The sequence below is a fragment of the Dendrobates tinctorius genome, unplaced genomic scaffold (assembly GCF_039654945.1).
Source record: "Dendrobates tinctorius isolate UK_male_01 unplaced genomic scaffold, ASM3965494v1 ptg000209l, whole genome shotgun sequence".
In the NCBI taxonomy this organism is placed as follows: Eukaryota; Metazoa; Chordata; class Amphibia; order Anura; family Dendrobatidae; genus Dendrobates; species Dendrobates tinctorius.
Window position 1 is genome coordinate 6,227,735 of NW_027361876.1, and position 60,742 is coordinate 6,288,476.

General features: G+C 44.3%; 1 protein-coding gene across 3 annotated transcripts; it reads left to right on the top strand.

The window, feature by feature from the left end:
• Nucleotides 1-298: 298 nt before the first annotated feature.
• On the top strand, nt 299-37,089 carry UBE2N (ubiquitin conjugating enzyme E2 N). Of its 3 annotated transcripts, none has more exons than XM_073554262.1 (4): nt 299-452; nt 22,170-22,416; nt 31,227-31,367; nt 33,182-37,089. In XM_073554262.1, the coding sequence occupies exons 1-4, from the start codon at nt 423-425 to the stop codon at nt 33,220-33,222; spliced, it is 459 nt and encodes a 152-aa protein (XP_073410363.1). In that variant the 5' UTR covers nt 299-422; the 3' UTR covers nt 33,223-37,089. The 3 variants fall into 3 exon arrangements, with proteins under 3 accessions (XP_073410363.1, XP_073410361.1, XP_073410362.1); XM_073554260.1 differs by lacking the exon at nt 299-452 and adding an exon at nt 530-574; XM_073554261.1 differs by lacking the exon at nt 299-452 and adding an exon at nt 552-666.
• Nucleotides 37,090-60,742: the final 23,653 nt, after the last annotated feature.

Consider the following 60,742-nt stretch of genomic DNA (forward strand, 5'->3'; position numbering starts at 1 on the left):
CACACCACTATATCCCACTCCTGGCAATTACTGATCCAACACTGAAGAGTCAATCAAGTGCAAATATGTAGAGCTCCCCATGTCAGCTAGGAAGTGGCGACACTGTGGTTGGATATGATGGGAAAACTGTAAGCCTGTGACCCTGTATTACTAGAGCACCATAGGCTGCAGTGCACACTATAGTGATACGAGGAGGCTGCGCTATCGCACAGTACTGACTGCAGGAAACACTGCCAGCCAGGCCTCGGCCTTATGACGTCATCAGTAACTGGGCAGCACAGAGCTCACGAAACTACAACTCCCATGAGTCGCCGGGGCGCCGTCATGACGTACTCGGAAACGGACGTCGCATTTTCACTTGTGCGTGACAGGAGGATCCGGCGGCACGCAGAGAGTCGAGGCTGCACTCACTATAAGACAGGATGACCGGGTTACCCCGCAGGATCGTTAAGGTAACGCAGTGCGCGTCCATCCTGCCGCATAGCTGGTGCCGGCCATGCCCTATGACGGGTGGAAGCCCTGGAGCGCTCCGCTCCTATCCAACATGGCAGTCGCCGGTTACAGGAGCGGCCTGGTGTGTGTCGCCCCGGGAGTCGGTGTATGAATGGGTCTCGTCCTTTCTGCACCGTTCCCCCTGGCTTTCCCCGCTCTATCCGCATATGTGAGGTGTGTGGCCGCTCGCACGGACTCCACTCATTCAATGCTGTGCAGGCCACACCCACGGGGGCAGCCCGCCCTCCAGCAGCCTCGCGGGGAGCGCATAGCTGGGCGACGACATAGCCTGGTGTACGGCAGCGTGGAAGGGACAGTGCATGATCCAGCGCATGGGGGGGTGGAACGGCGCGTGAGGTGGCGCCAGGATGAGAGGGGGGGGCAGCGAGTGAGGCGGCGCTGGGGCGGGAGGAACGGCATGTGAGGAGGCGCATGTGGGAGGAACGGTGCGTGAGGTTGCGCCAGCGAGTGAGGCGGCGCTGGGGCGGGAGGAACGGCATGTGAGGTGGCGCATGGGGGTGGAACGGCGAGGTGGGGACGGCACCTGGGGCGGGAGGAACGACACATGAGGAGGCGCATGTGGGAGGAACGGTGCGTGAGGTGGCGCATGGGGGTGGAACGGCGGGGGTGGGGACAGCACGTGAGGCGGCACTGGGGCGGGAGGAACGGTGCGTGAGGTGGCGCATGGGGGTGGAACGGCGAGGTGGGGGACAGCACGTGAGGCGGCGCTGGGGCGGGAGGAACGGCATGTGAGGAGGCGCATGTGGGAGGAACGGTGCGTGAGGTTGCGCCAGCGAGTGAGGCGGCGCTGGGGCGGGAGGAACGGCATGTGAGGTGGCGCATGGGGGTGGAACGGCGAGGTGGGGACGGCACCTGGGGCGGGAGGAACGACACATGAGGAGGCGCATGTGGGAGGAACGGTGCGTGAGGTGGCGCATGGGGGTGGAACGGCGGGGGTGGGGACAGCACGTGAGGCGGCACTGGGGCGGGAGGAACGGTGCGTGAGGTGGCGCATGGGGCTGGAACGGCGAGGTGGGGGACAGCACGTGAGGCGGCGCTGGGGCGGTAGGAACGGCATGTGAGGAGGCGCATGTGGGAGGAACGGTGCGTGAGGTTGCGCCAGCGAGTGAGGCGGCGCTGGGGCGGGAGGAACGGCATGTGAGGTGGCGCATGGGGGTGGAACGGCGAGGTGGGGACGGCACCTGGGGCGGGAGGAACGACACATGAGGAGGCGCATGTGGGAGGAACGGTGCGTGAGGTGGCGCATGGGGGTGGAACGGCGGGGGTGGGGACAGCACGTGAGGCGGCACTGGGGCGGGAGGAACGGTGCGTGAGGTGGCGCATGGGGCTGGAACGGCGAGGTGGGGGACAGCACGTGAGGCGGCGCTGGGGCGGTAGGAACGGCATGTGAGGAGGCGCATGTGGGAGGAACGGTGCGTGAGGTTGCGCCAGCGAGTGAGGCGGCGCTGGGGCGGGAGGAACGGCATGTGAGGTGGCGCATGGGGGTGGAACGGCGAGGTGGGGACGGCACCTGGGGCGGGAGGAACGACACATGAGGAGGCGCATGTGGGAGGAACGGTGCGTGAGGTGGCGCATGGGGGTGGAACGGCGGGGGTGGGGACAGCACGTGAGGCGGCACTGGGGCGGGAGGAACGGTGCGTGAGGTGGCGCATGGGGGTGGAACGGCGAGGTGGGGGACAGCACGTGAGGCGGCGCTGGGGCGGGAGGAACGGCATGTGAGGAGGCGCATGTGGGAGGAACGGTGCGTGAGGTGGCGCATGGGGGTGGAACGGCGAGGGTGGGGACAGCACGTGAGGCGGCGCTGGGGCGGGAGGAACGGAATGTGAGGTGGCGCGTGGGGGGAGGAATGGTACGTGAGGCGGCACGTGGGGGGAGGAATGGTACGTGAGGCGGCGCATGGGGGTGGGGACAGCATGTGAGGCGGCGCTGGGGCGAGTGGAACATCATGTGAGGCGGCGCATGGGGGGGAGGAACGGCATGTGAGGTGGCATAGGGGGGACAGCGCGTGAGGCGGCGCATGGGGGGAGGAATGGCACGTGGGGAGGCGCATGGGAAGAGAAATGGCATGTGAGGTGGTGCGTGGAGGGAGGGGCAGCATGTGGGAGGAAGAATGGTGCATTCGGGGGGGGAGGAAAGGCACCTGAGGTGGGGGGGAAAGAACGGCGCATGACAGGAGGGCCGGCATTGATCTTTTGTGCAAGTGAGGAAGATCAATGCAGATGCTTGCCCGTACAGGGTTCAGGTAACCGTGCAAGTGTGGGATTACAGTGCCATTATAGTGAAGTCAGGAGGCAGGGATTTCTTCCCGGTACCGCACGTCCTGGAGCCTGGAAGCAATTATTACCATAAAACAATATAAATTAATTTCTCAAGATCTACACCACAGCTATGAGGCGTACAGGTCAGACTGGTTTAACCATTCTATTACCTGTATACCATAGTGATGGATCAAAATCTGCCAGGGGGTGACAGATTCCCTTTAACGAAAGAGACTGCATCAGAACATGAGTACACGCACGTCAAGGATTGGCTGCAGAAATCCTGACCTCAGTGTGACAGCTCCAGTTATGTCTGAAGTTTTGACGATTGGCAGAGTCACGGCAAGTCAGTGCATTGTGGTCTGTGCTTGAATCGATGTGAACAGATGTTTGAAACAGCCCTTATATGAAGAGGCTGCATCAGAGTTTGTGCACACTCACATTTATGCTGTATGCAGACCACCGTATTTTCTCTCATTCAAGAGAATCTGGTCGATCATGCAAATCACAATTTGATCAGAGTGTGATCTGACTATTTTTCTTGCGTGAGGCGAAGATGGAGAAAAAAATGTCTCCATCTTCTCAATTTTGTCACTCCGTGGAAATGTGACTGCACTCAGATATGGTCCAAGTGCAGTCCGGAGATTTCCACGCACTCATTGACGTGCATCGCTGAATATCTGATGTAACTTGGGCATGTAGCAATTATTTTTTTTTTTTTTTTTTATATATATATATAGTCAAACTACTGTGTTTTCTCTTTTTAAATCATAATGACAAACCAAAACATCCAAATGACCTTGATCAAAAGTTCACAAACCCCATTTCTTCATACCATGTATGACCCCCTCTAACAGCAATGGCAGCTTGAGTAAGTTTCTGTGATCCAGACAGTCTCTTGCATCTTTCATCCAGCCACTCACGTTTCTGGATTGGGAGTCATGGGGAAAGCAAAAGAATTGTCAATGGATCTAAGGGAAAAGATAGTTGAATTGTTAAAAACAGGAACGTGATACAAAAAGATATCCAAGGAATTGATAATGCCAGTCAGCAGCGTTCAAACTGAAATACTGGACTCTCTGAAAACTAGCAGTGTGGTTGTTTCAAGATGCACAATAAGGAGGCACTTGAAGAAAAATGGGCCGCATGGTTGAGTCGCCAGAAGAAAGCCATCACTGCGCAAATGCCACAAAGAATCTCATCTACAATACGCAAAACAGCACAGAGACAAGCCTCAAAACTTCCGGAAGAAGGTAATTTGGAGTAATGAGACCAAAATTGAACTTTTTGGCCACAATCATAAACGATACATTTGGAGAGAGGACAGTAGGCCTACGATGAAAGGAACGCCATTCCTACTGTAAAGCACAGAGGTGGATCACTGATGTTTTGGAGATTTGTGAGCTACAAAGGCACAGGAAACTTGGTCAAAGTTGAATGAAAGATGAATGCAGCAGGTTATCAGCAAATACTGGAGGCAAATTTGCAATCATCAGCCCAGAAGCTGCGCATGGGACGTACTTGGACGTTCCAACATGACAACGATCCAAAACACAAGGCCAAGTCATTGGCTACAGCAGAACAAAGTGAAGGTTCTGGAGTGGCCATCTCAGTCTCCTGACCTCAATATCATTGAGCCACTCTGGGGAGATCTCAAGCGCGCAGTTCATGCTAGACAGCCCAGGAATTTACAAGAACTGGAGGCTTTTTGCCAAGAAGAGTGGGCAGCTTTACCATCTGAGAAAATAAAGAACCTCATTCACAACTACCACAAAAGACTTCAAGCTGTCATTGATGTTAGAGGGGGCAATACACGATATTAAGAAACGTGGTATATGAACTTTTTGAAGAGAAAACACAGTAGTTTGACAATAAATTGCTTCACCAAACCACTAACCAAGAGTGGAGAAAAAGTTTTGGTGTTATCTTTCATATTTTCTGAAAAACGGCCAAGAAAGCAAAAATTCTGCTGGGGTATGTAAACTTTTGAGCATAACTGTATATAAAATAAAACTTCGATCAGATCGGATTGTGTTTTGTTGTATCTCACTCAGGCCTAAAATACGCTTTAGCCCTTATTAGGGATAGGGGCACGCATTTCTCGCGACCTCCTGCCACCAATACATGAAAAATTACAGCCGGCCCGAAACAGCTGAGAACAAGAAACATTAGAGTGTACAATAGCTTAGGACCCGATTCATTATTTTGCATTTTTTGTCTTGTGGTATTTAACCAAAATTCATGAACAAAGTGGACCATTTTGAAGAATTTGCAACAAATTCTTCAAAATGGTCCACTTTGTTCATGAATTTTGCTCAAAATAAGAATTATTACCTATTGTGCTTTTTTTTTTTTTTTTTTTTTTTTTGCACAAAAATATTAGAAATGCATAAAATGATGTAAAAAGGTTATAAAATTCATATGCAACCCTTGGCTGCAAAATGTGAATAGGATTGGAGGGAATGGCTTACTGTGGTAAAAATAAACCACTCTGCTGCTAAGACCCTGGTGTGACTGGACTATAGTCCAGTCACACCAGGGTCTTAGCAGCAGAGTGGTTTATTAAAGGGTTGTCCAGCTTTAAAAAAAAAACAAAAAAAAAAAAACTGTATAGTTGGCATTAGTGACTTAAAAATAACAAAATCAGTCACTCACTTGCAGTCAGCCATGTATATTGAAACATGAGCTGATCAAGGGGGTCTAGAAGAGATGTCTGATTTTTGGCCCCAAGAGTTATGAGTAGACTTGAGCGAATTTGTTCGGGTCCTCACTTATTCGTCAAGCTATAGCTCTTACCGAATAATCTACAGCGGGAGCCCGGACACAAGGAGCGCGCCGGCTGATCGTTGCTGCATGTGTCGTGGCTGTGTCACAGTCACAACACATGCATGGTGAGTTTGTGTGTTGGACTCTCCATGCATGTCCTGCGACTGTGATAGCCACGACACATGCAGCTGCAGCACCGATCAGCTGATCAGTCGGCGCGCTCCAGCTATCCGGGTTCCCACTGTAGCTTATTTGATAATGTCTATAGCTTTCCGAATAAGCGAGTACCCGATCATATTCGCTCAACTCTACTTATGAGACTTGTGCTTGGATGCACAGGACAGGTGACTGGAGCAAAGTGTCAGTTACATCCAATGACATTCTGATCCAGGCTTTACAGTTTTTGAGGCTGAGCAACCCCTTTAAAGAGGACCTCTTGGGTACCCTTAGGCCCCTTTCATACGTCCGTTTCTCTGGTACGTGTGGTGACAGTTTTCACACGTACCGTAGACACGTACACATGAATAGGTCTGTGCACATATCAGTGTGTCTCCACGGACCGTGTATCCGTGGGCAAAATACGCTGACATGTCTGTTTTTTTGCCGTTATCACGGACGGCAAAATGTCCCGCAAACGTGCACACGGAGGACACGCTTTGATGTCCTCCGTGTGACATGGCCGGCCGCCGGGGAAGAAGCGGAACTGTAAGCACTGCTCCCCGACGGCTGGTACTGTAGCCGGCTGTTATCATTCTCCCCTGCTCTGCCGGCGAGCAGAGGAGAATGATGAGCGTTATATTAAAGTCTGAACGACAGCAGGTGGTGGCTTTTGGACTGTTCCCATCATCTGACACCTGCTGCCACTAATAAGAGTGACAGTAGGTGCAGATGATCGAGATATTCCACAACCCCCACTTGCTGTCGTTCGGACTTTAACCCCTTAATGACGGGGCCAATTTTTTAAATTCTGACCATTGTCAGTTTATATAGTGATAACTCTGGAACGCTTCAACAAATCCCATTGATTTTGAGTTTGTTTTTTCGTGGCACATAATAATTTATGATAATAGTAAAGTTAGGTTGATATGTTTTTTGTGTTTATAAAAAATATCAGAAATTTGACAAAAACGTAAAAAAAATTGCAATTTTCAAACTTTGAATGATTATCCCTTTAATCCAGATAGTCACACCAGACAAAAACATTAATAAATAACATTTCCCACATGTCTGCCTTACATCAGCATCATTTTTAAAACACTAATTTATTTTGTTAACCTTTCAGGAGGTTTAAAAATGTAGCAGTAATTTTTCAAGGAAATTTACAAAATTTATTTTTTTGAGGGACCTATCAATGTTTGAAGTGACTTTTGGCGTGCTATATATTGGGAAACCCCAAACATGATACCATTTTAAAAACGGCACCACCTGACATTGAAAACTGCTGTCAGGTAGTTTATTAACCCCAGAGGTGATTTTCAGGAATTAATGCAAAGTGGTATAGCAGGAATGAAAAAGTGTTTGTTTACCACCAAAATGTCGGTAACTTCTGAACTGACCGCTATAGCCAGAAGACTCTAAGGCCGCTATTTGGCCATGAAATGCTATGGCAAACATCAGGACCACACAATCATAATCTGTGTGTCAATTAAAGTGGAAGCCCCCACAATCTATTAACCATTTTATTTGATGTAGTCACTTTTGACAGCAGCAACTAAGGGGTTAAACAGATATGGACGGTGTCAACACTGATCGTTTGTGATACAGCAAGTTGTCAGCTATAGTGGACAGCCGACAGCTGCTGGATTGTCACCTGTATGAGGATGCTATTCTCTTATATCTGAGGTCAGTTAACCCCTTTCTGTCATGTGACGTACTATCCCGTCCATGTGCCCTGGGACTTAATTCCCAGGGACGCGATAGTACTTCCCAGCGATCTGTCACAGGACAGTGATGTACCACCTGGGACAATGTAATAAAGTTTAAAAAAAAAAGTGTAAAAATAATTTTTAAAAAATCGCTAAATAAATTTAAAAAAAAAATTTATTCCCTAATTCATTTTTTGCAAATAAAAAAAAACAATAAAAGTACACATATTTGGTATCGCCGCGTCCGTAACGACCCGCCCTATAAAACTGTCCCATTAGTTAACCCCTTTAGCGAACCCCTTTTAAAAATAAAAAACGAAGCAAAAAATAATGATTTATTATCATACCGCCAAACAAAAAGTGCAATAACGTGCAATCAAAAAAGACGCATATAAATATGCTTGGTACCGCTGAAAACGTCATCTTGTCCCGCAAAAAACGAGCCACCATACAGCGTCATCAGTGAAAAAATAAAAAAGTTATAGCTCACAGAATAAAGCGACGCAAAAATAATTATTTTTTATATAAAATTGTTTTCATTGCATAAAAGCGCCAAAACATAAAAAAAACCTAAATGAGGTATCGCTGTAACCGTACTGACCCGAAGAATAAAAGGGCTTTATCAATTTTTTTACCGCACGCGGAACGGTGTAAACGCACCCCCCAAAAGAAATTCATGAAGCGCTGGTTTTTGTTCATTCTGCGTCCCAAAAATCGGAATAAAAAGCGATGAAAAGATGTCACGTGCCCGAACATGATACCAATAAAAGCGTCAGCTTGTCCCGCAAAAAATAAGACCTCACATGACTCAGTGGGTCAAAATATGGAAAAATTATATCTCTCAATATGTGGTGATGCAAAAACTATTTTTACAATAAAAAGCGTCTTTTAGCGTGCGACAGCTGCCAAATATAAAAACCGCCATAAATAGTAAATCAAACCCCCTGTTATCACCCCCTTAGTTAGGGAAAAATAATAAAATAAAAAAAGGATTTATTTCCATTTTCCCATTAGGGTTAGGGCTGAGATTAGGGTTAAGGCTATGTGCCCACGTAGCGTTTTAAAACGCTCACTAAAAACCGGACTCCTTCCCAGAAATCGCGCGTTTTTTTCCGCGCGATTTCACCGCTATTTTACCGCGGTTATGATCGCGATTTTGCCACAATTTTCACGTGCGATATTCAAGCACTTTCCAAGCGATTTGAAGCATCGCTTGGAAAGTGATTGACAGGTTGGTCACACTCGTCAAACATAGTGTTTGACAAGTGTGACCAGGTTTTTACTATTGAGGCCGCCTATGCGGCATCAATAGTAAAAGATAGGATGTTAAAATGCTAAAAAAAATAAAAAAATCGGGGTATATTTACCTTCCGGCGTCCCGCGCTGCCATCCCGGGCCACAGCGTTCCCAGTAATGCCTTGCGAGACCTGTGATGACGTAGTCTCGCGTTGCTATAGCGATCTCGCGAGACCACGTCATTACAGGGCCTTGCCGCAAGGCATTACTGGGAACGCTTAGGCCGGGAATGCAGCGCGGGACACCGGAAGGTAAATATACTCCGATTTTTTTATTTTTTATTCTTTTTTTTTTACAGGGATATGGTACCCAGGGCCTGGAGGACAGTCTCCTCTCCTCCACACCGTGGGTACCAACCGCACATGAGACGCTTAACTTCCCGCATGGTGGGCATAGCCACATGCGGGAAGTCAGTGATTCTCATGCATTCCTATGGGTGCGGAATCGCGGCAATTCTTTGCGATTCCGCACAAAAGAATGAGCATGCTGCGATTTTTTCCGCGATGCGATTACGCCGCAGAAAAAAGCGCAGCATTAGCACAGCATGTGTGGAATGCCATAGGAATGCATGGGATACGTTCTGTACACGATTTTTAAACGTTTTCGCAGCGTTTTTGCGCCGAAAATCGTGGCAAAAACGCTTAAAAATCGCTACGTGGGCACACAGCCTAAGGGTGTATTGGGGTTAGGGTTGGAGTTAGAATTGGGGGGTTTCCACTGTTTGGGCACATCAGGTGCTCTCCAAATGCAACATGGCGTCTGATCTCAATTCCAGCCAATTCTGCATTGAAAAAGTCAAATGGTGCTCCTTCCAAGCTCTGCCATGCGCCCAAACAGGCTTTTTACCCCCACATATAGGGTATCAGCGTACTCAGGACAAATTGCAAAACAACTTTTGGGGTCCAATTTCTCCTGTTAACCTTAGGAAAATAAAAAATTGGGGGCAAAAATATCATTTTTGTGGAAAAAAATGATTTTTTTTATTTTCACGCCCGGGCATTATAAACTTCTGTGAAGCACTTGGGGGTTCAAAGTGCTCACCACACATCTAGATAAGTTCCGTGGGGGGTCTAGTTTCCAAAATGGGGTCACTTGTGGGGAGTTTCAATAGTTTAGGTATATCAGAGGCTCTCCAAACGCACATGACACCCGCAGAACATTCCATCAAAGTCTGCATTCCAAAACGTCACTACTTCCCTTCTGAGCCCCGACGTGTGCCCATACAGTAGTTTTCTCCCACATATGAGGTATCAGCGTACTCAGGACAACTTGGACAACAACTTTTGGGGTCCAATTTCTCCTGTTACCCTTGGGAAAATAAAAAAATTGGGGACTAAATGATCATGTTTGTGGAAAAAATACGATTTTTTTATTTTCATGCCCGGGCATTATAAACTTCTGTGAAGCCCTTGGGGGTTCAAAGTGCTCACCCCACATCTAGATAAGTTCCTTAGGGGGTCTAGTTTCCAAAATGGGGCCACTTGTGGGGGCTTTCCACTGTTTAGGTACATCAGGGGCTCTCCAAAAGCAACATGACACCCGCAGACCATTCCATCAAAGTGCATTCCAAAACGTCACTACTTCCCTTCTGAGCCCCGACGTGTGCCCATACAGTAGTTTTCTCCCACATATGAGGTATCCGCGTACTCAGGACAAATTGGACAACAACTTCTGGCGTCCAATTTCTCCTGGTACCCTTGGGAAAATAAAAATAATTGGTGACTAAAAGATCATGTTTGTGGAAAAAAATACGATTTTTTTACTTTCATGCCCGGGCGTTATAAACTTCTGTGAAGCACTGGGGGGTTCAAAGTGCTCACCACACATCTAGATAAGTTCCTTGGGGGGTCTAGTTTCCAAAATGGTGTAATTTGTGGGTGGTTTTCACTGTTTTGGTACATCAGGGGCTTTCCAAACGCGACATGGTGTCCGATCTCAATTCCAGCCAAAAACGTCAAATGGCGCTGCTTCCCTTCCGAGCTCTGATTTACCCCCACATGTGGGGTATCAGCGTACTCAGGACAAATTGCACAATAACTTTTAGGGTCCTGTTACACTTGGAAAAATAAGAATTGAGGGTGAAAAGATCATTTTTGTGGAACAAATATGATTTTTTAATTGTACGGCTGTACGTTATAAACTTCTGTGAAGCCCTTGTTGGTTCAAACTTCTCACCACATATCTAGATAAGTTCCTTGGGGGGGTCTAGTTTCCAAAATGGGGTCACTTGGGGGGGGGGGGGGGGGGGGTTTCCACTGTTTAGGTACATCAGGGGCTCTCCAAACGTGACATGGTGTCCAATCTGAATTCTAGCCAATTTTGCATTGAAAAAGTCAAACGGCGCTCCTTCCCTTCTGAGCTCTGCCATGCGCCGAAACAGTGGTTCCCCCCCACATATCAGGTATCAGCGTACTCAGGACAAATTGCACAATAACTTTTGCAGTCCAATTTCTCCTGTTACCCTTGGTAAAATAAAAAAAATTGAACCTAAAGTATTTTTTTTTGTGAAAAAAAGTTAATGTTCATTTTTTTTTTTTAAATATTCAAAAAATTCCTGTGAAGCACCTGAAGGGTTAATAGACTTCTTGAATGTGGTTTTGTGCACCTTGATGGGTGCAGTTTTTAGAATGGTGTCACTTTTGGGTATTTTCTATCGTATAGACCCCTCAAAGTGGCTTCAAATGTGATGTGGGCCGTAAAAATAGAATGGTGTTGCAAAAATGAGAAATCGCTGGTCAACTTTTAACCCTTATAACTTCCTAAGAAAAAGAAATTTTGTTTGCAAAATTGTGCTGATGTAAAGTAAACATGTGGGAAATGTTACTTATTAAGTTTTTTGTGTGCTGTATCTCTGTGATTTAAGGGCATAAAAATTCAAAGTTGGAAAATTGCGAAGTTTTTGCCAAATTTCCGTTTTTTTTTTTCACAAATAAACGCAGGTTATATGAATGAAATTTTACCACTAGCATGAAGTACAATATGTCACGAGAAAACAATGTCAGAATCACCGGGATCCATGGAAGCGTTCCAGAGTTATTACCTCATAAAGGGACAGTGGTCAGAAATGTAAAAATTGGCCCGGTCATGAACGTGCAAACCACCCTTGTGGGTTAAGGGGTTAAAAGACGTATTGGCTGTCATTAGGGGTATAACGCTATCGTTCTCCTCTACTCGCTGGCAGAGCTGGGAAGAATGACGACAGCCGGCTTCACCACCAGCCTTCGGGGAACAGTGCTTACAGTAGCGCTTTTTCCTCTGCGGCTGTCCGTATAGTACTGAGGTGGCACACGTAGTACACACACGGACACGCATATCTCCGGTACCGGTTCTTCCGGTACTGGAAATACACAGACGTGTGAAAGGGGCTTTAAATGGAGTTTGTCAGCCTCACAGCGAGGCCAATCATTTATGTACACCTGCTTGTTTTCCCTTAATTTTCACCCCCTCTTTGATTGACCACTCTGGCTTCATAGAGCCAGGAAAGGGTTGAGATGGAGGGAAACGAAGCAGGCGGGAAGGTGTATATAAAGACTGCCCCCACCATGATGCATTCAGCGCCTGTACTGAGTTTGAACAGTTCTTCTGTGTTCCGTAGTCCCATTAGGCTATGCCTGACCTTGATCCCTTAGGCTGAGTGCAGATGGACTTTTTGGCCCTGCGGATTTTTCTGCGCAGAATTGAAGAAATCCGCAGGTCAAATGACCTGCATTTTTCCTGCGGATTCCTTCCATTTTTCCTGCGGTTTTCCACTGCGGATTCAGAGACAGGGGAGATGGAAAACCGCACAAAAGAAGTAACATGCTGCGGATTTTGTACCGCAGGAAAACCCCACGGAAAAATCTGCAGCGTCTGCACAGCGGGTTTTTTTTTCCATTGATTTTAAGGCTACTGTACATCACAATGCAGATTTGCAGCGGATCCGCAGCGGATTTTACCGCGCAGAAATGTTGCATATCTGCATCGTGTGCACACAGCCTTATTCAGGTATTCCAGTAATGATTTGTTTGTTTTATATACGGTAACTATACATTTGAGTAAAATGTACTCCTATACATCATTTCCTAGGCCAGGTCCTGTAGCTGCGGTTATGCTCCCCGGACTTGATTGGCAGTCACTGCAGTGTCACAGTCTTCTACGCAGTTCCATAAAGCAATAAAACTGTTAATGAAATTCCCGAATAAAGGACTAAAGAGTCGGGACCTTTTAGGTTGCCCTTTTAGCTGGTCTTACATATTAGATGGTGGTTGGCCGATCAGCCATACATGTGTTCACAATTGGCAGAGTGGAGTAAACTACTAACTGACACCTTTGGTTGTGGCTTAGTGCATTTGGAACTGAAAGGATCAGACATGTTGGAAGCGAATAGCAAAGCCTTTCTTTTGCCTGCCATCTGGGTAGAACTGGAACACTCATCAACAGTAGGTAAATGTTACCTATGAGCACCTTCAGTTTCCTTTTCATTGTGGAGTCATTAGCTCCCAGAATCTTTCTTTAAGGGGTGATTATACAGTGAAGCGGTGATAAGTCATGGCCTCACAATGCTGCATGCTTATTTCATCCTGTACAGAACTGGGGTACCACACTAACTACATGGAACCAAAGTACCGCTATTAACTAAGATTTTCTCCCTCTCCATGTTTATCTGAGCAATAAACAGGATAACAACTGAGGTGGGGTTTGGTCATCTAAAATAGTTTTATGCAGATAGAACCTCCAAGTAGTTGAGTTGAGCTAAAAGATTTGGCAAAATGTTTCTTCTCATTAAAGGGAACTTGTCACCAGGTTTTTCCCATATAAACTAGGGCAAGCACCTGTATATCCTTGTATCCAGCTTTTTAGAATGCTGTCTATATGTCCCCAATCTTCTCTGTATAACACAAAAATTAGCTGTTGTTATACTCCCCTACGGGGCCGTCTGATCCGATGGTTATTGCTGTGTGGATGACATTGAACGTGATGCCTCATACACATGAAGCAAGAAGAGAGAAGGCATCTGGTCAAGACTAGCGACACCCATCAGTAACGACCACCCCATGGTGAGTGTGATAAAAGCTTTTTTTTTTTTTTTTTTTTGCAGAGCAGATTAGGGAAATTTAGACAGCATTCTAGAATTCTGGATATGAGGGTTCACAGGTGCTGACCCTACTTTATATGGGAAAAACCTGGTTTACGGGATCCCTTTAATCCCTGGCTACCTGACCAGAGCCCTGTGACCAGCCTCTTCAGATCAGTCATTATGTTGTGATGTGGTGCACACATGACACTATTAGACCTTATTAGGAAGTTCATTGGGCTCTGGTCAGGGAGCCTCAGACCACCGACATGGCAGCTGGAACAGATTCCTGGGTGTGTTTTTGCTCATCCCTACCAAGCAAACTTGCCGGTATGAAAGAGGCTATCCCTTAGTACAAATACCCAATCTCTAAACTCCAGAAGTAAAGCGAAGCTACTGAGTGGTGCATACTATTTGGGATGGGGTCCGACTCCACTGATCACTTCTGATGCTGACCTTTGGGACTTAATAAGTTTATCCTAAAGATGTGTTCCAGGTTAATCCTCATCCACCAGAGCTGCAGACAGACGAAGTCCTCCACCACTTGTCGGTACTGAAGATCCATGTCATCCTGAATATGTTGGTTTTACTGTACTTTTTTTTCTCATTGATTTTATGAAGTGGAGAATTTGTGGACAAATTTGTGTTGTCCCTATAAGGGTATGTGCACTGCACACGCTGCAGATTCTGCTGCGGATTTGCCTCTGCGGATCCGCAGCCGTTCCGCAGGCAGTGTACAGTATAATGTTATCCTATGGGTTTTCAAATCCGCAGTGCACATGCTGTGGATTTTTCTGTGCAGAAAAGCTGCGGTTTTAAATCCACAGCATGTCAATTCATTCTGCGGATTCCGCTGCGGTTTGACACCTATTCCATTGTCCAGGTGTCAAACCGTATGGGGAAACTGCTGGCAAATCCGCAGGAAAACCGCAGGTCACTACCTGCGGTTTTACCTGCGGATCTGCACAGAAAAATCCGCAGGTGAATCCGTAGCGTGTGCACACAGCCTAAATCATTAGTCAGAAAATGGGGTGAATATGGGCCAGTAACAGAGAGAGAGGCTGCCAATGACACACAAGGTGAGCTCCGTGAACACAGTATTGCCATGTGCACAAGGCCTGTATTTTGTGTGAGATTTCTGTACACAGAAGTGTGAAGCCTGCAGTTTCCATCCAGTGAGTAAGCCATGTAAGCAGAGAACATGAAGGCATAGTCCTTGGTTTCAGGTGTCATACATGGATTTCCTTGCTGGTTAAATATTAGGGCTGAATGTTCAGGTTAATGTTGTGTTGTCGATCTCAGACCTGATTATTTCATCAGACAGCAAAGGCTTCAAAGAATAGCTCAGAGCTGAGTGCTGGCATTAATCTAGTCTGCTTTCACTGCATTACCAAGTGGAAGTTATCATCAGGTAATACATGCACTTAGGCGCCAGCAGTGTGGTGCCCATGCAAAGTAGGGCAAAGTGCGAGAATGACCATGCCGTCATACATTACAGCCTCTTGTATGTGCTTTCTCTGATCAGAAAGTTTCATGCCCAGTGCATAGCTACTTTAATCCTTTCACTGCATATAATACAGTCCTTCTTACAAGGATTGTCCGAGAGTTTAAAGGGGTTTTCCGATGTCTGAAAACTCACCCCTTGTGGTGTTGACTGCACTGAAACCAATAATTGAGCTCAGCAGCTCTGCCGAGTTGACTGCCCGAGCCGCTCAGAGTCGCTGAGCTTACTGGTTGCAGCACTGTCATCTGTAACTTCAGCTTAACAGTCTCCAGCAGCAGCAGTGGAGACTCGGCACTGGCCCAGTCCTTTTTTTTTTTTATTAACAACAAACTGCACCGTGAGGCGGGTTCTGAAAGCAGAAACTGACTGGAGGAAATGTGATAAAATAGGCAAACATCCCTCATGGCACTAATGCTGAAAAACTATGTACCATCCATTTATGCAAGCCATACATCCAATACCCGGCCTCAGCAGTGATAGTAGTGTGTACGGCCATTGATTGGCAGCTGGTTGTGTGGATCTGTATGACGTCATTGTTTTAGGAAAATGCACAGATACGGGCATGGAGCAGTGGCGAATTTACCAAATGTGTAATATTTGTGTGGGTTTTTTTTAAATTATCGGTCCATTACATATCTGGCAGTGTCATGGTGTAAAAAGAAATTTAAGACTTTGACCGGATTAAATATGTTTTAATTAAATGTGCTGGGCAGGTTACTACTAAAAATTCGGCTGGAGATAGATATATATATATATATATATATATATATATATATTTCTATTTCTGTAGGGGTCTTGCCACTTAGAGTACTAAAGTGGATCTTGATTTACCAAATTCATATTGTCCTTGCATGTTGTGGTTTGTTCACAGGTACTGTCCGTGCTCAGTGTATATAGAGGTCTGCTGTACTTAATTAAAGAACGTGCTTCACCGCTCTGACCTTGCATTGTATATGGACTGTGGTGGTACACAACATTTCTCTACCTGGGGGCCGGGCAGTTCCCCCCCCCACATGTAGACAAATACAAGTAGAGAAAGAGGTTAAATCGACCCCACCAGCCGTACTCTGGTATTGAGAACACAGAACAGATGGTACACTGGTGCGGATCCCATTACTTGGTTGAAATTTAAGTTGGGGCTATCCACGTTCTGTGTGTGATGAGAATTCCTTACATGCATGTCATATAGGCCAGTATATCTAATGTGTGTGGCGCAGTCACATGGATTGTCAAAAAGCAAAGCTTTGTATGTTGCATTTACTAATATAAACCTTAATTTAGTCATTTTGTATTACCATTTTATTAGTTTTCTTTCTTAGAACGCTTTCTAAGCTTCTGTTGAGATAGCCAAATCATGGAGGGATCCGATAACACTTGTCCATAGAAGAGATGTTGGTGCCGGAGAAGACCCCCTGCTCCTACAGTCGATTAGTATGCACTCTTCTAAGGGTTTAAAGAGTTTGTGATCGGAGCATAGTATAAGCTTAGTCCGCATTATCTTGCTCATTGAGGTCACCTATGATGTCCGGGAAGCAAGCCAAGTTTTTCTTTCGGAAAGTGTCCTTCCTAGCGGCTCTTGAATGTTTGACGTGCTTTCCGATAACTGGAAGTGTCTCACAACTTATGTGCGTCATTTACCATGCATGTTCTTCCATAGCGCCTACTGTGTTTAACCACATTTAAACACGTCTCTTTAACGCTATCTACACACTTATTTTTCTTTGTAGCTTTCTTCTATTGCTTGTGGAGAAATACTGTGAGTTTCACGTATTTTAGTGGCTTTTATTTTTTTAAAGATTCCAGACTTTTAACACGTTTTTTTCCCGTGAAAAAGCCTACAGGAAAAATACTATAGTTACATTAGAGCATGTTGCCAAAAAAAAAAAAAAAAAAAGATACCTAGAAAGGTGCCAATACATCAGACAATGCCAAACAAAAAGTCCACAATCTGTGTTGTTTTATCAGTTTATTTTTGACATCTGAACACATTTTTTGGGCACAGTAAATAACCAGTATAACACTTAAAAAATGGTGTATTTCTTGAAAAGTGATGCGGTTGCCACCAGGAGAGATGGAATCTGATTTATTTCTCTGGTTAGTTGCTCTCCTTTCCCCAGTGCATTAAGGAGGATTTGTAACACAAACTTAATTAAACCTGATTACCTGACATACTTAGTTTGCAAATCCACGTCAAAATGTCTGTATTACTTTGTATGAAAGTTTTACTTCATCTCTGCCCACCTAGCCTTATTGACAGCTCATCAGTGTCCCTCCTCCCTGCTCAGATCTTGCACTGCTCAGTACAAGCTGCAACTGTCAGTTGTGCTGGTTGGGCAGTGATTGAGTACATTTGACTTAGGAGCTATTTTATTCTATATCTGGACTCCTAAAATGCTCATCTTAATATCAGGATTATACAGCCATTCCGACACGGATTTATAAAGTACAACAGCTTCATCAGGTTTTAAGGGACCTATTTAATAAGGTGCACAGTTTCTATTGTGAAATCTGGAGCCTGAACATTAGACTTCTCCCTTTCTCTGTATTGTAAGTGAAATCTCAGAAATGATAGGGAAGCCAACCATCAAAAAATCTTTGTGCTTTTTTCTTAATTTGTTTGTTAATAAGATTCATTGAGAGTCACTAGGAGACTTTTTGCTTCTGTATGCAGAGGCATGCAGTGTAAAAAGTAAGATTGTTGCTATGAACAAATTGTCACTGTGTACCAATCACAGCACCAGGCTGAAGCATACATGATCGTACACAAAATGCTTTAGTTTTCTTGGATTACAGAAATTTTTGGTAAATGAAGGTTTTACAGCTATAGAGGGACATATTGCATTTGTTCTGTTACTGGAATTTCTACTGGAACATTTACAGTATTTCCTTTAAACCATGTGCATACAAGCGCACTATGGAAAATATTTCAACTTCGCTTCTGTTCACGCTGTCATTTGGCTCCTACGTTATTGTTGTAATTTTTTATTTTTACAAAAGTCAGATGGATTCCATTAAAGAGGGAGATTCTTTCAGAAAATCCTGATCCTCAGGCGCAGATGCTCATTGGGGGAAAAAAAATCCTCTTTACTCCCCTTCCCCTGGTGCACCAATACGTTGTTTCTGCTGCTTCCTGTGCCTGATATTGAGTGCAGCGATGATGTCACAGTGATAGCACTGCAGCTAATCACTGAACTCAGTGGCTCTGCCCATGTAGACGGAATGTTGCCAACATGTTGGTAGCCAATCTCAGAAACCAGAAGTAGTGGTGGAAACTTGAAAGGGGTCAACACACTTTAAAGGAATTTACTGACGGCTTACATTGGTTTAAAGTAACAACAGATGTAATATTCCAACTGATTTCCCAGGTTCCCTGACTGTGTATCACTGCAGCCTGTCACTGGCCAGATAGTCTTGTGACCTCACAGCAATTGATTGGTTGCACATGCTGTCACATTATTGCAAAAGCCAAGTAAACAGACTGTCTGGGGAACCAGAGAAGCATTGGTAAAAGAAAAGCAGTCAAAATAGATAACAATTATGTGGATAGACCCTAAAGGTGTATTTAGAATGTGCAGTTAAGTCGTGATTTTTTTTTCCCCACAAAAAGCTGTCTTTGCTTGCAAAATGACCTTCAAATTTGTCATAGTTAAAAAAAATAGAATTAGACTTACCGGTAATTCGGTTTCTAGGAATCTTCCATGCCCGCATAGGAGGTTGTCTCCACGCCCTAATGGGGGACAGGAAGCACATAGAGGTTAAAAGACCCTCCCACCTCCTACTCACCAGTACCAGTGACTTATAACGAATTCCCTAGCACCGGTTACCTTTAAGTTCCCCCGAATTATCCAAGGAACATAGGGAGGGAAATTAGCGCTGTCATGGAAGGTTACTAGAAACCAGATTACCCGTAAGTCTAATTCTATTTTCTCTAGTCACCTTCCATGACAGGATAGGAGGAATACCAACCTGTTCTGCACCTGGGGGGGGACAATGGCCTGGAGAACTTTCCGGACGAAGTCTAGGTCCCTGTTGGACAATAAGGCTGTGTGCACACGCTGCGGACCCGCAGCAGTTTTTCTGCGGTGTACAGTACCATGATTCCCTATGGGAATCAAAAACCGCAATACAGACGGTGCGGAATTTTCCGCACGGATTATCTGCGGTTTTCAATCTGCAGAAAGAATTGACATGTCAATTCTTTCTGCGGATTCTGCTGCGGTTTGCCATCTCCTCCATTGAGGAGATGAAAAACCGCAGAGCAATCCGCAGGTAAAACCGCAGGTATTTTGACCTGCGGATTTTATAAAATCCGCGCGGGTGAATCCGCACCTAATCTGCTGCGTGTGCACACAGCCTATAGTGTTTGGAAAAGGTATGAATTGATGACCATGTAGCGGCCCTGCAAATCTGCTTTGGCATCTCATCGGCCAAAGAGGCTAGGTATGATTCAGAAATAGCTCTTCTAATCCAGCCTGGGATGGTACTCTTCGCCACTTTCCTGCCTTTATTTAATCCTGAAGGATTACTAAATAGATTTGGGTCGATTCTCCAAGATTTAGTCCTCTCCAAGTAGTATAAAACTGCTCGGCGGACATTGAGTGTATGGAATTCTCTCTCCCCTGCATTTTTTGGATTTTGGCAGAAGGAGGGAAGCACTATTTCCTCTCAGTGGTGGAAATCTGAAACAACTTTGGGTAAGAAGGATGGATCAAGTCGCAGGACTAAGCAGTCATCCCTGATTGTACAATAAGGCTCCCTTATGGACAGAGCTTGTAGCCTATGCGAATCTCTGTGGCAATGGCTACTAGAAAAGCTGCTTTAAAGGAAAGGAGCTGAGGGGTACATGAAGACAGGTTCAAATGGAGGTTGTGTGAGGCCCTTAAGGATGACATTTAAATCCCATGAGGGGATGACAGGCTGTTTCCTGGGACATTTCCTCATGACTGACACCATGAACCTTTAATCCAATGATGGTTGGCTAAGTCGTGGTCAAAGACGGAACTTAGGGCCGAGACTTGAACTTTTAAGGTACTAGGCCTCATGCCTAGCTCTAGTCCCCTCTGTAAAAAGTCCAAAATTTGAGAGATGTTGGGATGAAAGGGGTCTGGTTAGGCATGCACCAGGATGAAAACTTTTTCCATACTTTATTGTATATTGCATTGGTGACTAGTTTTCTGGACATCTGTAAGGTGGCAATTACTTTGTCTGACAGTCCCTTTGCGCGTAGTACCTGGGCTTCAGAAGCCAGGCAGCTAATCTCAGTTTTTTGGGAACCGAATGATGTATAGGTTCCTGAGAGAAGAGATCTATGTTTGGAGGTAGCTGGATTGGAGTGTCCACCTGGAGATTGATTACTAGGCTGAACCAGCTTTGTTTCGGCCACATAGGTGCCACAAGGATGGTTGGAACTCTATCTTCCCTGATCTTTTGAAGGGTTTGTTAGGCAGTCCCTGCATATGTTGCTGATGTTGAACAGCCAGGAGACATGTAGCCGTGGGGTCGCAAATATATTATTCGAGAACGCTGAAGACACTCAGTTGGCACCCGAGTACGCAGACTACAGTGGAAGGTAACTCCACCATGTACAGACAACAGTGGAATGTAACCACCATGTACAGACAACAGTGGATGGTAACTCCGCCATGTACAGACAACAGTGGATAGTAACTCCGCCATGTACAGACTACAGTGGATGGTAACTCCGCCATGTACAGACTACAGTGGATGGTAACTCCGCCATGTACAGACTACAGTGGATGGTAACTCCGCCATGTACAGACTACAGTGGATGGTAACTCCGCCATGTACAGACTACAGTGGATGGTAACTCCGCCATGTACAGACTACAGTGGATGGTAACTCCGCCATGTACAGACTACAGTGGATGGTAACTCCGCCATGTACAGACTACAGTGGATGGTAACTCCGCCATGTACAGACTACAGTGGATGGTAACTCCGCCATTTACAGTAGCTGATGTTGCTCCCCTTCCTTCACAGGAATATTTGCACTAATCAGAGCATGCTTATCACACACTTCTCTATGTAGGATCTCCGTCACTCTATAATTATAATCTTTGTCTGATTTTCCTAAAAGAAGAAGAATTAGGCCTAGTGGTCAGTGTGAGAATGGCAGTTTTCAAAACTTTTCGAAATAAAGAATATAATATAAAAAAAAGAGATGCATTTAAAGTGCAATAGAAGTGGTGAAAAAATTGAGCTCGCCTATACTGCATGAAAATCAGGATGCACAGAAATTTTGTTGTACAGTACTGCAAGTCCCAAACAGGATAAATATGACAAATCCAATTATCTTCAAGAGTGACATCTCCTCCAGATCTCCAATGCATAGGCAGCATCATTGGTCACACTTGTCAAGCACTATGCTTGACAAGTGTGACCAACCTGTCAGCCACTTTTCCAAACGATGCTTCAAGTCGCTTGGAAAAGCGCTAGCATTCTGCAAGCTAAAAATGCTTGTGTTTTGCGGGAAAATGCAAGCGAATTCTGCATGCATTTTACCCGCCGCGGGGAGTTGCGGAAATGATGCGGACAATTCCGCAGCATTTCTGCGACATGGGCACATAGCCTGCGGAGCTTCAGAACTGTGCCCCATAGACTTAAATTGTATAAGATAGGTGACGTCACTGAGAAGATGAGCAGAACGACCCTGCACACCGGAGACAGCAGTGGTAGGGGAGGTTTCTATTCCCCGTACCATTCTGTTTCTTAGTGGAGTTCTGCAGCAGAATGATTTGGGTTTGGTTGTGAAGAGAGAAGAGGTTATACAATGACTAAAGTGAAGCTATGTATTAGTGAATGTAATTAGCTTTTTGTACAGATATTTTCTTTCTAGTAAGGAAGTAAGAGTGTCCTTTTTCTGTGAAATCCTAATGAATTTATCCTATGTTTTAGGAAACCCAGCGCTTAATGGCAGAGCCAGTTCCTGGGATCAAAGCTGAGCCAGATGACTGCAATGCACGATACTTCCATGTTGTAATTGCGGGTCCACAAGATTCACCCTTTGAAGGAGGGACATTTAAACTTGAATTATTCCTTCCTGAAGAATACCCAATGGCAGCTCCTAAAGTACGCTTCATGACCAAAATCTATCACCCCAATGTAGACAAGCTGGGCAGGATATGTTTAGATATCTTGAAAGGTAAGACATCTAGTTGTGAGCTCACAACAGCAGAATTTCTAAGCCATTGTTACTGTAAAGTTAAGATTTAACAATCATTTTTTATTTATTTTTTTTTGCACTAGCATAATTACTTGTGGTTATAACCGATTCGTCACAAGCAGATCCCATTGCCCGCCTCTTTTCAGCACTGTATCATATTTACTCAGCGGTAGGGTTGGTGCAAATCGATTTTCAGCCACATCAGTAATCTGGCCATTGGATTTGAGCAATGAGAACTAACTTATCGGATGGCATCAGCTGGTTTTCTTTTAATTAGCCAGCGTGGGGTTGATGTTACATAGCTGTCATGCCGCAAATATGTCTTCGCTCTAGGCCAACTAATCAAAAGAAGAGTCACAGATTCGATCAAGAAAGAGGCGGCTCTCAGGGCTCCTGTACAGTGGCTAGATTGACATGCCTGCTGGAACTGGTCCTACGAATCGATTTCTGCCAACGCTACTCGGTGTGTATTAAGTCAAGGATATTTCTAAGAAGACATGAAATTGCCTCTGATGTGTTTTTACCCATGTTTAAATCTTTATTGTGATGTGGAATGGAGGAGACATGTATCACACATGGAGAAATTATTATTTATTTATATAGCACCATTGATTCCATGGTGCTGTACATAAGAAGGGGTTACATACAAATTACAGCTATCACATACAGTAAACAAACTAATAAAGACAGACTGATACAGAGGGGAAAGGACCCTGCCCTTTCGGGCTTACATGCTACAGGATGGTGGGGAAGGAGAACGTAGGTTGGGGGGTTGCAGCAGTTACGGTGTTGGTTGAGGTGATATCTCTGGTAGTGGTGAGAGAGGAGGTGGTAGCGGGATCATTGCAGGTTGTAGGCTTTCTTGAAGAGGTGGGTTTTCAGGTTCGTCTGAAGGATCCAAATACGGTTGATAGTCGGACTTGTTGGGGCAATGAATTCCAGAGGACAGGGGCAATTCAGGAGAAGTCTTGGAGGCGGTTGGATGAGGAGTGAATAAGTGAGGAGAGAAGGAGATCTTGGGAGGACCGGAGATTACGTGAGGGAGGGTATCGAGAGGTTAGTTCAGAGACATATGCGGGAGACAGTAGATGGCCTTGTAGGTCAGTATTAGTAATTTGAACTGGATACGCAGAGGGAATGGGAGCCAGTGAAGAGATTTGCAGAGGGGAGAAGCGGAGGAGTAGCAAGAAGAGAGATGAATTAGTTGGGCAGCAGAGTTAAGGGCCTGTCACACTAAGCGATATCGCTAGCAATATCGCTATAACTTGTGACGTTATAGCGATATAGCTAGCGATATCGCTGTGTCTGATACTTACCTACGAACCGCTCCCCCGCTGGTTATCGCTGATCGCGCGAGAACGTCCAGGACTGTTTCTCGTCGTCCGCTTCCTGCTGGGGCTTCCTGTGGAGAGACGAGCGTGGACGGGAGGACACAGGATCGCCTACTGTGACAGGTAAGTAGCGACCCCCGTCCCCAGCGATGTCGCTGGTGAGATCTGCCTGTGTGGCAGCTCACTAGCGACCACTTAGCGATGTACCAGCAATCCTGACCGCGTCATATCGCTGGTCGGGATCGCTGGTATGGTACATTGCTAAGTGTGACAGTACCTTTAAGGATGGGCTGGAGAGGTGCGAGGGTGTTAGCAGGGAGACCACAGAAAAGAATGTTGCAGTAGTCGAGGCGGGAGATGATGAGGGCATGCACAAGCATTTTAGTAGATTGAGGGTTGAGGAAAGGACGTATTCTGGAAATATTTTTGAGCTGGAGGCGACAGGAGGTAGAAAGAGTTTGTATGTGTGGTTTGAAGGACAGAGCAGAGTCAAAGGTTACTCCGAGGCAGCGGACTTCCGGTACTGGGGAAAGCGTGATGTCATTAATTGTTATAGCTAGGTCGGGTAAGGAAGATCTGTGAGATGGAGGAAAGATGATGAGTTCAGATTTGTCCACATTGAGCTTGAGGAAGCGAGAGGAGAAGGAGGATATGGCTGATAGACACTCTGGGATTCTGGACAGCAGAGAGGTAGATCGGAGTGTCATCAGCATAAAGGTGGTACTGGAATCCGTGGGACTTTGAGTTGCCCCAGACCAAGTGTATAGATTGAGAAGAGTAAGGGTCCTAAAACAGAGCCTTGGGGGGACTCCAACAGAGGGAGGGTGGGATGAGGAGGTGGCGTGGGAGACGCTGAATGTGCGGTTGGAAAGGTATGAGGAGATCCAGGATAGGGCGAGGTCTTTGGTGCCAAAGAAGGAGGGGATCTGTAGTAGGAGGCAGTGGTCAACTGTGTCGAATGAAGAGGACAGGTCTAGAAGCAGGAGTATAGAGTATTGTCCATTTCATTTGGCTGTAAGTAGGTCGTTAGTAATTTTGGTCAGGGCTGTCTCAGTGGAGTGATGGGGGCGGAAACCAGATTGTAGATTGTCAAAGAGCAAGTTAGATGATAGATGGGAGGAAAGTTCAGCGTGGACGTGTGCTGCTCCATGAGTCTGGAAGCGAATGGGAGCAACGATATTGGGCGATAGCTGGACATAGCAGTTGGGTCGAGGGTTGGCTTTTTAAGGATAGGCGTGATTGTGGCATGTTTGAAAGCAGAAGGGAAGATACCAGACGTTAGTGATAGGTTGAAGAGGTGGGTTAGGGATGGGATAAGTGTGGTGGTGAGGTTGGGGAGGAGGTGGGATGGAATGGGGTCAAGTGCACAGGTTGTGAGGTGCGATTTGGAAAAGAGACAATTAAGCTCCCCTTCAGTGATGTTGGAGAGTGAGGTTATGGGGTTTGGGCATTGGTCTGGTATACAAAGGGGTTGTGATGGTTGAACGATGAAGACTTGCCTTGTTTGGTCAATCTTGTTTTTGAAGTGTGTTGAAAAGTCCTTGGCAGAGATTAGGGAGGTTGGAGAGGGCAGTGGTGGGCGGAGGAGGGAGTTAAAAGTTTTGAATAACTGTTTGGGGTTGTAAGACGGGGAAGATACGAGGGTTGTGAAGTAGGCCTGTTTAGCAGAGGTGAGGGTAGATTTGAAAGCGAGTGTTGCCTGTTTGAATGCGGTGAAGTCGTCTTGTGATTTTTTTCTTCCAGCGCCGCCGTCACGTCAGAGACACACATGTATTTATATTACAGTAGATCTTCTTCTTCTTCTCTTCTTTATTTTTTTTTATATAGCGCTAACATATTCCGCAGCGCTTTACAGTTTGCACACATTTTCATCACTGTCCCCGATGGGGGCTCACAATCTAAATTCCCTATCAGTATGTCTTTGAAGTGTGGGAGGAAACCGGAGTACCCGGAGGAAACCCACGCAAACACGGGGAGAACATACAAACTCCTTGCAGATGTTGTCCTTGGTGGGAAGATAGAAGAAAAGGCTAGAATAGATGATTTACATACATACAGAATAGGTAGATATATAGATGTGTGGGGCAAATACAATTAGTATATTATGTGTGCAGCTTACTGTAAATGTAGTGAATTAATAAAACATTTTTTGGAAAAAATGGTGTGGGCTCCCGCTCCTTTTTCCAAACCAGACAGGAAAGCCAGCGACTGGGGGTCGATGTTTATAGCCTGAGAAGGTGTTAATACCCATGGATCTTCCCAGGATAAGAATATTAGCCCTCAGCTGTCTGCACAGCCTTCACTGGCCATGAACTTTAGGCAGGAGCAATAGCCATTGATAGTGCTCCGCACACAGTCCCAGGGACAAGGGATGACGCCTGTGGTATCCAGCTGGTAAAGAGACCCAATTCTAATTACATGTGACTATAAATGAATTAGGTTAGGTTCACATCTGCATTAGTGAGCAGAATGCATAAACCTCATGTAAGCCGAACCTCACTTCTTTATTCCTCTAACAACAAAATATGGGAACCTATATGGGGAAGAAATTGGTTTAGATGACCAACAAAAATGGTATGCCCTTTCCTCACTTCCTATAATTGTAAACGAGAGTCATGCTGCCATGTGGGCAAGCTTCAGTGTAGATAAGGATAGGGATGCCGTGGAATTCGTCGAGCCAAATGTTTCACAGAACCCTGGTGAAGTGGCCACAGATTAATTGGTAATCCATGGCCAGTGTACCAGAGCATTACGAATTTTCTACTAACTGCAGCAATCCCAACACCTTTTCTGATTGGTACTGTAGGTCTCCTTCACATCATCTTTGAGACATATTGCAACGTAATGATATCGCAGAAGCCTAACAGTCATAAGTAGAAAAACACCGTGAGCACAACTATAAGATGGTGCTAAGGTTAGGTTCCCAAACCATATGAGCAATAAGTATAAACCTAGCACTAAACTTAAATGCACTTTACCGAGTCTGGAGGCATGTTTGCCCGAATCACCCACGCTATCTAGCTAAAGGGGGTTTTACACTAAGCGATATCGCTAGCAATATCGCTAAAACGTCACTGATTTTGTGACGTTATAGCGATATTGCTAGCGATATCGCTATGTGTGATACTTACCAGCGACCGGCTCCCCCGCTGTCCATCGCTGATCGTGCGAGAATGTCCGGCTCCATTTCTCGTCGGGCGCTTCCTGCTGAGACTTCCTGCTGTGACGACGAACGACGCTGGAGGCGGGCGGGAGGACGTCTTCATCGCTGTGTGTGAATGGTAAGTATCGTCCGCTGCGTCGCTGCTGAATCGCTGTGAGGTCTTTCTGTATGAAAGCTCACTAGCGATCATTTAGCGATGCACCAGCGATCCTGACCGGGTCGGATCGCTGGTCGGATCGCTGGTGCATCGCTAAATGTAAAAGGGCCTTTACTCTTCTCCAGGAGAGATTGATCTCCCTAATGATAAAAGCACAACAAAATTATCTGATCGATGTCTCTCTGCTTGCTGCATACTTTAAACAGCACGTAACTGAAGAAGGTCACATCGACCGAAACGTTTTTTTCGTCTACTACAATAAATCTTCTTGGAAACACATTTAAGTTGAGTGCTAGGTTTATACTTAACAATCATAAGTGGCACTGGGAATGTCACACGTAGTAGATGGCTCACAGTGCTCCGGTCCAGCAGCTTTGTAATACCAACGTGGCCACTCAGTCACTATCCTGCAAATCTTCTTTTTCCCCAGATTTACATATAATGTTTCTTATGAGGGGTAATTCATTGGCAGAGATGTCTTCAATAGAGCAAGCATTTTCTGTGGTGGCATGTCAGCATGAATGTGTAATGGACAGGACGCAGATATGGCAGATCTTTACTGCACGCTAAGCACAAGTATGCACATATTCTTTACATCGACCTCGAGGAATCGGCAATATCAAAAACAAGTTTAGATAAAAGAAGGTGTCACGGAGAAGCACGATAAGACTGGGCATAGTGAGCCTGAGAGGGAGAGGTTAGATAATTTTTCATAGTTTGCCAGTGATTTTAAGTTGTAAAGTTACAGTGAAATGTGCCAAATGTATTAACAGCTTAGTGCAAAATAATGTACATGTACATCAGTGCTCGGGTGTGTGGAGGAGGTTCAGGAACAGAGCTCTTTCCAAACTGGGTAACCAGCATCTGTCTTGACAGCAGTGGTCAGGGCTGAGCTTTTATCTATGATGTTAACCTTTTAGATGCCTCTGCCATCAGTTTTTCCTGCGATACCATGTCAGCTGGGGGCGTGCTGAAGGTCCTCAAGACTGCCATATTAGTACATCTATGTAGCATAGGCGAAGGCTAAGCTTCATAAGAGACCGAGATGCTGTGACGAGATATACTGGGTAATGCAGTTTATGGTAAAAGTGATCAGACAGTCGCAGGTTCAAATACCCTGAGGAAGCTACAAAATTAAATGGACTCTGTCGGCACAGAAGGCTGTTGTAGCCAAGTACAGCTGCTCGCTGCTCCATGGCTGGGCCAATCATTTACATACACCCTCCTATTTGCTTGGTTTCCATCTATTTCCACCCTTTTCTGGCTCTGTGAACCAGAGCTGTCAATCAGAGGCGGTGGCAATTGAGGGAAAACAAGCAAGTGCTAAAGAGTATTTAAATGATTGTCCCCGCTATGGAGCACTGAGCGGCAGTACTTGGTTTGAACAGTCATTTTGTGCTGACGATTCCCTTTAAAGCGAATCTGTTAGCATGAAAATGCCATCTAATCTGCAGGCCTCATGTTATAGAGCAAGGGGAGCTAAGTGTAACAGTATATAAGGTAGCTGTCTGAGAAAGGATTCAGTATAACCCGTGTTATCATTTAATCCTCTCTTCTTTGAGATTTTTTTTTGTCCAGTGGGCGGTCCTATCAGTGACTGACAGCTTTCTCAGTATGTACAGCTGGCAGTCACTGATAGGACTGCCCACTGGACCAGAAATCCCATATATATCGAAAGACTTATCTCCCTCTGCACTATAACATGGTGCTTGTAGTTTGGATGGTATTTTCATGGTGACAAATTCCCTTTTAAGTAAAAAAAAAAAAGTGTGTAAAAATTCAAATCGCCCCCCTTTTCTTTCTTTAATTTTGTATAGCCATTTATGTAGTAGTATAGTCTTTCAAAATATTAAATTAAAAAACCTGTACAAAAAAGGCCATATAGAAAAAGTACCCCATTTATTGGACTCAATAAAACCATTAGCACGCCACACAGAATCAAGCCCTCACACAGCTCTATCAATGGAAAAATAAAATGTTATGGGTCTCGGAAATCTGCAGCACAAATCTTTTTTTTTTTTTAAATAAACTTGACTTAATACAGACTTGGAAAATCATATTTCCAGGTCATTTTTACCGTACAATGAATACTATAAAAAATAGGCAAAAAAAAAAATTGGCAACATTTAATTTCTTCAGTATTTCATCCCATTTTGAATTTTTTTTTCCCCGTTTTTCAATACACTGATAAAATGGATGGTGTCATTCAAAACTACAAATCATCCCGCAAAACAGTAAACACTTGTGTGGCGGGTAGGTCGACAGAATAATAAGTGCTGACTCTTCGGAAAAATAGAGGGGAAAAATGCAAATGTAGAAGCGGAAATGGACTGCAGAGGCAAGGGGTTAAAAGGTGTTTTTTTTAAGCAATTGAATTCTACAAATTATATGAGCTAGCATATATTTGTGCTAGAATTTGTGGCATTTTGTGTTGTAATTAATGATAAGTCGAACCCAACACACATTTTTCACAACTAATCAACTGTGGAAAGAAAAGTCGCAACTACGGTTTGATTGAAAACCATTTTTATTTTGTTACCAAAAGCGGTGTAAGTTGCACGCCACCACAGGAGATATTATGTTTTTAGATCAATGGCTATCTGCATACTATAATTTACACACGTTGTCTCTTTCCGGCGGTTTTAAGCGTCTCTCCTCCTAGAAATGCCAGAAAATGTGCTGCCAAAACACTCAAAAGAATCTTTATACGTCTTGCTGGTCACATAATGCTTTTAAAAAATGCCATATGTGAGAAAAGAAACTGCTCTTCACTTCTTTTGGCGTGACTCTTGATGGAAATCAGTCCAAACTAGACATCCAATCAAAAGGTACCAAAAAAGACTGCAGGATAAAAAAATCCTGGAAAAATGTTTGAAAAACTCTTTAAACTTGCTTCAAGAAACTACACCACTACACTACATACAGCACCGAAGGAATTTTCCCTGTTCAATAATCAATCCAAATGCTGGAGATGATACACAGCACACTCCTAGTCTTTAGACTATTTGTGGCCACTCCTGAGTAGTCACTGCTGATCAGTGGGCAATATAGTGCTGCAATCAACCATGTGTTAAGGATGCTAGATCTAATTAGTAGAGGTGGGCGAACCCCTGGATGTTGGGTCTGGCGAGATTGGCCAAACAGTTAAAAAAAAAAAAAAAAAAAAAAAAGCTGAGTTCGGTTGGCAAGAAAATAATAGCCAATTACCCAACGAACAAGAACTTTGTGAGCACTGTAAAGTGCTGACCACTTAGCCACTGGTCTGCCCCTGTCCTCGTCAGCACATCCTATAAATACAGGGTGATGTGCTAACGAGAGTGATGATTTTTACATCGGCATAAACTTTCCAATCGCCTGAGCGGTGTTTAGCTCAAATTTCTGGCTACCGGCAGTTTGTTTATATTGGCAAATAATTGGGAACAAGAGTTCTTACCAACTCTCATTTACTGATTACCGGCTTGTCTGAATGGACCATTAGTGTGTGCCAAAAGGGTACTCCTGGCCTACACTGGGGTTATGGGTTACTACTCCAGAGCTTCACCTACTGTCAGGACGGAGGCAGCTTTGGCTGCTGGTAATTTGGCTCCTGGCACTCCTCAATTTGCTGTTCCTATAAGAAGAATGGAAAGCTTTTCCCTTTACTCCGATCAGCTCATCATAGGTAAGAGGAGCACATAAAGTGGGAAATCTTTAGCTAACTTGCTGATATTCAGCAACCATCGTGTTTTTGTCAGATACTACATTTGCTCCGAGATCCGGAAACATTTAATGTGAACACTGTGTATCAGGGGGGAGGCAATATGGTGCAGATCACTTTCCATAGCACTGTATGCTGATGGCATGTGACTGAACAGTAGGTTTCTTCACATTTGATCGGTATGCACATTTCAGGTTCTTAGCAAAAATAAACAAGACATGTAAGAAATTCCTGAATGTAACTTGAACCCCTGGATGACTGCTGAAATCATACTGGTGCCAGTCATGTGCTGTCTTCATTGAATGTCAATGTTTTTCCTCTCTGTCTCTATTTTTCTACTGTAAAACTGTTTAGTAAAAAGTGTTTGTCACATTGAATTGCCACGTGTTTGGATAAGACACTGAACAGTGTTGATGCCCTTTCCACCTCCTCTGTGTGCAGATAAATGGTCTCCAGCTCTGCAGATCCGTACAGTGCTTCTATCAATTCAGGCTTTGTTAAGCGCACCCAACCCTGACGATCCATTAGCAAATGATGTAGCTGAGCAGTGGAAGACGAATGAAGCCCAAGCCATAGAAACAGGTATTGTTGTTTACTTGTAACACAATATAGTCTGACACCGCGTACACAGCCAGTCATGTAACACATACAATACTCCACTGCATAGCATGCATGATATTGACCACTCCTTTCACACTAAAGACAATAAAATTGTTTGATAATGCACCAAGTTCGCCCTGATTAGAGTGCCTTGTAAATCTATTCCTATTTTGACATGATCAGTGACACTTTTTAACCCAATCAGAAGATTAAAGAGGACCTTTCACCAAATTTTTCATGTTGAACTGGACACATGATGTAATAGTGACTGCAGAGCAGAATAAAACTTTTTTTTTCTTCACCTTTTCGTTGCAAAGATATTAGTAATCAAAGTATTTGTTAGCTAATTTCCGTGATGTGCATGTGGGTGTCATCAGAGTTTTCACTTTTGCCCTTTTTCCCTCTGTGCGAAGCTAACCAATCTCGCTGCAGAACGATTACACTTATCAGCTCTCCTCCCCAAACAGACAATATGGGGATAGGAGCAGTACAGCAGAGGTGATAGTGCTATGAGAGGAGGAGAGCTGATAGGGAAGAGTTTGTAATGTGACAGAGCTAAACACAGCTGTGCTGCCTCTTATGACACAGACTGCAAGAAAATGAAATTTCAAAGTTATCAATAATCACACTTATGTCTTTTGTGTGCACAGCTACTTAGAATTGCTCTGCAGTATGATCAGAGATGTCTGTTATGTCTCACTGCAGTAACTCGCTGCTTTTTATAAAGTTTATAAATCAAATTGCTCCTATTATTCAGCCCAAGTATAGATGTACCTTGATCAACAGTTCCTCAGACTGTATGATGGTCCCACAAACTCCCTCACAGTAGGATACTAGTATAGATCCTCCCACACAGTGTTCACCTCCACAGTTCCTATTCAGTATGATGCACCCACAAGTATTGAGTGACAAAAAAGCAAAACACTACACACATAGCCCTGTTCCCCCAATAAGCTGCTCCGATCTGTAATATGGATTGATGCTCCATGGATCACAGTTTACCTAGGTCTGATCTAACATGTAAAGTATGTAATATGTTTTGTTGTAAGTTGACATGCGGATTTGCTGTTCTCAAGCGTGGTCAACAGATTGGACCTGTCCTATTCTGCTGACTTTCTGGATCACATGAAGTACATGATCGGGGCCTGCTCGTTTTCATTGTGCATGTTGTCAGCACTGATGTCACATATGACAGGCCCACCTGTTTTTCATAGTGCTTAGTATATGTACCATGCGTCTGCAATAAGAAACAGCACTTTGAGCCTCCCAAGTTTGTGACATCAGTGATGAGGACATGTCCATTAGGTATTTATTCATATGGCACTCTAGGAGTTATAGCTTCTGGAAACATGCCTCTAAATCCAGAAACTTCAAATGAAAATAAGTGGCACATTCCAGGAGGATTAGGTGGGGTACATAACCAACAAACCTGGGAGTCATTTATGAATCTTTCCAAGTATATCAACGTTCATAATGTTCTAAAGAAGTATAAACTCCTGGAAAACCCTAGAAAAAGCATGGCTGTTATGATCTATTGCTGCTTTATTGTTATAACTTCTTAAGAGACAGGAGATCCCCTTGTAGTATATACTGAGAGGTATCTATGTGAATTGATAGCATTGTGATAACTGTGATTTTGCCAGTTGTTGAAAACATTTTATTGCCTTTACTTATTCCAGTATTCTTACACCACCCATAACCGATGCGTTATACTGTGATGTTTTATGCCGAGTGCATTAGACCTTATGTGAAATTGCAACTAATCGTCCACCTATTTTTCTCTTTGTTCTTTGCAGCCAGAGCGTGGACTAGGCTATACGCCACAAATAATCTTTAAGTTCTTCTCGATCTCCCAAGTGTGCATCAAATCTTCTGTTCTGCCAAGACTTCTTCCTTTTTTTTTGTTTGCATTTAATGGACACAGTCTTAAAAAAAAAATAAACAAAATACAGAATAAAAAAAAAGCCCAGACATGGTCGGTCTTTGGTGATTAAATGCACAGTAGCAAATCTCATGTCTTGTCCTAATTCACTGTTGTACCGCATGAGCAGAGGCAGTAGATTATCGTTAGCATGTTCAGAAGAGGTGGCGCTACCTCCGTATCTCTCCATTTTGGCATTGTGAGTTCAGTTTAGGGCCTGTAAATGGAGATGATTTAGGTTAGTTGCATCTTGATTTTTTTTTTCTCTCTTTTTAATTACTGGCCACCTCCCTTTTTATTGTCCTCCTAGTTTTGTTCTGTGAATGCAGCTAACCTGAACCTTGTGTGTTTCCGATGTAGACTATTCTAGACACAGTAGGCAGACAAGCTTGATTGAAGAAGCAATGGCAAAATCAGGAGGCCATTATGATCTCGGCCTTATCTTCACTAACCTCCTTTCTTTTGAGTGTTAAACCTTCCAAAGCTTGTGACCATTTTGTATGGCTTGTCTTGAAAAATCTGTATATCTTATGTTTTAGTAAAATATTTTTTTTGTTATTCTACTTTTGCCTTTGTACAGTTTTTTTCTTCATTTTTGTCAAGTTCATAAGCATTATACAGAGAAGTCTTCTCTTTCCCAGAAATGTGTCAAAGATGGTTAGCAGGACAGATGAATGAACAATGGTGAAATAGTCCTCGAATCTGGAGCTATTACAAAATGTCATGTTTATAATCAAATGCCGTCTGTTCAAGAGATAAATGTTAATGTGGTAATAGAGCAACTTCAGCTTCTGAATCCTTAGACTGGGAACACAAAAGTACTGCAGAAATGCAAGTCCCCAATCCCATCCATAATGGCAAATTCTCCAAGCCAGCTCCAAACACCCTCTTGTACTTGTATTTTTTGTTTACTGTGGTAATATAGGTGCAAAAATCTAAGAAATCGTAGTGGCCTTTTCCTTAGGCCAGTTTCATGCATCCTTGTTTTCTGATCCGAGTACAGACCGCAAACTTGCCATTGGTCATTCCGGAGACCTGCGGCCAGTCCATGCATCACTGTCTGTAATCGGCCAGGTATGTGATTATTTTTCATGCTTCACATATATGCATTTAGCGTCTGGACACATGGCTCAACAAAGAATACCATGGGGTCTAGACACATTTGGTGTATAGACCGGGGCTAGACACAGACTTATCATTTTATGCTACATTCCAGTGACCATCACAGTTCATACTACTGTCTTACTGCAAAAATATCGGTAAAAAAGACAAGGGGTAAAAATTGTTCAGTTTGCATGGAATTAATAACCACCTGTGTCATTCAACAAATATGTCTGTAATCCTAGTGACACATTAATATATAAGGCAGGGTTCAAACCTCCTCACTCCTCCCATTCAGTCCGCACTATTTGGTGGGTGCTGCTCGTTTAGTTGTTATGCATCTTACAGATGCCCTAATTGAGATGGTTCTGTCGTGGTGACCCTACCTGAGTGCTCGCATTCTTACATGGCGAAAGGGGAGATAAAGACCATAAATTGTGCATTTTCTAAATGTGTAGCATATGCATACAAGCTGGGAAAAGTTTGACCCTCTGCTATCACACTGTTAGTCTTGAGACTGTAGACATTAGAAGTATCGGCCAGCATTTAATAGAGGTTCTGTAAATGAGTTCATCATGGCACATAATGCATATTCTGCGGTAAAGAGTACCACAAGTACAGTCATCCTCTTGCATAGGATATTCTCGTGTCTGTGTTCCCGCAATATGTTCAGCCCTTCCACAAAAACCTCTTTGTAGAAGTTAACGCCCTTATGCAATTAATTAAGAAAAGGCAAAGGAACATCAATGTTAACTTTTATTTAAAGGGTTGTCCACTACTTGGGCAACCCAGTCTTAAGTGATGTACTCCCCAGTGTAAAATAGAAAAAAAATCATAGTGACGCCATTCCAGTGATGCCTGCACTGGTTCACACCGGCACTCGCGTACTATTTGCTGCAGCACACGTGTGGCATAAGTCCGCAGACTCTAATAGGCTTCGGTTCACACTTCCTCCGCGTTTTGTACAAAGTAAATGCAGCCTATTAGTGGCCGCTGACTGGCCACATCACTCGTGTGCCGTAACAGTGTTAGGCTGGAATGGTGCTGTTGCAGGTGAGTATCTGGGGTTTTTTTTTTTTACACTGGGGAATACAGTATTTAAGAAAGAGTTGTCCACTACTTAGAAATGTTTTAAGATGTCCATGAAGTCTTGTGGGTGTGCTGAATGGTACTGTTACAGTCTCTCTAGAAAGGAAGTACTGGTAGAGCCTGAGGAGATCACGTGGAAGATGTGGTCCACATACCAAAACTCTTGTTTGATGGCTGGGCAATGGATGCATGGGATGTTCACTTTTTGGCAGTGATAAATGGAGCGGAATACCCATACCATTGAGAGATAAACTAAAGTACTTGGCTACTAAATAATGTACTTGTATCAAACCGGAGCAAATATTGCCTGATCTGTGGGTGCTCTGGACTCTGATCAATGTCGTTCTGATGACCTATTAATAGAGTACATCAATAGTTAAAAACAAAGGCGTTGTCTAAAATTAAACCTACCTTTTGAGCGAAAAATGGCTGTACTGGGGTCGTAAGATTATACATGGGATACAATGTGTGCAATAACTCATGATTTCACTTTGAATACAGTTGTAAAAATAACAGAGGAATAATATCTAAGTAAAGCTATTGGCTGGCTGAAGTCTGGAGTGCATCACAAGATTTCATTTCCATCGTGTAAAATATTGCAACAATTTGTAGAGACAAGGGTGCCCGTCTCCTGCACATAATATGGAATATGTAAAATAGAAAGTTTCTCTTTTTGCTCATTATTTCACAGTGACCTCTGCAGCAGCTGCATGGACTGCTCAAGAGACCAAACTGAGCAGTTCCTTCCCCTCTCTGTGGGAAATCTCAGAAATGAATGGCTAACCTATAGACTGTCATTTTTGGTTTGGTTTTCTTTTTAATTGCACGGCCGCACTAAACCTTTTATGGGCAATCTGGATTTTCCAATCAGTCTGGGGTTGATGGACTCGTCACTGGAAATGTAATCACAAAGTGTCATTTGAATTACGGACGTCAGTTGTTTTTCTGTACCCTATTTATCTTGCCTTTCACTAAAGTTTACCCAGTATGCCCAATACATGACCCATTGGTGCTTCTCCCATAGAACTGATGTCAACAACTATCGGCAGTCCTTGGGTCAGAACCTGTCTTTGGTGGTGTTATAAATTCATCACTATATTTAAGACTATATTCAGTTCGGATTATGTTTTGTGCTAAATGCTACCGTCTATCACTGAGCTGAAGTGGACCATGTCCTGTCAGACCCCGCCAAGTGACGTTCCTGCTGGATAGAAATGAGGCATACCCAGCACAGTTGTAAATGGACGACAATGCAGATTTGTAACTTAGGCAGTAGTCGGATATTGTTTGGATACGTTTTGTGCATGCAAGTCGATATCTTGTGTGACGTCTGACTGCTCCGAGACCACATTATGTTCATGGTTTCAGCCAGTCATGAAGAATAACGTTTTCAGAACTCATTATTTCTTACAGTAGTGTCCTGTGAAATAGTTTGAAGTTCTAATTGTGCAGTTCCTCATCTAAACTTCTGTATGTTAATTCTTTAACTTATTGTAACACTTTGTAATGACTCATTAAGAATGTTTAATAGGTCCTCTCCTATAATGGCATGTCTCAATGTAAGATAACATTGCAAATAAAAGGAAGAACGTGTTTTGAGTCCTGCATTTCTTCCAGGGGTGATGACTTGACTGCTGTTTCATATTTGATACTATGGCTAGGAAAGATTATCGGGCCACAAGTTGGCTCTGTAACACAATTGTTTTACATGCTACAGCATTTTAATGAAAGGGAACATGTTCTGTAACGTTACTGACTTCCAAAACCTACATGTTGTACACGTCCAGATCGAACATCCGCAAGACATGCGGCGGTGACTCGAGCACCTTATATCTGAGCACGCTTGCTCGTTACTAAACATAAGTTATCAATATTAGATCTGTGCAGGTCTGATCACATCACAACTCCATTCAACGTAGCTGCCGAGAACTGCAGCTCAGCTCGTGTCAACAGTATGATTGGAATGAGTGCAGTGTAAGATTCTGTTAACTTGTTCGATAGCATCCTTTCCCTAAATCCACAAACCATGGATATGATTTACTAGATGGTGGCCCACTTCTAATGCATCGGGTATTCTAGAGTCTCTCTCTCCCCCCGCGCCGCAGATCTCCCGACGGAGCTGTGCGTCATTTGAATGCCTGATTGGTCGCGCCTGGCAGGCAGCAACCAATCAGCGCCGCGGGATTTCCGTTAGAATAAGACGATTATATAGTAGATTTATTTATTGTAATTGCTTTTATAGCACCATTAAAGAGGTTGTCTGACCCTGAAATTCAAATTTTAAGCTAATCTGTGCTGTCTTGTAATATACAACACCCCTATACACTTTGTTTTTACCTTTAAGGCCCCGTCACACATAGCGATCTCGCTATCGAGATCGCTGCTGAGTCACAATTTTTGTGACACAACAGCGATCTCACCAGCGAGATTGCTGTGTGTGACAGCGATCAGCGACCGGCCCCCCCTGCCGGTATCGCTGATCGCTACAGGAAAGGCCAGGACTTTTTTGGTCGCTGGTCTCCCGCTGGCCACCATGCATCGCTGTGTGTGACAGGCGGGAGACCAGCAATCTGCTGGTAACTAATGTACACATCGGGTATCCAAGGGACGTGCGTCCCTTAGATACCCGATGTGTACGTTAGTTACCAGTGCGCTGATGCAGGGAGCTGGTAACTAACGTACACATCGGGTATCTAATGACGCACGTCCCTTGGATACCCAATGTGTACGTTAGTTACCAGCTTCCTGCATCAGTGCGCTGGGCGTTGCTGTGCTGATCGCTGGTGAAGCGGTCTGTTTGACAGCTCACCAGCGATCACAGCGATTCACCAGCGATCCTGACACATTGATATCGCTGTCAGGATCGCTGGTGAGTCGCTATGTGTGACTCCAGCCTTAGTTACAACTGAATCTCACTTCCACCCAGTTTGTTTACATCTTGCTCTCCAGATTAGGCAGCTTCCTCAGCTTTATTATCTAACCTTACAGCCAGAGGTAGCCCCACCTCTGCCGTCCTGCTACAGTCATTGGCTGATAGTATCTGTCCTAGCACCACCCTCTGCCCAGCCACTTCACACTCAGTATCTCCCTGCTCCACCCTCTGCCCTGCCCACTACACACTCTGGTTGTTAGTACCTGCCCAAGCACTGACCCCTGTCATTCATCACAGCATTGGACAGAGCAGGGATCACCTCCGCCACACCTCACACCTATACTGCTAATAACATTGCTACAAGTACCCACATGACACCTGCCAATGCCATTGTAATGAATGGGCCCATACTGTGTCCAGTGATGGGCTCAAACTCTGGTAGAATGTAACATAGATCGAATGTGGCCTTTATATATATACACATGTAGTAATTGTGAATACTCTGTATGAAGACTCCCATGTTTAGTCCTCTTCTATACATAATTGAGGAGACTGATGGGGCTGGTAATTACACCGTGACTGTATTTTATGCACTACAAATGCAGGGGGGCTTCTTACTAGCCGCCAGGCTGAGAAGCATCACCAGTTTTTTTCCCATAATTAATGAGATAATGGGATGTAAGTGAACATTTACTGATCAGCGTCTTTCCTGACCTAAGCCGCTCCGGTTTTCTTTTGGCCCATGTGGCCTGAAATCAGACCTGCTAGATAGATACAGGGCTTTGTGTGTGAGCAAGAATTCAATGGGAGTCTATGGAGTCTTGTTCTGACTCTTAGACTTACACTAGTAAAGCAGCTACATGGTGCCGAAAACTGAAGAAGACAGCGATCAGTGAGTATGTGAAAGGGCTTGTCCTGTCTAAAGCTACATAGAGTGACTGCAGACTTGTAAAGCCTCAGAATGCGCGTGCTGCACATTGCGAAGATTCCCCGGTGCTGGGTGCGGTGATCATGTGACCCCCGAGTATGTAACTTGCACACTCTCAGCCACATTCTGACTAGATAGACGCAACCTCACTCAATACACTGGAGTGAGGATGTGCCCACCTAGTCACATTGTGGTCGGGAATATGCAAATCACATACTCGTGGTCACATGATCACCCCACCCAGTGCCAGACTTGTAGCTTTTGGCCGGACAATCCTTTAACCCAGGGTTCCCCAACTCCAGTCCTCAAGGCCCACCAACAGATCAAGTTTTCAGGATTTCCTTTGGATTGGACAGGTGAAGCAATTATCACCTGAGCAATACTAAGGAAATCCTGAAAACATGATCTGTTGGTTGGCCTTGAGGACTGGAGTTGGGGAACCCTGCTTTAACCTCTTCACCCCTCGAGCCAGTTTTCACCTTCCTGGCCAAGCCAAATTTTACAATTCTTATCAGTGTCACTTTATGAAGTAAAACTCAAACGTCTCAACGTGTCCCAGTGATTCTGAGATTGTTTATTTGTGACACATTGATTTTATTAGTGGTAAATTTAGGTTGAGCTTCTTTGAGAAAATATCAGAATTTTTAATAAAATTTTGAAAATTTCCCAATTTTCAAACTTTTATAGCATTAACTCCTTAAACCCCAAGGGCGGTTTGCAAGTTCATGACCGGGCCAATTTTTACAATTCTGACCACTGTCCCTTTATGAGGTAATAACTCTGGAACGCTTCCATGGATCCCGGTGATTCTGACAATGTTTTCTCATGACATATTGTGCTTCATGTTAGTAGTAAAATTTCATTCATATAACTTGCGTTTATTTGCGAAAAAAAAATGGAAATTTGGTAAAAATTGTGAAAATTTTGCAGTTTTCAAATTTTGAATTTTTATGCCCTTAAATCACAGAGATACGGCACACAACTTAAGTAACATTTCCCACATGTTTACTTTACATCAGCACAATTTTGGAACCCAAATTTTTTTTTGTGTTAGGAAGTTAAGGGTTAAAAGTTGACCAGCGATTTCTCATTTTTACAACACCATTTTTTTTTTTAGGGACCACATCACATTTGAAGCCACTTTGAGGGGTCTATATGATAGAAAATACCCAAAAGTGACACCATTCTAAAAACTGCACCCCTGACAGTACTCAAAACCACATTCAAGAAATTTATTAACCCTTCAGGTGCTTCACAGGTTTATGCAGTGCCAGGTATTAAGATGCAAGACTCGTTCGAGTTTCTCGCATGTGTGATCCCGGTCAGATGGAGAGACTCGGGAGGGAAGCAGTGCTATTTGACTCTTGGAGGGCAAATTAGTGTAGAATAGTTTGTCTTCATATACAGAGCCCTTAAGTGTCAGAAGTGTAGAGTCTCCCCTAAAGTGATCCCATTTTAGTAATGTCACCCCTCTAGGAATTCGTCTATATTTGCGGTGATGATTTTTACTCCCATGTACTGTATGTTTTCCAGAAACAAGCAGCAATGGATGTTGCAGTATGAAATTTGCCAGTGCAGTGCTCATACATTGTAGTGCCCATACATTGTGCTCAGCTCATGCTTCTGAAGACATGGATCCCGTAAATTTAACAGGCACTCATTGCTAAAGGAATGCCAAACGTGGATGCTAACTGCGGTTTAGGTACACTGTGGGGGCTCAGAAAGGGGGGTGCATTTGGATTTTGGGGGGTGAGAAACCATAGTGCTTTTCCAGAGCCTTTGTGCTACCAGTAACGTGGAACCCTAGATTTCCATTAACAGATGACAGACCTGAGTGGGGACTTGCTTTTTTTTTTGTGGATTGAGTTGAAGCTTTTGTTGGGAACATTTTACATAACATTTGGGATCACAGTTATCCGGTGCTCTACGCTGAGCACTTACTAAATCTCCGAATGACATGATTCAAATGAAACCCCCTAGGGCAGGGTTTCCCAACTCCAGTCCTCAAGGCACACCAACAGATCATGTTTTCAGGATTTCCTTTGTATTGCACAGGTGAAGCAATTATCACCTGAGCAATACTAAGGAAATCCTGAAAACATGATCTGTTGGTGTGCCTTGAGGACTGGAGTTGGGAAACCCTGCCCTAGGGATCCATTCACTATAATGAGGCAGCAGAGTTACTCTGGACTCTGTCAGACCTTTGTTCAGCGGTGTCCTTCTTTTCAAAGTTGCACAAAACTGTGGTCGACCATGCTTTTATGTATGCTTAAAAAGACGGACAGTGATGGATCATAGGCCAGACGGCGTGCACAATGTCTCCATCTGCCTCACTATAGGGAATCTTAAGCCGGCGGTTCTGTCTGAATCACATATTTCAGAAATTGGAAACTCCGGTGTAAGCGTTCAGCATACAGCGCAGGATACGTTCACAATAGGCATTTTTGCTGATTTTTTTTTATACTAATTTTCAGCTGCATTTTACAGTACCAGCAATGCCTATGAAATTTCATGCACAGTTTTTTTTTGTCATCAGTGTTATCTGTGCTTTGCGTGGTTTTTTGGACATAGAGCATGTCAATTCTTTCAGTGTCTTTTCAGCAATTTCCACCCATTTGACTTGAATAGGTGGTGAAACAAATGTACCAAAAACGCAGGTATCATCTTTTTGCTTCATTTTTTTTGTGACAAAACCTGATTATATAGAATAGAACTTTTTTTTTTTTAAAGGGGTTGTCTGGGATTTTCACATAATCTCAACACATATCTAGGCTGCAGAATTATGACAATAAGTAATTTACTTTCTGTCACTAGTTTGCATGGTTTTCTAGATATTCTGAACAGAACATCCAAGGGGGGGGTGTTATGGCATTGAAATGAGAACTAGTCGTAACATTTTACTCTACTCCAAACATGCCCTCTATAGCAACAACCCCACCCTCAATAGCTACAGGCCCTCCCCGACCACATGAAGAAGCCCTCATCACATAGTAACAAATCCTCCCCCTCTAGCAGCCTCAGTGCAGAGAGCAGCTGCTCCTCCCCCAGACACAGGCTGAACAGTGATCTATGGAAAGTGAAACTAGTGAAGGAAAATCGTCCTGTATTCTGGGACAGGCTGCTCTCATCAGTATTTGTGTCATTAGAAACACAGTGCTCACACATACACTGCACCAAATCTGCTGCGGTGTGAAGACATCAGTGACACAGAGATGTCTCATTCACACAGCAGAGGCTTTGTCACACAACAGATTACATCAGTGACTGCCATCCCCTGTGCAGATTAGAAGCTGCAGACCCCCATCACTGGCCATCACACAGTCTGTTCTCACTGCTGCCAGCAGCCTGGGACAGTGAGGGAAGGAATTACTGATAATGAGTTATGTATTGTAATCATGGAGTGGCCCAGAATACAGGACGATTTTCCCTCCTCACTACTTTCACTTTCCATAGATCACCTGTTCAGCACGTGTCTGGGGGAGGAGCAGTTCTCTGCTCTCTGCAGTGAGGCTGCTAGAGGGGGAGGATTTGTTACTGTGTGAGGAGGGATAGGCTTGTTCATGTGGACGGGGAGGGCCTGTAGCTATGGAGGGTGGGGTTGTTGCTATAGAGGGCATGTTTGGAGTAGAGTAGAAGGTTACAACCAGTTCTCATTTCAATGCCATAACACCCCCCCCCCCCCCCCCCCCTTTGGACGTTCTGTTCAGAATATCTAGAAAACCGTGCAAACTAGTGACAGAAAGTAAATTACTTATTGTCATAATTCTGCAGCCCAGGTATGTACTGAGATTATGTGAAAAGCCCGGACAACCCCTTTAACACTAAACTGTATCAGCATATGCACAAGAGACAAATCTAGCATGCCAGAAGCGCAAGAAAAAACAAGGAAAACATGCTTCTTTCCTGCCAAGAAATCAGATTTTGCTGCAGAAAAAACTGCTGAAAAAACACCTAGTGTGAACTTACCCTAAATGTGAGCTGAGCCACTGTGATTTTTGGAAGGCAGAATGAACAAATCAACATATTTTTCACACCTTTCCTTGTGCAGTATAAGTGATTAGACAACTGTATTCTTCGGGTCGGTGCGATTACAGCAATACCAGAATTTGGCTGCTATCAAACAAATTTTGAGAGCTATAATTTTTCTATATTTCTGCCGACAGAGTCATATGAGGGACAAGTTGATGTTTTGTGCTTGAAAACAGTACCAATAAAAACATTTTTTGATTGCATTCTATTCTGAATTTTGGGAGGCAGAATGAATAAAAGTAAGCAAGTTAGGATTTTTTTTTTATACGCCGTTCACAATGTGGTAAAAGTGATAGTACAGCTTTATTCGTTGAGTCAGTATGAATACAGCGATACCGCATTTATATAATTTTTTTAATGTTTTGGCGCTTTTATACAATAAAAACGAATGCATCACTTTATTCTGAGAGTTATAGCTTTTATTTTTCCACTGATGGAGCTGTATGGCAGCTTGATTTTTGTGGGACAAGATGACATTTTCAGCTATACCATTTATATTTACATTTGAATTTTTGATCACATTTCAATCCACTTTTTTTTTATCAGCGGTATGATGAAAAAGCAGTTTTTTGCCACTTTTTTTTTTATTTTACAGTGTTCACTGAAGGGGTTAACTAGTGGGGCAGTTTTATAGGTCAGGTCATTCCAGACACAGCAATTCCAAATCTGTGTACTACTTTTGTTTTTACATACAGTAAATACCGTATGTATTTATTGAATAAATATTTTTTCTTTTTTTTTTCTTCATTTTGTGCTTTCTTTTATAATTTTAAAATCTAATTTTACTTTTTTTTTTTTTTACCTTGTCCCCGAATGGGACATCAACTTTCCCTGCCCTGATCGCTAATCTAATACTCTGCAATGCTTTTAGATCTGTAATCGACCGCAATCGCGTTGTACTGATCAGAGAGGGAGGGCGCTCCCACCCTTTGCTACGCCGGTCAATGTCGCTGCACCTACTGACAGTGGCATCAAAGGGGTTAAACACTCGCGATCGGTGCTAGCACCAATCGTTGGCATTGCTGCGAAGCTCTCATATACTGGACTGCACCTCCTGCAGCGCTGTACATGTACTGTGGATGTAGAGAAGGAGTTAATATCACACCAGCATGGGAACATGCCCTTCCTTGCATCCATCTACACCCCTGCAACATGATTGTGAGGTGCTGATGGTTTGCTATGATATCCGGGAGTCTGTTGTAGACCGCCATGCCTGCCGCCATCCTGGAGCTCCACCAGGACCCAGCCTGTGACCGCGCTTCAAAGGAGATTGTGATTTTTACTATAAAGAGTCCATATTATAGACCAATACTAGACTACTGCAGTTTACAGCACCAGTAATTGAATGATCGCAGATTTGAATCATCTAAGGAGTAATAGTGTTTGGCTTTTTTTTTTTTTTTTTAAAGTTCCCCTCTAAAAATTTAGGATAGTAACCCCCCTTCACCCCTGGGCGATTTTTCATTCTTTCCTTCCCTTCTTCCAAGAGCCATAACTTTTTTGAGGCCCTGTTTTTCGCAGGACAAGTTGTACTTTTGAATGACACCATTCATTGTACCAGATAGTGTGGTGGAAAGTGGGAAATAAATTACAAGTGTGTTAAAATTGCAAAGTGCAACGCCACAATAGTTTTTTTTTCTTTTTTATTGACCATGTTCACTATATAGTAAAATTGACTCATCAATTTGTCTCTGAGACCCATAACATTTTCATTTTTTGGGATATAGGGCTGTGTGAGGGCTTACTTTTTGCGTTCTGAGCTGACTTTTTTTAACCCCCTCTCTGCCATCTGATGGACCATACAAGTGATGGCGAACCTTTCTGAGACCGAGTGCCCAAACTGCAACCTAAAAACCCAATTATTTATGACAAAGTGCCAAATGCCCCATCATGATCCCCTTCATGTAGAAATATGCCCCATCGTGATCCTCTTCATGTAGAAATATGCCCCATAGTGATCCCCTTCATGCAGAAATATGCCCCATCGTGATCCCCTTCATGCAGAAATATGCCCCATCGTGATCCTCTTCATGCAGAAATATGCCCCATCGTGATCCCCTTCATGTAGAAATATGCCCCATCGTGATCCTCTTCATGTAGAAATGTGCCCCATCGTGATCCTCTTCATGTAGAAATGTGCCCCATCGTGATCCCCTTCATGTAGAAATATACCCCATCGTGCTCCCCTTCATGCAGAAATATGCTCTTCGTGATCCCCTTCATGTATAAATATGCCCCATCGTGATCCCCTTCATGTAGAAATATACCCCATCGTGCTCCCCTTCATGCAGAAATATGCTCTTCGTGATCCCCTTCATGCAGAAATATGCCCCATCGTGATCCCCTTCATGTAGAAATGCCCCATCGTGATCCCCTTCATGTAGAAATATGCCTCATCGTGATCCCCTTCATGCAGAAATATGCTCTTCGTGATCCCCTTCATGCAGAAATATGCTCTTCGTGATCCCCTTCATGCAGAAATATGCCCCATCGTGATCCCCTTCATGTAGAAATATGCCCCATCGTGATCCCCTTCATGCAGAAATATGCCCCATCGTGATCCGCTTCATGCAGAAATATGTCCCATCGTGATCCCCTTCATGTAGAAATTGCCCCATCATGATCCCATTCATGCAGAAATATTCCCCATCATCCCTTTCATGCAGAAATGTGCCCCATCATGATCTTCATGTAGAAATATGCCCCATCATGATCCCCTTCATGTAGAAATGCCCCATCATGATATCCTTCATGTAGAAATATGCCCCATCATGATATCCTTCATGTAGAAATATGCCCCATCATGATCCCATTCATGTAGAAATATGCCCCATCATGATCCCCTTCATGTAGAAATTGCCCATCCACCACCTCCATGATTTCCTCCTCCCCATCACCCCATCATTGGCCCTCTCCCCATCACTGCCTTCTCCATCACCCCCATCATTCCCCACTCCCCATCATTGCCTTCTCAATCTCCCCATCACTCCCATCATTCCCCTCTCCCCATCACTCCCATCATTGGCCCTCTCCCCATCACTCCCATCATTGGCCCTCTCCCCATCATGCCTTCCCCATCATTCCCCTCTCCCCATCACCACCATTCCCCATCATTGCCTTCTCCATCACCCCCATCATTCCCCTCTCCCCATCACTCCCATCATTCCCTTCTCCCCATCATTGCCTTCTCCATCACCCCCATCATTCCCCTCTCCACATCACTCCCCTCTCCCACATAACCCCCATCATTCCCCTTTCCCAATCACTCCCATCATTCTCTCCCCATCATTGCCTTCTCCATCACCCCCATCTTTCCCCTCTCCCACATAACCCCCATCATTCCCCTCTCCCAATCACTCCCATCATTCTCTCCCCATCATTGCCGTCTCCATCACTCCCATCATTCCCCTCTCCCTATCATTCCCCTCTCCCCATCACGCATGCCATAGGTTCGCTATCACTGGACTATACCGTCCATGTGAACTGGCACAATGGACGGTATAGTGCGTCATAGCGATCGGCAGCACACACGGATTCTCACAGCAGACACCCAGCACTAAGTGCCAGGAGCAGTCACAGACCGCTCCCAACACTTTAACCCCCAAAATCTAAACAATAAAAGTACACATATTTGGTATCGCTGCGTCCGTAACGACCCAACCTATAAAATTGTCCCACTAGTTAACCCCTTTAGTGAACACCATAAAAAAGGCAAAAAAGTATTAAGTTACGTACCGGTATTTTTCGGAAGCCCATGACAGCACCACGAGAGAGGGGATCCGCCCTATAGGAACAGGAAACCTACAGATACAAAAGGGCGGTACCTCTCCCACGCATCAGTTGGATTACAGAGCTTGAGAGGCTACCATGGTTAGTACACAACATATGATATATACAACCTATCTACCCTATTTAACAGAATTATTTCATACCATCTCCCACATAAGGTGATTCTATGAACAAACTTCTAAGGAGTGCACCCCTATATGTGAACAAGGGAGGGAACTAAGGGTGCTGTCATGGGCTTCCGAAAAATACCGTTACCGGTACGTAACTTAATACTTTATTCGGACTCCCATGACAGCACCACGAGAGAATTACAGAGATGTAAACTAACTTAGGGAGGGACTACAGCCTGCAGCACCCTTAGCCCGAAGGTGAGGTCTGAGGAGGCACCCATGTCTAACCGATAGTGGTTAAAAAAGGTGGAAGGAGATGACCAGGTGGCCGCCTTACATATTTGATCAATTGATACTCCAGATCTCTCTGCCCAGGATGATGCCATGGCCCGAGTGGAATGTGCCCTCAGGTTCTGTGGAGCCGGACCGCCACCTGCTGTGTAGGCAAGAGAGATAGCCTCCCTAATCCACCTTGCTAATGTGCGTTTTGATACTCTGTATCCTTTTCTGGAACCTTGGAAGGATAGGAATAATGCGTTCTTCTTCCAAGGATCCGTGGCTGCTAAATATGTCAGTAAGCACCGCCTAATATCTAATGCCTGAAGTTTCTGCTCTTTAGGGTTGGTTGGATTAGGGAGGAAGGAAGGCAGAACTATCTCCTGTGTCCTGTGGAATTGTGTTGCTACCTTGGGAAGGTATGCTGGATCTGGCCTTAGGATCACTCTATCCTGTAAGAACTCTGTGTAAGGAGGCAATCTGGAGAGTGCCTGTATGTCGCTCACCCTACGTGCGGATGTTATTGCTACCAGGAATGCTGTTTTAAGGGATATAATCTTTAGTGAGGCGGAATCTAAATGTTCAAACGGACTTTCTGTCATGGCTGTAAGGACTAAGTTTAAGTCCCACGGTACGCATCTGTCTTTGTGTATAGGTCTCGATCTGGCCGCTGCTCTGATGAACCTTGCTACCCAATAATCTTTTGCAATATCAGCTGCAAACAGGGCCCCTAAGGCTGAAACCTGTACTTTTAGCGTACTTGTGGAGAGACCCAATTCGAAACCTTTCTGGAGAAATTCCAGAATATGTTTCGTGGGAATTCCATCTCTGATGTCAAAGTGAAAGGTGGATAGGAAGCGTTTCCAGGTCCTAGCATAAATATTAGTGGTGGTTAATTTTCTGCTTCTTAGGAGGGTGTCAATTAAGTTCTTGGAGAACCCTCTATTTTTTAATAGTGACCTTTCAAATACCACGCCGTCAAATGAAGTCCCGCTACTTGTGGGTGGCTGACTGGCCCCTGGTAGGGGAGATCCGGAAGGTTCGGTAGTACCCAGGGATCGCCTACCGACATGGTCCTCAACCACGCGAACCAGGTCCTCCTGGGCCAAAAGGGGGCAATCAGTATGACTCTTGCCTGATCCTCTCTGATCTTCCTGACTACCAGGGGAAGAAGATTCAATAGTGGGAAGGCGTATGCCAGAGAAAAGTCCAATCTTATCAGTAGGGCATCCACCGCCAGGGGATTTTCCCTGGGGTTCAGAGAGCAGAACAATCTTTCTTTTCTGTTTTCTCTGGTGGCAAAGAGGTCTACCTCTGGCTGGCCCCATCTGCGGACAATCTGGCGGTAAATGTCTTTGTTCAAAGCCCATTCTCCTTGTCTTAGAGCCTTGCGGCTTAAAAAGTCTGCTCTTACATTGTCCTTTCCGCTGATGTGGAGCGCGGTCAAAGATAGACAATTTCTCTCTGCTATCTGGAGGAGCCGTTCTGTTATCTGCATCAGAGCGCTGGAGCGGGTTCCACCTTGGTGGTTGACATATGCTACCGCTACCTGGTTGTCCGAGTGTATCCTCACATGATGGCCCTGCAGGTAGATAATGAGTTTCTTGACTGCTCACTCTATCGCCAATAGTTCTCTCTGGTTGGATGAGATTTCAGAATTAGAATCCCACTGGCCCTGTACCACTATGTCCCCCATATGGGCTCCCCAACCAAAGGAACTAGCGTCTGTGGTTATAATACGGGTTATCTGTGCTATCCAGGGCACCCCTGACGCTAGGTTCTCGCTCTGAAGCCACCATCTTAGTGATGTAACAGTTGAGGGGCTTAGACACTTCCGACCTTGTAAGGAGCCTCCAAGGGCCCTGCTATTAATCAAGACGTCGTTTTGAAGGGTTCTGGTATGGAACTGTGCCCACCTTACTGCTGGGATGCATGAAGTTAGAGAACCTAACAGGGACATGGCCTGTCTGAGGGTCATAGATGGATTATCCATTGCCCGAAGAACCTGCTCCTGTATCTTTTGTAATTTATCTAGTGGTAGCAGGCACCGCTGAGTGTCTGAATTTAGTATCAATCCTAAAAATTTCTGTATTTTTAAGGGCTGGAGTCGGGATTTCTCGTAGTTTAAAATCCATCCTAGGTTTTCTAACCTGGATCTAGCTTTTTCTATCTGGGATTTACAATGACCCACCGATTTTCCTACAATCAAGAAATCGTCTAAATATGGAATGATTAAGACGTCAACCTCTCGTAAGTGAGCCATAACTTCGGCCACTAATTTTGTAAAAACCCTGGGTGCTGCTGAGAGACCAAAGGGAAGGGCTCTATACTGAAAATGACGTACTGTGCCCTCTACTGAAACTGCCACCCTCAGGAACTGCTGGAAGTCTGTATGGATAGGTACGTGATAGTACGCGTCTTTCAAATCTATGACTGCCATAAAACAACCTTTAAACAATATTTTTATTGTTGTATTAATGGACTCCATTTTGAATTTATGATTAATCAAAAATTCGTTAAGGGAACGAAGGTTTATAATCGTTCTGAATGTGTTATCAGGTTTCTGGATTAGAAACAGGGGAGAGTAAAACCCTCTTCCTCTTTCAGCCTCTGGGACCTCTACCAGAACATTTTTCTGACATAGGCTCAAGACTTCCGCTTCTAAAGCCGCTTGTTCAAGATGAGAAGATCTTAAGGGGGTCAGTTTAAAGGTGTCCCGCGGGATCTGGGTAAATTCCAACCTAAGCCCGGTGGATATTACCTTGCGCGCCCAGTCACTATTCGTAATCTGTGACCATGCCGGGAAGAAGGATGACAGTCTACCCCCTACGGGAACCGCTAGTCATTGATTTGGTTTCTTTTGATCTCTTGACGAGCGTGTAAACATATAGCCCGTACCTCGTCTCCTTCTGTCTTCCCATCTGGGTCGATCTCTAACAGGTGAAGAGTTGCGCCTTCTCCCCTGGCCAAATCTCCTTCTACCAAATGGGCGACGGTAGGACGCTGATGAAAGGTTTGGGAACTTTTTCTTGTCGTCCCCCGCCTTTTCAAGCAGCTCGTCTAGGACAGTTCCAAACAAGTATTCGCCCTCACATGGAATCGCACAGAGCTTTGCTCTGGACTGGATGTCTCCCTGCCAGCACTTTAGCCACAGGGCTCTGCGAGCTGCGTTAGAGAGACCTGCTGCTCTGGCGGCCATTCTCACTGCATCCGCTGAGGCATCTGCTAGGAAGGCTGCTCCCTCTTGGATGGTCGGTAGGGCCCCAAGAATTGTTTGTCTTGATGTACCCTGCTTTAGTTGTGACTCCAACTGGTCCAACTAGACCATCATGGACCTGGCCGGGCACGTTGAAGCCACTGCTGGTCTTAAGGACCCGGCCGCCATCTCCCAGGTGTTTTTCAGGAAAGTATCAGCTTTCCTGTCTAAGGGATCTTTAAGGGATCCCATGTCCTCAAAGGGGAGCGAGGATTTTTTTGATGCCTTCGCAATGGCAGCGTCTAATTTGGGGGCTCTGTCCCAAGAACTTACTGCCGGATCGTCGAAGGGGTATCTCCTTTTGAGGGCTGGTGGTAGCGACCCTCTTTTGTCCGGTCTTTTCCACTCTCTGTGGATCAGATCCTGTATCTTTTGGTTTAACGGAAAGACTCTCCGCTTCCTCTGTTCCAGCCCACCGAACATGACATCCTGCATGGATAAATGGGGCTTAGGCTCCTCTACCTCCATTGTCCCTCTGACTGCTTTGACCAGCTTGTCTACCCGGTCAAGAGGCAGACAAAATCGCCCCGAGTCCTCTTCTCCTGAAGAGGACGAGGGAGATGAAGCCTGGGAGTCTCTGCTTTTTCTCCACTCTGCCGAGGAATCAGACTCCGCCGGGACCTCGCCCCTTAGACTTTGCGGCTGAGACAAGGACTTTAGGGTTTCCCTCATTTCTACCCTGACAATGTCTCTCAAACTCGCCGCTACTGCAGGCGACTCTTCTGCCACCATCTGCTGAATACAGGGGGGGCACAATCTTTTGAGGCACGCGTCCGGTAATGGGCATGCACAGAGTGCGCATTCCCTATGTTTATTTTTATTTGTAGCTTTTTTTCCCTAGAAAAAGAAAAACACAGAAGGGGGGTCCCGTCACTGAGTGAACTTTCACGAAGATCACTTACCAGTGCCACAATCAAGTACCGGAGAACGAGGGGGATTTCTTTCAGCCGATGCTCCTGTCTGCCTGGAGGAGCTTTTACGAGTGGACTGGTCACTTCGTCCCGCATTACTGTCACGGGACCCTTTCTTTTTCTGTTTGACCTGCCGAAGGTCATCCAGGGGCGGCAGTGATGTCTGCCGCTGCTGCCCTTGCTTCTGTCGCTGCTGCTCTCGATCGCTTTCCATCACCACTGCTGCTGCTGCTGCTGCACTCTGCTGCATGTAGTAATGTGGCCAAGGCAAGGTACCCTGCCCGGGTCCCACCTAAATACCCCTCCTCCGGTCAGCAGTTTCCATGCCGCACCCCTCCCCCCCTTAACGGAGCTCCCTACCCCAGCTGGCGCCCCACCGCGCGCCATCGGTGTTTCCGATGGGCGCCGCCATCTTGGGATCGCCGCGCATGCGCAGTAGCGCGCTGACCCGGAAGCGCCTCCTCCGCCCGCCCCCTGACGTCACCGCTACCCCGGAAACGCCGGAAGCTCCGCGGGACGCCCGGGAGCTCCGGAGCAGCGCCCGGTCGCAGCCCCCTGCACAGCGCTGGCAACCTATCTGCGCCGCCGGAGCCGGGAATCCCCGGGGGGGGGAATACTTACCGGCGGCGGCTTAATTCCGGAGACGGCCATCCTCCGGACGCCGCTCCCTGCTGTCCACGCCACCGCCGTGACACCCATCCTGGGCCACCGTGGCGTCTTCCAGAAAATCCGAACCAAGCCGAGGTAGGAGACCCCCTCGCTACCGGTGTCGGCTGGCCGGCCTGGGATCCCATTCTTCTGTAGGATCCCGTCCCCTCAGGAACAGGAAACCAACTGATGCGTGGGAGAGGTACCGCCCTTTTGTATCTGTAGGTTTCCTGTTCCTATAGGGCGGATCCCCTCTCTCGTGGTGCTGTCATGGGAGTCCGAATAAACAATGCTTTATCATCATACCACTGAACAAAAAGTGGAATAACACGTGATCAAAATTACGGATATAAATAATCATGGTACCACTGAAAACGTCATCTTGTCCTCGCAAAAGACAAGCCCCCATATAGCTCCACCATCAGAAAAATAAAAAAGTTATAGCTGTTAGAATAAAGCAATTGAAGAATATTTTTTTATATAAAATTGTTTTTATTGTATAAAAGCGCAAAAACAAAAAAAAAATTATAAATGAGGTATTGCTGTAATCATACTTACCACACATGGAACGGTGTAAATGCCCCCCCACCCCAAAAAAAAAGAAATTCATGAATTGCTGGTTTTTGTTAGATTCCAAAAATTGGAATAAAAAGCGATCAAAAAATGTCATGTGCCTGAAAATGGTACCAATAAAAACGACAACTCGTCCCGCAAAAAAAAGCCCTTACATGACTCGGTCGGCCGAAATATGGAAAATTATAGCTCTCAAAATGTGGTGAATGGTGATGCAAAAACTATTTTTTGCAATAAAAAGCGTCTTTTAGTGTGTGACAGAACCTAAACATAAAAACCCGATATAAGGCCTCTTTCACACGTCCTGATATTTCCGGTACCGGAGATGTCAGTGTCCGTGTGTGTAACACTTGCGGTACACGTGTGGCCGCATCAGTACCACAAGGACGGGTGCCAGGGAAGAAGCGCTACAGTAGGTGCTGTTCCCCGGCGTTGGGTGCTGAACACGGCGCTCATCATTCTCTCCTGCTCTGCAGGCGATCAGCACAAGCAGGGGAGAATGATGAGAGTCGTGTTCAGCACCCAGTGCCGGGAACAGCGCTGACCGTAACACTTCTTCCCTGGAGCCGATGCGTCACATAGATGACATCCCTGTGTTATGCGTATGCACGTGTGCTGGATGTTTTGTGTATTGTGCTGACATTAAAAAACGGACATGTCAGCGTGTTTTGCCCACGGACACACAGTCTATGGAAACACACTGACATGTGAACAGACCCAGTCACTTGAATAGGCAAATAGTGCTCCGTTCCTCCCGAGTCTCTCCGCATGGCTAAGTAGCACTGTACAGCCACATATGGGGTATTGCCACCTTCAGTAGAAATTGTGGGACAAATTTTGTTGCCATTTTTCCCCACTTCTTGAGTGAAAAGGTAAAATCTTTGACTAAAACAAAATTTTGGTGGTAAAAATGTAGTTATTTTGTCCTCACTGCTCAATGGTATAAAATTGTGTGTCACACCTATGGTGTCAATATGATCACTGCACCCCTAGATGAATTCATTGAGAGGTGGTTTGTAAAACGGGGTCACTTATGGGGTGTTCTGCTGTTTTGGCACCTCATGGCTAAAATCAGTAAAATCTGGTGCTCCTTCCCTTTTGAGCTCTGCCATGCACCCAAACAATAGTTTTCTCCCACATGTGGGGTATCAGCATACTCAGGACAAATTGCACAATAACTCTTTGGGTGTTATCCTTGAGAAAATAAAAAAGCGGGGGCGAAAAGAATTTTTGTGGAAAAAATGATTCTTTTTTTTTCGGCTCTTGGGGGTTAAAAGTGCTCACCACACATCTAGATAGGTTGCTTAGGGGGTGTAGTTTCCAAAATGGGGTCACTTGTGGGGGCGGGGTTTCCATTGTTTACGCACATCAGGGGCTCTGCAAACGTGACATGGCATCCAATCTCAATTCCAGGCAATTTGGCACTGAAAAGTCAACCGGCGCTCCTTCCCTTCCGAGCTCTGCCGTGCGCCCAAACACTGGTTTGCCTGCATATATGGGGTGTCAGCGTACTGAGGTCAAATTGTACAATAACATTTGGGGTCCAATTTCTCCTGTTACCCTTGGTAAAATAAAAAAAAAAAAAATTGTATCTGAAGTAAATATTTTGTGAAAAAAAAGTTAAATGTTCATTCTTTTAAACATTCCAAAAATTCATGTGAAGGGTTAATAAACTTCTTGGATGTGGTTTTGATCACCTTCAGGGGTGCAGTTTTTAGAATGGTGCCACTTTTGGGTATTTTCCATCATATAGACCCCTCAAAGTGACTTCAAATGTGATGTGGTCCCTAAAAAAAAAAAAGTGTTGTAAAAATAAGAACTTGCTGTTTAACTTTTAACCCTTATAACTTCCTAACAAAAAAAAAAAATTGTGGTCCCAAAATTGTGCTGATGTAAAGTAGACATGTGGGAAATGTTACTTATTAAGTATTTTGTTTGACATATCTCTGTGATTTAAGGGCATGAAAATTCAAAGTTGGAAAATAGCGAAATTTTCAAAATTTTTCCTAATTTCCATTTTTTTCACAAATGAACGCAAGTTACAGTGCCTTGCGAAAGTATTTGGCCCCCTGGAACTTTTCAACCTTTCCCACATATCATGCTTCCAACATAAAGATAGCAAATGTAAATTTTTGGTGAAGAATCAAAAACAAGTGGGACACAATTATGAAGTTGACCGAAATGAATTTGTAATTTTAAATTTTTTTTGGAAATTCAAAAATTGAAAAGTAGGGCGTGCAATATTATTCGGCCCCTTTAACTTAATACTTTGTTGCGCCACCTTTTGCTGCGATTACAGCTGCAAGTCGCTTGGGGTATGTCTCTATCAGTTTTGTACATCGAGAGAATGAAATTCTTGCCCATTCTTCCTTGGCAAACAGCTCAATCTCAGTGAGGTTTGTTGGAGATCGTTTGTGAACAGCAGTTTTCAGCTCTTTCCACAGATTCTCGATTGGATTCAGGTCTGGACTTTGACTTGGCCATTCTAACACCTGGATACGTTTATTTGTGAACCATTCCATTGTAGATTTTGCTTTATGTTTGGGATCATTGTCTTGTTGGAAGACAAATCTCTGTCCCAGTCTCAGGTCTTTTGCAGACTCCAACAGGTTTTCTACAAGAATGGTCCTGTATTTGGCTCCATCCATCTTCCCATCAATTTTAACCATCTTCCCTGTCCCTGCTGAAGAAAAGCATGCCCAAACCATGATGCTGCCACCACCATGTTTGACAGTGGGGATGGTGTGTTCAGGGTGATGAGCTGTGTTGCTTTTACACCAAACATATCGTTTGGCATTGTTGCCAAAAAGGTCGATTTTGGTTTAATCTGACCAGAGCACCTTCTTCCACATGTTGGGTGTGTCTCCCAGGTGGCTTGTTGCAAACTTTAAACGACTTTTTATGGATATCTTTGAGAAATGGCTTTCTTCTTGCCACTCTTCCATATAGGCCAGATTTGTGCAGTGTGCAACTGATTGTTGTCCTATGGACAGACTGTCCCACCTCAGCTGTAGATCTCTGCAGTTCATCCAGAGTGATCATGGGCCTCTTGGCTGCATCTCTGATCAGTCTTCTCCTTGTTTGAGATGAAAGTTTAGAGAGATGGCTGGGTCTTGGTAGATTTGCAGTGGTATGATACTCCTTCCATTTCAATATGATCGCTTGCACAGTGCTCCTTGGGATGTTTAAAGTTTTGGAAATCATTTTGTATCCAAATCTGGCTTTAAACTTCTCCACAACAGTATCACGAACCTGCCTGTTGTGTTCCTTGGTCTTAATGATGCTCTCTGTGCTTCAAACAGAACCCTGAGACTATCACAGAGCAGGTGCATTTATACAGAGACTTGATTACACACAGGTGGATTATATTTATCATCATTAGTCATTTAGGACCACATTGGATCATTCAGAGATCCACAATGAAGTTCTGGAGTGAGTTTGCTGCACTGAAAGTAATGGGGCCGTATAATATTGCTCGCCCCACTTTTCAGTTTTTGAGTTTCCACAAAAATGTAAAATAACCAATAAATTTTGTTCAACTTCACAATTGTGTTCCACTTGTTGTTGATTCGTCTCCAAAAATTTACATTTGGTATCTTTATGTTTGAAGCATGATATGTGGGAAAAGGTTGAAAATTTCCAGGGGGGGGGCGAATACTTTCGCAAGGCACTGTAAATCAAAGAACTTTTACCACTATCATGAAGTACAATATGTCATGAGAAAACAATGTCAGAATCACCGAGATCCATGGAAACTTTCCAGAGTTATTACATCATAAAGGGACAGTGGTCAGAATTGTAAAAATTGGCCCGGTCATTAACATGCAAACCACCCTTAGGGGTTAATGATACCATTTTGGGGCAGAGATCATGCTTTGTTTGCCTCTTACTGCATTTTAATGCAATGCTGCAGTGGCTGAAAAAATGGAATTCTGGCGTTTTGATTTTCCTTCTCATGGTGTTTAAACAATCAAATTAAGTTATCTTATATTTTGATAGATCAGACTTTTATGAACGCAGCAATGTGTTTTTAATTTTTTGGTTTGAACATTTTTTTTCTTCATATTGTTGAAACTTTTTTTTAACCCCTTAACCCCCAGAGGTATTTTCGTTCTTGCGTTTTCGTTTTTTGCTCCCCTTCTTCCCAGAGCCATAACTTTATTTTTCCGTCAATATGGCCGTGTGAGGACTTTTTTTTTTTCGCGGGGAGAGTTGTACTTTTGAAAGACACCGTTTTAACATGCCGTGTACTAGAAAATGGGAAAAAAAATTCCAAGTGCGGTGAAATTGTAAAACAAAGTGCAATCCCACACTTTTTTTTTGGCTTTTTTCCTAGGTTCACTAAATGCTAAAACTGACCTGCCATTATGATTCTCCAGGTCATTACGAGTTCATAGACATCAAACATGTCTAGGTTCTTTTTATCTAAGTGGTGAAAAAAATTCCAAACTTTAAAAAAAATATTGTGCCATTTTCCAATACCGGTAGTGTCTCCATTTTTCGTGATCTCAGGTTGGTTGAGGGCTTATTTTTTGCGTGTCGAGCTGACGTTTTAATGATGCCATTTTGGTGCAGATACGATCTTTTGATTGGCCATGATTGCATTTTAATTCAGTATCGTGGCGACCAAACAAAAGGAATTCTGGCGTTTTCACTTTTTTTTCCCCCCTACGCCGTTTAGCGATCAGGTTAATCCTTTTTTTTATTGATAGATTGGGCAATTCTGAACGTACATGGCAATACCAAATATGTGCATGTTTGATTTTTTTATTGTTTTATTTTGAATGGGACAAAAGGGGGGTGATTTGAATATATATATTTTTAAAAACTTTTTTTTTTTTTTTTCTTTTACTCTTTTGGCACGCTTCAATAAACTCCATGGGAGGCTAGAAGCTGCCATAACCCGATCGGCTCTGCTACGTACAGGCGATGATCAAATCGCCTATATGTAGCTGAATTATTCACTTGCTATGAGCGCCGACCACTGGGTGGCACTCACAGCAAGCCAGCGGTGACAACCATGGAGGTCTCCAGAAAACTTCTGGTTGTCATGCCAACCCACCGGTGACCCCCGCGATCATGTGACAGGGGTCACCGATGCGCCGGAAATCTGCCCAACTGCCAGAAGCGCATGTTAAATGCTGCTGTCAGAGTTTGACAGCGGCATTTAACGGGTTAATACCTTTGGCTGTTCCGGGCACATGTCAGCTGTTCCGGGCACATGTCAGCTGTTCAAAACAGCTGACATGTGCCAGGAAAGATGTGGGCTCAGTGCCGGAGCCCACATCAAAGGGAGTCTGACATCGGCGTACATTTACGCCCGATGTCGGAAAGGGATTAATATACTTTTTACTGTATGAAATCAGCCACCAAATGCCAGGAAATATGCGGACTTGGCATGCAAGCCCACATCAAAGGTGGGGACATGACATATGAGGTAAATATACTTCATATGTTGTGAAGGTGTTAAAAAGCACATTTGTTATTGCCACATCCATAACAGTTCAATCTATCAAAATATAAAATGAATCAACCCGATTGGTAAACAGCGTAAACATAAATTTCAAAACTCCGCTAAAAATGCAATGAGAAGTGATCAAATTGTCATCTGTCCTAAAATTGTATCCATAAAAATGTCTCAACCTGCATAAAATCACGCTCTCACCAAAAAGTGAAAACATTACTGGTCTTGGAAAATGGTGACAAAAGGGATTTTATTTATTTAAATTTTTTTTTACAAAATTCCCATTTTTTTAATGTATCTTTTTACTAGCAAAATAAAAAAACTACAATTTTTGATATCGCTGTAATCGTACTGATGAGGAGCTACTTTTACCACTCAGACCTTAGCTTTTCTGCTTACTGAGACCTTGGAACCTACCACACAGGGCACTCTGTTCATCTCGCGTTCTCTACTCCAATTCGCTCCTTTACTTCTTTGATTGCATATTCGGGACCTTCCCGCAAAGGCCTACTGCCCCAGATCCCATCTCTTTTCCTCATCACTACTCTGGATCACGCTATTCGTTGCCTTAGTGTCCTCTCACTTCAGAGACACCCACTTCATGCACTTCTGATCACTAGTCAGACCATAGGTCTGCCTCTACTCCACGCCGGTCCGTATTTGCCTTCCTGACAGGAAACCATCTCTGTCCCTTCACCTTATCCCCTCCCACTCTGGGATAGTCCCAACTATTAACCCCAACTGTCCCTAGAAACACCCTGCTGCGGGGCAGAATACAATATATCACTAATAACACACATTTTAAACTGTCGCACATAAAGTACATAACAATATACGCCTTTTAGGAGAAACGTCGGCAAAACATCCATCTTCTTACTGTGACATGCTGAAAGGTGGTATCTACAGTGCGCAATGCTGATAGTGAGTATATTACACACTGTCAGCATTCCACAGCCTATGTACACACATACATTAAAAAAAAAAAAAAAAAAGTCTGGACAACTCCTTTAATTCTGCATAGCTTTACAGACATCATTCCCAGTATGTCTTTGGAGAGTGGAGGTAAATTGGAGTACCCAGAGGAAACCCACAGAAATATGGGGAGAACATACAAACTCCTTGCAGGTGTTGTCCTTAGTGGGATTTGAACCCAGGACCCCAGCGCTGCAAAGTTACGTGCTTCTCACTAAATTAGAATATCAAAAAGTTAATTTATTTCAGTCCTTCACTGATTGTGGAAACGTCACTCTAGACCTCAAGCAGCTTGGATTGCGGCCTCTCCACTCTTCCTCCAGACTCTGGGACCTTGATTTCCAAATTACATGCAAAATTTACTTTCATCTGAAAACAACACCTTTGACTACTGTGCAACAGTCCAGTTCTTTTTCTCCTTGGCCCAGGTAAGACGCATCTGGCCTTGTCCGTTGGTCATGAGTGGCTTGACACAAGGAATGCGACACTTGTAGCCCATGTCCTGGATACGTCTGTGTGTAGTGGCTCTTGAAGCATTGATTCCAGCAGCAGTCCACGCCTTGTGAATTTCCCTCAAAGTTTTGAATGGCCTTTTCTTAACAATCCTTTCAAGCCTGTGGTTATCCCGGTTGCTTGTGCACCTTTTCTACCACACTTTTTCCTTCAACTTCCCATTAATATGCTTGGATACAGCACTCTATGAACAGCCAGCTTCTTTAGCAATGACCTTTTGTGGCTTACCCTCCTTGTGGTGTGTGTGAATGACTGCCTTCTGGATATCTGTCAAGTCAGCAGTCTTCCCCATGATTGTGGAGCCTACTAAACAGACTAAGGGACCTTTTTAAACAGTTAGGAGGCCTTTGCAGGTGATTTTTGTTTATTATTGTAATTTATTGAGATAATGACTTTTGGGTTTTCATTGGCTGTAAGCCATAATCATCAACAACAGAAATAAACGCATGAAATAGATTACTCTGTAATGACTAAACGAGTTTCACTTTTTGTATTGAAAAACTGAAATAAATTAACGTTTTGATGATATTCTAATTTAGTGAGAAAAGTGTGCGATCATTTTATAAATCACTTTTTTTTTATGGTAACCTGCAGCAACAACAGTCCAAAATCTGAGCAGTGGGGCTGCACTAAGTGGTGTCCTACTGCTAAGATAGTCTTCAGTGTGTGAACCAGCGTGTAGATATTACAGTGCTCACTACCGGACCCAAGATGGTAGCGGAGAGCAACCAGCAGCACGCTTCAAAATTTAGCATGGACTTCGGGAGGTCTGTGATGTAGACACAATAGAATGATTTAGGAAAACTATTACCGGTATACTGAAAAGTCCTGGGCTATAATAGTTTTCTTGTGAAAGTTGACATATGCTTTACATAAATGGTATACAGACACATACCAAAGACGTA

Coding starts and splice junctions, on each gene's coding strand:
- UBE2N (XM_073554261.1), top strand. CDS start 601: ATGAATGGGTCTCGTCCTTTCTGCACCGTTCCCCCTGGCTTTCCCCGC. Junction 667..22,169: donor GCTCTATCCGCATATGTGAG/GTGTGTGGCCGC, acceptor CCTATGTTTTAG/GAAACCCAGCGCTTAATGGC. Junction 22,417..31,226: donor ATGTTTAGATATCTTGAAAG/GTAAGACATCTA, acceptor CTCTGTGTGCAG/ATAAATGGTCTCCAGCTCTG.